This window comes from Malaclemys terrapin, chromosome 1 (assembly GCF_027887155.1).
Source record: "Malaclemys terrapin pileata isolate rMalTer1 chromosome 1, rMalTer1.hap1, whole genome shotgun sequence".
In the NCBI taxonomy this organism is placed as follows: domain Eukaryota; kingdom Metazoa; phylum Chordata; order Testudines; family Emydidae; genus Malaclemys; species Malaclemys terrapin.
The window spans coordinates 70,281,102-70,353,190 of NC_071505.1; the positions used below are offsets into that span (position 1 = coordinate 70,281,102).

The 72,089-nt window shown below is 42.7% G+C and overlaps 1 protein-coding gene across 1 annotated transcript; it reads right to left on the reverse strand.

Annotated features, from left to right (window-relative positions):
• Window positions 1-2,596: 2,596 nt before the first annotated feature.
• On the reverse strand, window positions 2,597-29,091 carry E2F7 (E2F transcription factor 7). The gene is made up of 13 exons (XM_054016200.1): window positions 29,027-29,091; window positions 28,254-28,346; window positions 23,872-24,150; window positions 19,946-20,114; window positions 16,496-16,783; window positions 15,459-15,617; window positions 14,425-14,562; window positions 12,539-12,733; window positions 11,962-12,046; window positions 9,479-10,019; window positions 8,191-8,464; window positions 5,220-5,644; window positions 2,597-3,130 (listed from the first exon to the last, which is right to left on the reverse strand). The coding sequence occupies exons 2-13, from the start codon at window positions 28,344-28,346 to the stop codon at window positions 2,954-2,956; spliced, it is 2,823 nt and encodes a 940-aa protein (XP_053872175.1). The 5' UTR covers window positions 29,027-29,091; the 3' UTR covers window positions 2,597-2,953.
• Window positions 29,092-72,089: the final 42,998 nt, after the last annotated feature.

Below are 72,089 nucleotides of genomic sequence, written 5' to 3' on the forward strand. Positions count from 1 at the left end.
CTAGATAGGAGGAAAAGGAGGAATGTCTAACCAGTGAAGAACAGTTACAAGCAGCAATAAAATTAATATCTATATAAAACTAGCAGTGCAATGATACAAAGAGGAAGCAGCTTTACATTAAAAACACAGCTTTTTAAATACAGAAATAGCACCTTTTATAAAAGAAATTGAGAAATGTAAACCTGGTAGGTAAATTCAAGTATATAAATTATACATCCCCCCTCCCCCCAACACTTGTACCAGAACATAAAGGTTTCACAAACCCTGCACAACATCGTGCATGTGCACTTTCCTCAGTGCAAATTCAAATCCTGCTTCACCTTCGCAGTTTTGCTGATTTGTTTGACTGAACACAATGGAAGAGGAAGTGTAGACTGCCATTGCCTCGACTACCAGAAATACTCCAAATCAAGTGCAGCAGCCTAAATGCTGCAAATTCTTCTGCAGGTAGCATGGTTTGATGGGTTATTTTACACTCCACAGTGGTCTCACTCCTGCTTCTGTTTACCTGGGTGAGAGTCTTGCCATTGACATAAATGGGACAGTGTCAAGCCCCATAGCAACCCTTGCACTCTCTGTATATTACAAAAGCTAAGTAGGCCTGATTCTGCTCTCACCATAATTGGTCTAACTCCACTGACTTCAGTAGAGTTATGCCTGATTGACATTGGTGAAAATGAGATCAGAATCAGGCCCAGTGTTTTAATGAAAAGTCAACATGTGGAAGTAGACATTGGAAACTGAAGATTTTCTGTCTCTGTATTTTTAAGTATAGTTAGGTCAGTCATGAAACGGAACAGCCTTGCTGACAAAATGAGATGGGCTTTGCAATGATGATTTAACTGTGGAGTAAAAAGGCTTAATATTTTAAATCACTCCTCCTCCCTCCAGACTGCCATTTCACTAACATGCTGCTCACAAGTAGACTCTCCATACAGTCACATAATCTGGAACAATAGCAGTCTGTTTCAAGCCTGAACAGGTACTGACGCATAGTAGCTGAGGAAGAGTCACAGCATAAGTAGCTGTAATTTATGCTTGGCAATATTAATGTTAGCTACAGACTTCATTTCACCTTGGAAAGCAATTTATAATTGGGAGTGTAAGAAAAAATGATTCAAATACAATCATGTAAACTTGCAAAACTGTAGTGTAAAAAATAAAACTTAAATTTTAACATTGGTGAAGTTTCCCTTTCCCACACCTGAAATTTTCTGTTGTAATTTTCCTGTCAAGTTGGTTTTTTTAAAAAGAGAGATTAAAATACTCCCTCCTTATAAGGCTGTTATTGGTCTACTTCTAACATAAGGCCACTGTACTCCCACTTCCAGCTCCACTAAAATTCATTCTTAAATTCCATATTGTAAGGACACATTTCATTATAAAACCCCCCACAAAAACATCCTTCACTCCCAAGACTAGACTCTGTCTGCTCTCAAGAGAGCAATACCAGTAAACACACCACATTCTCACTACATGAAAGAAGAGCTGATGTGGCTACCCATATTTTTGATAAAAACTCAAAATAACATGATAATATTAAAAAAGAAGACTGAAAAAATACAATTGCAGATTAAGTTTGTGAAAACACATCTCAAATCAGTACTAACCATTACATTATTTCCACTGTTTGAAGACTCTGAATGCTAAGTGTGACATATCCCTTTCTTTATTCCTACTTTCCCTCCAGGAATAAAGATAACTACACCTCCCTCTCTTCCCAAATTCATGACTCCCACTCATTGATATCCTCTTTCTACAATTTAGCCACGTAAGTGCCTAAATACAAAGCCTCCCATTTTTCACTTGTATTCAAATACGCCATTCATGGGGGACCATCCTTGTTCTTAATCTCCAGGCATATTAAAATGTAGTTGGATAACTATTCTTTCTAATGAGAATTACCAAAAACCCCTACTGTCATTGGTGAACAGTTATGCACATGAGTATTCCCTTTGGAAACTGGATCTAATCTTGTGATTAACTGCTCATCAGTGTAATCTGGCTTTAGAGAGAGATTCTAGACCAACATTTCAGAGGTTCACTATTCCCAAATTAATTTGTCAGATGGTGTTATTTAGGAACCAGCTTCTGGACTATTTGTCAATTAACTTGTACTTTTTGCCCAGTAACAGACACAAGACAAGGACTAATACAGTTCATTAACACAACTACCAAAAAAAGTTAAGATTCACAGTTATTTTGGTCTTACTATTTTTCATATGTATACATTCATCCATACTGTAAGTTTATCAGGCTTTTGTAAAACAAGTGCAGGGAAAACTGTACAACAACCAATCAATATTCAAGTAGTCATACCCTGAGAAAATCTGTTATTTTGAGGCTGCAAACATTTTGCACTAAATCCCATTCCAATGTACAAAATAAATAACAAGAGGCTGCATTGCTGAGGCAGAACTTGACAGATTGGAACCCAGCAAGCAGCTGCTTTTACAACTGCAGGAGGTTATCGTATTTTACCACAGATTTACTCAGGGTAAGTAAAGGACATGTAAAAAACACTCACCCTAGATAAGTGCTAGACAGCTCATTTAAAAAAAAAAAAAAAAAAAAAAAAAAAAACCCACCACACAAACAAACAAACCAACAAAAAAGCTCCATGAGACTCCAGTAAGTCTCTTTGCATCTCCTCACAGCAATATGATATTTTTCAAATTAAAACCATAAATGCAATTTGATGCTCACGTTGCTGCACCGTGCACAAAGTTTGAATCCTAACCAGTATTACATGAGCAATTAATAAAGATATTTCAGTGATAGGGATGATTCATGAAAGAGAAAGTTAAAAGAACTAGTGGGCAAATACACAACAGGGAAGTGTGCGAATAGGGATGACATTTTAACATGCTCCTCTTGTTATACGATAGCTGTTTCTTTTGTAACAACTATGAAGTCATATTACAATATGACCACACCTTTGCAATGAGTTGGATTAGTCACTGCCACTACTTGAGATTTCTAGTCTTCTCTGAACAGAACTGGCATTTCTGGTCTGGTTGCCTTCATTTTTCTTCCATGCAATAGGATCTCCAAGGCTGCCGGGAGTTTTGAAAAATGCCTCGTGATGTGTAGGACGAATGCTCTTCGGAGTAAGTGGGGTTGATGATGGCTAGTTATAAAAATGAAACAAAGCAACTCAGAAATGTCTTATCCAAAAGTGAGAACACACACAATTTGTTAGACATACGGACAGTTTTCAAACCAGGTGTCTAAAATTAGGATCCTAAATCCATATTTACACAACTGAAAAATCAGACAAATTTAGTTTAAACTGCCTCCCTACCTCACTGCCCAATATGGATTTTAGGTGCCTAGTGCTAGACATCCGGTTTGAAAAAGCTTTAGCGAGAGCTTTATAACACAATCACTTTCCTTGGATATGCAACCTATCACTCTTTTTAGTGGTTATATTGTGACTGATTTTTGAATTCTCTGTTACCACATTTTTCATAAGTTCGCAAACATCCAAAAATACAACTTATTTTAATGGCTCGGGCATTCCCCAGTAGTGAAATAAGAATTTTAAACAAGTAAGACTAAAGCAAAAACAAGCATAGTGGATATGAGAAGCAGGTAGTGATGTACTATAAGTAGGGCTCCATGTCTGTCATGGAGGTTGCGGAAGTCAAGGATTCCATGACTTTCCGCGACCTCCGTGACTTCTACAGCGGTCAGTGTGGCTGACCCCAGGGCTGCCCAAGCAGCTGGCTCAGGAGTCGGTGTTCAGGTGGCCCCACCTGCTGTGGCTGGAGTGGCCCCAGGGCCTGTCACACTAGCCACTGCTTGGGCAGCCCTGGGCAGCTGGCCCCAGGGACCACCTGAGCAGTGGTCCCTGGGCGGCCGGAGCAGCCGCTGCTCAGCAGCCCCCAGCACTTGGTGCCCCTGGCCTCCAGGCGCTCTCCCCCCGCCAGCAGTGGCCCCTAGCTCCTCCCCCAGTAGCACCCCCAACCCTCTCACAGATTTAATTAGGGGTATTTATAGTTCGTTTATTGCTTATTGCCCATAACCTGTCCATGACTTTTACTAAAAATACCTGTGACTAAATTGTAGCCTTAACTATAATGAATGCAGTTTGATCTCATTTATAGTACGAAACACAGCTGATTTCCTCCCCATTCTGACTTTGTATTTGTGATTTCTTTACCCAAGAAAAACCACAAACACTGTGCTAATTTTTTTTAAATTAAGATCTTTTCTCTATACATTGTATACAATATTTTTGCTCAGCGCTCTAATCTGACACTACCACAAGGAGGTTGTATTATTTAGTGGTTACAGTAAAAGATTGGGGATGGAGCCTGGAGGATTTATACTTCATACAACTTTTCAACCAGAGGCTCAGTCTGAGTTAAAACGAAAATCCTTCTGCACCACACTGCCCCTACCCTATTTATTTACTTTACACAATGCAGATTTTTAGTGGTAGTGCCTATCTGTAAGGCTGTAAAAAAAAAAAAAAAAAAAAAAAAAAAACCACTGTTGGCTGCAATTTTATTGCAGAAAGCACAACTTTTAACACATACCGCAAATTTTTATAGTTACCACAAATTTGAGTGACCCAAATTAACGTGAACTTGTAAACTAGGTTGCAATGTCACTCACAGATGTCATGACGGAGGTGGAGACCAGGCCAAATTTGAGTGAATGGTATTGTAACCTGGCACATGTGGTTGCAACACCACTCATATTTTATCTGGCTGCCTCATTGTCATGCTTGCCTTTGAGAGCCAAGCAGGACACATATCATCACTTCTGTGCTGCTGCCCTGCTTTGGAAGGTAGGCTGCCTGCCTTAAACCACAACTTTAACGAAGTGTTAAACCAAACCCTTCCTGCCCTCCCCCAAACTGCCCCACAACTTTGTTACAGCCTTACCAATCAGAGCAGTGGGGAAAAGCACAGACTCTGATTTCTGAGAAAGAGTAATAATTTGTTCTACTTCAATATATGGTGCTAGCAAACTTGCAGATACACATATCTGTTTAACGTTACACTTCAGCCTGTCAGGGTTTTTAAAAAAATATTTAACTGCAATGGTAGCCACTGCACCAGAGTTTGTTATCCTCTCTCTCAGAGGCAGACAGACAAACACTCTGAAGCTGAGTAAATAACTCCAAAACCGATTCACTTTCATTCAGTCTCAGCCACTTGACCCCAGGATCGCACTTTTGTATAGCCTCCCTTTAATTAATTCCTCACCTGTTGTAGTTTCAGAAGGGTGACTGGAGGCCCCGTACAAACTGGGGATTCCAGTTTAACCGTGTTGCAAGATCTTCCAAGCACAGGGCTCAAATGTACAGCAGAAGGAAATGGTTGCTGTGGATCCATTGAAGGTATTTTGGAGGTCTTTGGAGTCACCATTGCTGTGGTGCCAATAAAGACGGGTGGTGTTGACGTTAGGCCAGGCATGCTGAAATTCGTGGACGCAGTATTTGGAAAAGAGCAAGCAGGAGCAGAAGAAAGTGGATTGGTGATTGCTGGAGAACAGATAAGAGGGAAGGGTGCCAAGGCTGTAGACGGCACTACCACACAGGGAACACTAAGAGATGGTACCTGGCTTGCAGACAGACCAACAGCACCAGGGGTTTGGTTTGCAGAAAACAGGAAGTTAAAACCACTTAATCCTAAACCAAAAAGAGAGAGAAGATTAAGGAGTTAATGCAGTTTGCTAATTGACATTAACCATACTAAACAGTTATTCAGTAAAAGGGAGAAGCAGAAAGTGAAGTTGTTTAGGAAAAAGCAAAACATGAAGGTAACAAACTACATGCCTGAGAAAGCTTTTCAATCTCTCTACATTTGTTATACCCCCACCTTTCCTCATCTTCCTTTCAAATTTTTCTTTCTTTAGATTGCAAGTATCTGTAATGCACCAAGCACCATTTGCTATTGTATAAATAACAAAAGAACCATAAGCTGCACCCTGTATACACAAGCTTAGTACTTGTTTCACCACTAATAGAAATAATTTGCTGAACTACTTAAAAAAACAAAAACAAAAAAAACGTACACAACTTTAAAGTAGGGCTGTCAATTAATTGCAGTTAACTCAAGCGATTAACTCAAAATAAATTAACTCGATTACAAAAATTAGCTGTTTTAATATCATTGTTAAACAATAATAGAATACCAATTTAAATTTATTATAAATATTTTGGATGTTTTTCTGTTTTCAAATATATTGATTTCAATTACAGCACAGAATACAAAGTGTACAGTGCTCACTTAATATTATTTTTGATTACAAATATTTGCACTGTAAAAACGATAAACAAAAGAAACAGTATTTTTCAATTTACCTCATACAAGTTCTTTAGTGCAATATCTTTATTGTGAAAGTGCAACTTACAAATGTAGATTTATTTTTGTTATATAACTGCATTCAAAAATAAAACAATGTAAAAACTTTAGAGCCTGCAAGTCCACTCAGTCCTACTTCTTGTTCAGCCAATCGCTCAGACAAAACAAGTTTGTTTACATTTAAGGGGTGCTACCTGTAATTCCCCACCTTGCAAGGCCCTTTCACGATAAAGAGATTGAACTACAGTACTTGTATGAGGTGAATTGACATATACTATTTCTTTTGTTTATCGTTTTTACAGTGCAAATATTTGTAATAAAAATATAAAGTGAGCATTGTACACTTTGTATTCTGTGTAGTAACTGAAATCAATGTATTTGAAAATATCCAAAAATATTTAAATAAATGGTATTCTATTATTGTTTAACAGTATTATAAAACTGCGATTAATTGTGATTTTAAAAAAATCTCATGATTAATTTTTGTAATCGTTTGACAGCTACTTTAAAGAAATAACAAATTTATAAAAATCCAATTGTTAAGGGCCCAATCAAACTAACTGCAGTCAGTGGAAAGACTTTCGTTGTCTTCAATAGGATCTGAACTGGCTTGCAATTTATCGGATCTTCTGAACACCTTGATCAACATTTCAAAGTAAGGCCCCCAGCCTGTAAGTTGCTCCACACAGGTGAACCCCTGTATCCATGTGGAGCTCTCGTGTCTTTGACTCAGTGTCACAATGGGACCAAATTCCAAGGGAGCAACCTCGCCATTCCACAGCAGCTTATTCTCTTGCCATAAAATCCTCTTCCCTACACCCCACTCCGGTGCCTGGAAAGGGGAAAGCTTGTAACTGTCTTTAGGAGAGCAACTCAACTCCCTGGACTTCAGCTGCTGAAGTGTTCTCCAGGCTGCTTAACTCACCAGCCTAGTCCTCTAGTTCTCCACACTCTTGGCTACAAGCCGGACTTCAACTCTGGCTCCCTGATGCCTAGCTCCATGGACCAAAACATACATTGTAATGCAAGTAACAACCCCTTGTGCCACCTGCAAACTGATCCTGGCAGGGCAGGGAGCCAGAAAACAAGAATTCACATGCCTGGCAACAGCAATAGGACAAATTCTTCAGCAGCAGTGCTGAAGTGTATGACATCCTGGAAAAATAGATTCCATGACTGTGGAATCCACAAAGCCCTGCTTGACATGAGGCAGTTCACACTTGCTAGAGCTATTATTTCACCAAACACTAAGACTACGTCTACACTACAAGCGCTACAGTGGTATAGCTGCAGCTACACTGCTGTAGTGTAGACGCTACAGTGACAAAAGGTTTTCTGTCACTGTCATAAATCCACTCGCTAGAGAGGTGGTAGCTAGGTTGACCTAGCTGTGTCTGCAGTGGGGGTTAGGTTGCCCTAACTACATCACACAGGGAAAGTTTTCACAGTCCTTAGCAATGTAGCTGGGTCAACCTAAGTTTTAGGTGTAGACCAGACATACATTCTCCTTTTCAAGGTTCCCGCTACAATCATAAGGGCTAAAACAACAAAAAAAAAGGCAATATTGGTTCCAAAGAACAGGACTATTGTGATGGGTAACGTGTGTTACTATGGTAATACGGGAAGCCCTGGTTATTCATTGTAATCCATATTTAGGTACCTAAATAAAAAAAAAGTGTACTGGTTTTGAGAGTTGATGAGTACAAGCAGCTCCCATTGACTGGGATTTGTGGGTGATCAGGTTTTCTGAAATTCAGGTCACTTTTATTTAGGTGCCTGGATTTAAGAACCTCACTTAAGATGCCGAAATGTTCAAATTTAGGCCTCATCATTTAGTCATAATGTATCCCTGTGTATCTATAGTCCTTACCTGCAGCTGGCTGCACATAGAGATACTGTGGAAAGAAGGGCTGTTTGGTATTTTCTTGAGAGATGTGCTCTTTTCCCTGTGAGGGATCTTCAAGGTCTCTGTTCCGAGATTGCTTTTCCTGCTCCTGAGAATCTAAAGGTTTAGTTGTATCCTCTTCTGCAGCCTCGTCAGCAGCAGCAGGAGTTCCTAAGTCAAGATGAAAAGCTCCTAGATGCACATTAGAGGCACAGCTGCTTCCCAGGGGATATTCTACATCAGGTGGCTCAAAAGGTTTCTGAGCAAAAACAGAATTAGGAAGGAAGAGTCCAAATTAAAAAATAGTATATGAGCTACCATCTCTCACATGCCTTCCTTGACTGAAGAGTGAAATTCACCCTGGTGCAGAGGGCCAGCACAAGGCCTATGCACCACTGAAGTCATGGTTTGAGGGCTGCACGGTGCACGGGCCATCTGCACAGGGCTGAATTTCACCTTAAATGCTTAGACTTATTAAATAGATGTAGTTCTCTTGCAAAAATACCCCTGGAGAGGGCTTTTTTTTTTTTTTTTTTAATTTGAAGGAAAAACTCAACAAGGATTGTAGATCCCTTGTAGATGCCCCAGACAACTCAGATACAAACACTGACGTGGGGCCAGGACATGCCCCCTACTTCAGCACCTGGAGTGGACTCTGGATGTGATCCTCCTCCCTTTGCAAAAAGTGGCTCATTGGCCTCCAAGGCCCCATCCTCTCCCCACCCACTCATCCAGCTGAGAGGGGAAGTTGGACTAGGAGGACAGAGCGGGAGGCGAGACAGGGAAGAGGGGAAGATGCAGATCACCTCTCCTGTGGCCATGTAGAATGAGCCATGCTGCCAGGATGAACCCTGCTGGGACAAGAGCTGGTGTGAAGGAACAATGTCTCCTGTGGAACTGCCAGGTTTGGAGGCAGCTTCAGTGACAGGACAATGTGGAGAGGAATCCTCACAGATTTCTTCCCCTCTCGCAGGTTTTTCTGTGGCAGGGACTGATCTGGGCCATGGCTCTGTGGAACAGGTGATCTGTGCCTCATTGTGAGGCAGACATTTTTCCACCAGAGGCACAGCACACCTCTTCCAATTAATGCTTCACCAAATGTATTTCTTCCCCCAGATTATACTTGTGCGGGAAGGTGGCATTTGTTTCTCGAAATAGGTATCTGCAGTGAATGTTCATCTGCAGAAAGGACTATTTCAAGTAATGTAAGTATCTTTCCCCTGCTCTCAGCCTTAGCAACAAAGCTGGGTATCAATTAAATGCACTCCCCTACCTTGGGTAGCACCAATGAGAGGGGGACATCACTCTGCTCCATAGTCTTCCTTTTAGCAGCTGGCTCTATGCTGGCTGCAGGCGTGGAGAGAGATGCACACTTCTGGGAACTACGCTTGTGATAGTTAACAGCAAATACAGCAGCTTGTGGCTTTAGGGGTGAGGCCTGCCCCTCAGGGCTTCTGTTGCACTTTTCTCCTGTAGTTGGAAGGTTCTCCCTTGACAGACTTTCCTGAGGACTGCCACACAACATGAAGAGAGACGCAGAGGGGAGGTAAACAAAAGGCTGGTTGGGGAGCAGAGCAGTTTTCCCATTCTCTGTTTTGGAAGAGACCAAAGTGGGAGTCTGCAAAACTTGGCCATTCATACCATTTGGCAGGGAGAGGTGTGACATGTCTGAGAGAGCAACAGGAAACACTGGGTGAGGTAAGGGGTTAAGGCAAAAATCAGAGTCCCCAGGATCCGGAAGAACAGAGAAAGGAGAGATTATAGCTGGGCTCCTCGATGAATTTAAGATTGTTTCAGTGGCACAAATTTTATTCCTAAAAGATGTAAGGAAAAGAGAAAAAAAAAAAGTGTTTAGTTCAGAATGACATCCCCATAAACCACCCTTAAAATAAAACAGTGGGGATCTCTGGGGTTATGTGTGGAGACTACCTGACAGAGTGCAGTAATTATCAAACACTTTATCAGTCACTTACATATCATGCCAAACCACAGAGAAGCTGACTCACAGATTATTTTGCTGTACTACCATTCAGTTCTTTCAATAAGTGCTAGCAGGGAGATACAACATGCGCCCACACATTAAGGGCTCCATGTTATTCTCACCTACGTTAGCAGAGGGTGTTTGGAATTTGGCAGTGGAGCAGAACAGCTCTGCAGCATGCTTACCCCTTTGTTCCACAGAAGCTTCTCCGTGGGGTTTAACCCCCACCCTTTTAGATGGGGAGAAAACAGTTGCTCTCATTAGCATATTCTGGATCTAAATTAATGAGTAAAGTCAGTATTAACTTGTGTGGAGAGTTGGTTAAAAACCCTAAAAGATTCATCGTTTTGTTAGAAATATTTTGTTTCATTTTAGTGGGAAGAATCCCACTATCTCTTAGCTATTAAAAACTTTCCCCCTTTTTCCATTGGAAAAAATGAGAATTTTTTTTTTTTAAAAGGGGAGAGGAAGAATTATTTCTTCACAATTGCAAGATGGAAATTCTATTTTTTGCTTCAAAATTTTGAATGAAACATTTTGTGTCAAATTTCAACCAGCTCAGGCTGCACTTCCACAAGTCCAAAACCCCCGTAAAGGTTCTGGATTCAGCAGCCAGTGTGTGCATGGGCTATTTTTAAGAACCAGGCTGCCATAGGGCTAGGAACCAGCCCAGAGGTACTGGGGCCCAAAGTCACAGTAGAACTTAGGTGGCTAAATACCTTTGTGACTCTGGGCCTGGGCCTGTCAGTGGATGACCCAGGTCTATTGGTAGCTCATCTGAGACTGGTTAAGGGAACTGAACCCTCACAACCCTGACAAAAGAATGAAGAATGAGTAGAAATGCAGTTTTCTTGCCCCATTGGGGTGGAAAAAGCTCATGGTTAAGGCTATGATTTAGTCACAGTCTGTGACCTGTCCATGACTTATACTATAAATCTTGGTTTGCAGGGATGGGGGCACTCCAGGGCCAGCCCACCAGCTACCGGGGGCTGCCGAGCAGCGGCTGCTCCGTCTGCCCTGGGACTGTTGCTGTGGGAGGGCCAGGGAGCCACTGTTCAAGGAAGGGGGGGGGGGGCACTGCTTGATGGGGGGCGGGGCCAGCAGCAACAGCTACTGGGGCCTGCCCTGGGACCGCTGCTGGGGGCCACGGAGCAGCGGCTGCTCTGGCCACCCCCAGCACCGGTGCTCAGGCAGTCCCCGGGGCCAGCCACACTGGCTGCTGGCTTGAGCAGTCCCCGGGGCCAGATGCCCGGGGCTGCCCAAGTAATGGCTGTTGCGGTTGGCTGCAGGGCCACCCGAGCGGCTGGCCCTGGGGTCAGCCACACTGGCTGCTGCAGAAGTCACAAATGTCGCGGAAAGTCACAGATTCTGTGACTTCTGCAATCTCTGTGACAGACACGGAGCCCTACTCATGGTACGGGAGCTTGTAGCCCTAAGCTTCCAATAAATATATCATATGAAAATTTCAAAACACTCCAGGGAATTTATACATATATAGTCCATTCATTGTATAGGAAGATGTGCCTAAATCCCCTAGACTGCTTTGAAAAAAATCTCAATAGCGGTTTTATTTCTCTGTTAAAATGTGATGCATGTTGGTGTGAATCTTTTACATGCACATGGGAGAACAAAAGTCACCCTGAGAGCCAATTTCTATCCTCTAATGGAAGTCACTGGAAATTATAGATCTCCATCCCAAGTACAGAATTTGACCTTAAATTAAAATGCACAGGGCAGGGAACTGAGCAGACTGCAAGTTTTAAGACCCAACTTACTTTGTATCCTTTTCCATCTTCTGTCTGCAGACAGCTGCTAGATTTATCATTTTGGAGCAGTATTCATCTGAACCTACAATGCAAGCTGAAAGAACAATGGGACACTGAATTAATTACATAGATTGACTAAGCACATTTTCATATTGGTAATACAAAGAGTGGAATGCAGTTTTTCCTACCAGAGCATGTTTTTATAACATTCACTATTCAGTTTGAGCAGCACCTCCGAGGAGCTGAGCACCCTCAATTCCATGCAAGAAGCACTCAGCACCGTGCAGGCTTCAGACGATTGACAGGGAATTCTGGAAGGACCTGTAATTGCTTTATAACTTTACAATTCTAAAGTGTGAAAGTGCTATAAACTGGATTGTTACAGTAAACTCCATTTTACCAGGAACCAGACAATAAAAATCTGTTCTCTTTCTATTTAAAGAATCTTAATCTGTCTGTGCCATACTTCCAGTGTGTACAGAACAGAAAATTTACTGAGAAAAGAAGAGCACTGCTCCAAGGCTGAAAGTGACTGCTAGTGGCAGACACAATGGGTTAGGAAAGAGCAACAATTCTTGGTAGTTACCTTGCCTCTCCCTATGTGGGCTGTTGGGTTCAGAGCTGACCTTCCTTTTGATCCCTTCAGAAGGATGAACAGTGTTAAATGAAGCATGCCGTGCGAGCCTCTGTTTTCCATTAGCACAGGTTTGATGTTGGGCACATGCCCCTCGTTTCAGTTCTGGTAAAGCAGCAGATGTTGGAACATCAGTTCTCGGATCATCTAAAGGAATTGGTTTTTGTAAAGTTATCACCTGAAGGACACCTGTTGTCATGGTAGCTTCTGCCATGTCGTGGAGCTTTGCTACCGACACAGCAGATGAAAACCCCGTTAAACCCTACACTATTCTAACACCACAAAACTAGGTCAGAGCTAGTGGACGAGATAAGGTCCCCCCTACCCACTCCAGGACTGTATATAGCTCAAGATCCTGGGCTACATCTAAGCTCTACTTGGAGCAGCTGTGGGGAGAAAAATGGGAAGATGGGGCAAAGTATCATTAACATTAACCCTTACTTCTCCTTTATCCTAGGATTGGCCAGTCCTTAAATAAAGCAGCATAAGGGCTCTACTTTGGGAGCCAAGAATCGCCAGGATGTAGGCACACCATGGCCATGCCCTTTATCTCCTGAAACAAACTCCCCATGTCGGGGGACAGGAGGCGGAGGAGCAGCTCTGCACCACCCAGGTGATTCTCCATATAGGGGGAACAGTCAGCTGCCTGTTTCGGGCAGATTTATTGACCCTTTGCAGCACAAAGGGGGCCACTGGATGGGCCAGAATGTGGCCCCAAAGAACTGATTTTCCATTGCCTTGCACCTTAAACTAGTGTAACATGCAAAAACAAAACAAACAAACAAAACCAAACGTATCGGTAAATATCTCCAATCTCTCCCCTTTCCCTTACATTCTGGCAGCGATTTTAAAGGCTGCCTAGATAGGTGACCTACATTAGGAAATTCAGACACTACATGTTTATGGGTGCAGAAGGTAATGAATTCTGACTCATTCTTCAACTAGAAAACAACCATGTAAAATTTGGGAAAGAGCAGGGTGGTTTAAAATAATTTTTTTTTTTTAATAGTTTTGAAGAAAAAAATTGATTTAAATAAAAATAAAATACAATTTTGTATTTAAATTGGATTTTGTTATTTAAATTATAAGTTTTTCTTTTTAAAAATAAACCAGTTTAAAAAGAAATCTGCTATTAATACAAAATATGTTGAGGCCTAAACTTATAATCTCTTAAATAAAAAAAATAAAATATGCTGAATCCATGAGCCTCTATCAAAAAAAAAACCCATGAAAGGCGGCTTTTCTATATAAAGAAATAAAAGTTAATCAGGGAAAAACAAGTTGAGGTCTGGCTTTATAAATTTGGCACACTAAGTCATGTACTGTATTAAGGGCTTATTTTGTTTAATAAAATTAAATGTTATATGCGGTTGTGTGTTTAATTAAATTCCAGTTACCATCTTAATGCAGCTTGACACAAATCGTGAGCACAAAGTTAATTATGTAGTAAATAAGCAATATATCATTCACCATTTTCTAACATACTAAAAATGTACAATTAATTAATAAGAATCTGACAACATTAAGCTATATAATTGTTTATATAAATGTATATAATTGTGTACCCTCCTAGGTAGCAAAAAAAAAAAAGTTCAAAATCGAATGTAAAGGCTCTATTTAGTTGTAAATCAACATATTTTAATGGTTATATTAACCAGTGAGAATGTACCTTTCTTTAGAAAATAGCTGAAGTACAAAGGAAAGAGTTATTAAAATTGATGATTTAAATCACTAAGTGGAAAGCCTCAGTTTAAATCAATCCACCCTGGAAGAAAGTTCCAGAAAAATACACAAACAGACAACCCTCCCCCTCCCAACTGCCAAACACCACAAATTACCACTATTTCCACTGAATTCCACAGGCCCAATCCATTTGAAGGCTGGTTTACGACCCCTTTCTTCTGTGACATGCACTTTCTTTATGAGCCCTAAGCTGGTCAGAACGTTGGCGATATCATACAGTCTTCGTACCTTTGCTAAAGGTAAACAAAAGTGTAAAGAAATATACTGTAATTATGCCTGTACAACAGTGGTCCCCAAACTGCGGGGCACACGCCCCTAGGGGGGCCTGGAGGAACATTTGGGGGGGGACGGGACGAGTGGGGCCCAAGTCAGCTCCCACGGGAGGCAGGGAGGGAACATCACCCAGCCCCACTCTGTCCTCAGCCACAGCTCTGGCCGCCAGCTCCCAGGTTCCTCTCCCGGCCGTGGCTTCCAGCCCCAGCCCCCTCCATGGATCCGCTCCCAGCCGCAGCTCCATTCCCGGCCATGGCCTCTGGCCCCTCGCTCCCGGGGGGAGAGGGGCAGGTAGGTTCAGTTATGGGTAAGGAGGGGGCACAACAGAAAAAGTTTGGGGACCACTGCTATACAAGCTAATGAATTTCTGCCATAATGCCACGGTAACTTTTGGGAATAGGTTAAAAGGAAGTATGTCAGTTTATGCACAAGTCACTTTGGAAAAGCATCCTCTCTTCCTTCTGTCCAATGGATGCATTCCCCAGCAGGAGCAGAATTGATTGATAAAAATATTTCATCCCATCCTGAAGGCAGCAGCATAGGAGAAAACTCATATCAATCCATTTTTTGTTTTTATAATCCCTACAACTCCGATGAATTGAATGATGATGTAGCTGGATGACAACACCCATAAAATACAAGTTGTGCAGCTGAATGCTTCTTCTCCCCCCCACTAGTATATCTGAATATTTAGGGCAGGGGTATTTTTTATTATTATAGTTAAAAAACCCTTAATCACAGATGATTCTATCCATGCTGTCTGAGATTGAAAAAAAATCTATAATGTCAATCTGAATGTGCCTCCATTTTCCCTGCTGACTGGATGATTAATCCATTTCTTAACAGTGATACTCACTTTTAAACTTGCTGTGATCTGCTGCATCCTGGCTTTCTTCTATCAGTATTTTTGCTGCTATGTCAAGAGTGACTATCTTGGTTTTGGAGACAAGGAACAGCATGACAAACTTTTGGCTCATAATCCGTAATGACTTGTCCTTTCTGCTGTTTGCAGATGCTGCGTTACAAACAAAATGAGAGTCTTTTAGCATGTCATCTATCAAAGACAAGAAAGCATTAAGACTGTTTCTCATGCACAACAAGGGTAAAGTGTTTCCTTGTTGGAAAACATAAATCTTTTTATAGGTAGCAAATAATTATGTAAGGCAGATGGACAACAGAATTTTAGTAGTCTTCAAAAGGTAATAAAAATTAAAGTGTAGAAAATTGATTTTAAATGTTACGGAGTCTGGGCCTGATTCCCTGCTCCATTACAGTATAACTGTTGAGTGCCATGGAGTGCCATGGAGTTTATACCAACATTTGACCAGTGTAACAGAGTGGAAGTTCTGACCCTCTGTTATAGGTGAGGACAAAGCACCATTTACTAGTCAGGAGGGGAGGGGTGGGGGAGGGAAAACAGAGAAACAAAATGTTTGACAAAGTCCTTCACAAAAGGCTGTTATGGAAACTAGAGAGACAAGGTGGGTGAGGTAATATCTTTTATTGGACCAACTTCTGTTGGTAAGAGAAACAAGCTTTCAAGCTTACAAAGAACTCTTCCTCGGGTCTTGGAAACTTACTCAGAGTGTCACGGCTACAAACAAGGTGGAACAGATTGTTTATCATAACTAGTTAATACGTGTTTCAAGGGACCTGTCATGGACAGGCCACTGAGTGAGAGGGAAAAGACTGGAATTGTTGCCATCTGTGCTGTACCTGCACTGTGAATAAAAAGAGGAGCCTTATCTCTAAAGTGGTGAATTCAGCACCTTTCACAAGCAATATCGTGCATTTTACATTTAAAAAAAATAAATCAATTAAATAAGAAAAAAGCCACACTGTATGTTGAACACTATGACTGCATCTGTACACTTCGACCGTTAATCAGCTTACCAGAGGGGCAATCTGCCTCCGAAAAGTCAAGTAACTGTCTGTCTTGGGAATCCGGAAAGGTCTCCTTTTTACAGTCTCCAAATTTATACTCAAGGTCCTGCTCTTTATGCTGGAAGTAAGCCATCTGTTCTTCGTACTTCTGGAGCTCTCCTATTTCCTGAAGATTTTTCAGAGTTTGACTCAGGCTGTGTCGTCCGTGCCAACAGTATTGATTCTTGGCCACACGGCTAACGAGGTGCAACGATTCCAGAACATTCACTATGTCATAGATGCGCCTACGCTCAACTCCTGTTTTAAGGAAGAAAGAGACTTAAAAGCATGCCCATTTTTAAACATGCTTCTACTCTCTCCTCCTTTTGTATAATCGCGCACTGAACAAGATCTACTCACAGCAAGTTCCCTCTTTCATCATTTCCCTGGGTAAGTCACAGAGTTTGCTCCTACTAAAATCAATGGGAGTATAGCCACTGGGCCTGATTTTCCATTGCCTTGCACTTGTGTAGTACTGTGTAAATTACAGGCACCAACAAATACGTCACAATGTGTAAAGCAATGGAGAACTGGGCCTACCGTCTTCAATGGGAGCAAGAACTGGACTTTAATCTCTGACCTCATCTACACATAGGGTGATCAGATATCCCGATTTTATAGGGACAGTCCCAATTTTTGGGTCTTTTTCTTATATAGGCTCCTATTACCCCCCACCCCCTGTCCTGATTTTTCACATTTGCTGTCTGGTCACCCTATCTACACAAAGGAAAATTTTCAAAAATTCCCCATAGGTACCAACTCTGGTTCAGCTCTACTAGTGTTAGCAGTGTTTGGAGCCTGAACACAACCAGGCCAATGCCTGCAGTCACCATTTTAAACAGTCATCTAACCCCACTAAGAACTGGTCTAAATGTCAAAGTGCTGGCAACAGCTGTCTGCCGTAGGGCTCACAGTACTGCTATCAGCAGTGGAGCGGAACAAGCACTAGTATGATGAGAAGTTTTAAAAGATTTCTCTAATGTTTACCCATCTGTAAAATATAGATAATAATGTGGGTACTGGGACTTTCCAATTCGTTAGTGTTTTAAAGTGCATGGAGATTTGAGTTAAATGTGCTACTAAAGTACTGAGTGCTATACATACATAGACATATTTTACGAGACTAGTTCCTTTGAGCACCAGCATCATAAACCCTCTCCTACATGATTCGCTGCATAAAACTCCAGTGCTTGCCAGCATACTGGTGGTATGTTGATGGGAAAGGAGATGATGGCACATTGTCAAGATATTTGTACAATTATTCCCAGCCCGACATTGCCACCAAACACAGGCACTGGAGCCCAAAAACAAATAAGATCAAGATATATATTTTTAGCAAAGTGCACCATTGTCACCCTCCCTCTGATCCCAATCCTCAGTATTCTGCCAATAGGTTAAGAAGCTGTTCAGAAGAAACAAGATTAAGTTGCTAGAGTCAGTGAGAATTTATGTACCCTGTAATGTATTGAGATAATTTTAGTCTCTATCTGCAGTCTGATCCTGCATTTCTTAAAATTCCTATGGACTTCAGTGGGAATTTTGGGTGAACAAGGAATGCAGGATCAGATCCCCCACAAGATTTATTTAGGATGAGAGTTGCAGTGATATTAGATATTAGCTGAAGAATTTGTAGATGAACAGGAAGGGAGGGGACAGACATCTAAGCTAAAACCTGTAGGCTTGACTCATATACTTCTATCACAAGGAGAGACTGTACCCCAGGCACTTTAACCCTGGGAGAGGGGAGATGGTGTTTGCACCTCTGTCTTCTCTCATGGGTGCAACCAGAGAAGTGCAGCTTTAATCTGTGGCCAGAGAACTATTGGGAACCCTATTAATGAAGGCTGCCCAGGTACCATAGACCCTGAGCAGAGCCTGGGAAGCACTGTGTACTGCTGTGACTCGTAAATGGATTTTTCCTAGCCAGGAGCTGTGTGAATACAGCCTTATCTATTGATGGCAAAATCTACATTCAAGCTATTATTTGCTACACAAAGATCAGCAGTGGTATAGGAAATGAAAACCAAAGGGGAAAACAAACCACTATTTTTAAATAAGACACAAACTCTACTAGTACATTTAAACAAACTCCTTTCTTTTAAGTCACCAATGAAATATTCCTCAAAAGGAAAAAAAAAAAAACAAGTAATTTCATTTCCAGTTAGCAATGAAGGACTACATGTGTTCAGCTTCGTGAGGGCAGAGCACTGGGATTTCATATTAAAGGGGCTAACTCTAATACTTAAAAATAACAATTCATTTAAAAAAATTCTTAAAAAATGATTACCATAGAAATCAGTCCTTATCTATTATTTATTCTTTTCTGCATTCTTTTCTGTTTCGCTAAGTCAATTTTGGGCACCTCAGAAAGTACTTTAGGAGCTGTCTCACCAGAGCTACATAGGGAGGAAATCCCATCTCTGTTCCCTCTCCATCCTCCTTTTCAAAATATAAAAACTGCACTGAATTTTCTGTAAGTTCTTGTCTAATTTGCTACCTCTTTCCTATGAAATAAATCTGAATTATTTTTCTCAGATGCAATACTTTGCATTTATTCAGGCTGAGTCTTATTTTTGCTATCTCTATTTTCTATAGTCTCTCTGGGTTCCTTTGTATTATTTTTTTGTCCTGGATGAGGTTCACAACAGCTCCCAATTAAGTCTGACTTGTAAGTTTAGTTAACATGCAGTTTACTACTTGCAGATAACTAAAGAGGATGTTAAGGACGACCAAAGCTAACATTGGTGTGGTCCCTGAACCACACCACTCGATGCCTCCCCCCAGTTCAACACATTGCTTTTTATCATTCCCATTTTTGCAGTCCTTCTGCCAGTTTTCAGTGTGCAAGACATTGTTCACGTCCAAGACAATTTGGCTATTTAGATTCTGGAAGCTACTGTATTGGATGATTTATTGAAATCAAGATATAAAACCTACTGATTTCCCTCATCCACCAATTTGTAGTTCTATCCAAAAATTCGCCACAGTTCTTTTGTATGATTTGTTCTTTATAAACCCTGCTGCTTATTGCTCAGACTTCAATTAGCTGGAAAATAAAAATCTAGGCATACATATTTAGCAGCAGGATTAGTTCACCATGAGAGCACTCAGAGTGATTTGCAATTTTTTTAAAATGATAGGGTTATATAATAATGTAGTGGTAGAGATCTTCTTAAGTATTAGGCACCTGCAGCTCTTGCTTAATTTAACTAGAAGGGCGCATCCAGCACCTCCCTAAATAAATAAATAAATAAATAAATAATGATTTAAAAAAAAAAAATCAGACCTTAAATGTATTCTGTGAATTGGTCAGTTCTTTTAAATGGGATCTATTTTACTTTAAGTGCCTTTATGTGGTAGACATATCTTAAAAGACTGAAGTTGTCCAGTTCTTGCAGCATTTATTTCAGGCATACATACCAAGACTAGAAGCCACTTCATCCAAAGAAATGGTAGATTTTTCTGCTGACAAAGGGTAACTTGGGTAGCGAGCTAGAAACTTTTGGCATAAGAGTCCTAAGCTCTTCTGTTTTCTGCTGGGTCTCTGCTTTTCAAATTCATCCACTGTGCCATCATCTACCATATCATACTGTTGAAAAATAAATGTTATTCCTTTATTGTAGAGCTTCAACAGGCATGACAATAGCAAAACAGGGAAGATTTCAGATTCTAACATTCAAACTCAGACTACCATTACAAAAGATAAAATACACAAAACCAAGGGCCTTCATACAGGCTTAGAATGTGATTGTCTCTCTAAGCACCTGGGTCACATGTTTTGACTCATGAACTTGTTTTATCCAACTTCCAGATACAGTGGAGATCATTATGAAAGCTTTTACAAGGACATCCCATGGTGGCCAGTTGTTGGAGGACACAAATGGTGTAACTATGTTCCCACCACCAGTAGATGATAAGACCCTATTTGGAAGTAACATTCCCTTTTGAGACCATAAAAAGGAGGATTTCTGCAAACACCTTGGAGTGTCACTCACCAGAGATGTCTACCAACCACCAGAGGGCTCCTGAAAAACCTCTGCACAGAAATTCCACCAGCCCTCTATTTGTGGGTATATCACTTTAAGAGCTCAGAGGCATGTGATCCTAGTTCTGGGGGATAAAATTCAGCTGTCTCAGCATTTTGGGCTGTTTAACATTTTGGCAGGCTGTTAACTGAATAAAATCCTATGGAAAAGAATGAGTAGGCCCTTGTAGTATTCCTGAAAGCTAGAGACCTCAGGTATATATAAGAAGGTATGTTTGTTACAATAGCCCCTAAACAATGAACTAACTGTAATTTTTATTTGGACTAGTAATTCTGAAGTATTGATTCTCTTGTTGGAGTGAAGTTGTGTATGTCAATTGCCTATGAACTTTTTTACTCTTAAGACTTGCAGTATCTCAACTACCTCTTACTGCAGCATGAGTAATGAATCCCCTTGCAACATACTATGCTTGGGAATAAATGCCCTTGGTTTTTAAATGGTTTGAAAACTGCAGTTTTCACCTAATGTTTTTGTAATCTATTTTCCACAGACAAGATTTGGTTCATAAGGGTAAATTTAACAAAAGCTGACATATGGTCTATCAACTTGCTCCAACTTTAAGTTTAAACTGAAGAAGTTTAGAATACTTGAAGCAGTCATGTGCACAATAGCTGAATTAAACTCCATTTTAAACCAACTTTACTGTTTAGTCAATACCTACTTTTTAAAATGTGTAATAATAATATTTATATGGCTTTTCAGCAGTGGCTGTCAAAGTGACTTATAAATAAGGCCCTACCAAATTCAGGGTCCATACTGGTCAATTTCATGGCCAGAGGGTTTTTAAATTGGTCAATTTAATGATTTCAGATGTTTACATCTGAAATTTTACTGTGTTGTAACTGTGGGGGTCCTGACCCAAAATGTGACTCTGAGGGGGTTGCAAAGTTGTTGTGGGGGTGGGGGGCATCCCAAGATTACTACCCTCACTTCTGTGCTGCTTAGGCAGCAGCCTCTGAGCTTCCTGCAGTTAGAGGAGGTTCCAGGAGGTGGTGGTAGGTAGGATCTCCCCCATGCTGCTAGGAGTGCCCCAGCTGTGTCTCCTAGGAGCTAGTCCAGGCCAGTGACAGATTAATGCAGGGCCCCATGGCCAATTTGGGGGCCTCCTGGAAAAATGGGTGCTCCAGCACCAGAAGAAGCCCCAGGGTAGAAACCCTGACTGGTTCACTCTGAGCTCCAGCAGGAGCCCTGGGGGAAGAAGCCTCGAGTCCTGACTGCCCTGAGCTCGGGAGGGGGCGGAAGCCCCAAGCCTGGATTACCGTGGCTGGGGTGGTAGTGAGGAAGCCCCGAGCCCGGGCTGCCCCAAGCCCTGGCTGGAGCAGCAGGGGGTAGAAGCCCGGGGAGGGGAAGGGTGTGGAAGCCCCAAACCCAGGCTGCCCTAGCTGCAGTTGGCAGGAGCGGATGCCTCCAGCCCTGGCCAGAGCTGCTGGGGGAGGAAGCCTGGAGCCATAGCAGGAATGTGTGTGTGTGTGTGTGTGAGTCCTGAGCGGCGGGGGGTGCCCCAACCTCCAGCTGGAGCAACAGGGAGCAGAAGTCCAGAGCCTGGGCTCCCTCAACTCAGGGAGGTGAGGGTAGAATCCCCCAGCCTGGGTTGCAGGGAGAAGGCCCTGAACCCAGGCTGCCCCAGCTGCAGCCAGCAGGAGTGGAAGCCCCCAGCTTCAGGAGCTGCTGGGGGAGGAAGCCACGAGCTCAGGGCCAGAGCCGCGGCAGGAACCGGGGAGGGTTGAGGGGGTGGAGTGGGGAGAAGCCCCCAGCCCAGCTCCTGGACTGCTGCAGTGCAGAAGTGAGGATGTACCACCCTCATTTCTGTGCTGCCTCTGGAGGTAGGTCTGATCTTCCCACCAAGAGCAGCCAGGCACGGGAAGAACAACTCCTGCCCCTCTCCAGCATGGCCAGACTAGCAGTTAGGAGCCCCAGGCTACCAGCAGCAGGGAAGATCAGATTTCGTGGGGAAAGGCTGCTTTCACGGTCTGTGACATGTTTTTTTTATGGACGTGAAATTGGTAAGGCCCTATTTATAAAGATGGCCAATATTATTATCCCCATTTTACAGATGGGCAGACTGAGGCACAGAGGTGAAGTGATTTGCCCAGATCACCCAGCAGGCAATGGTAGAGCTTAGAATTGAACCTAAGACTCTTCAGTCCCAGTCCAGTGCTCTATCCACTAGGCCACACTGCTTCACCAAACCTAGCAATTATTTCAGTTATCCTTTTGGAGAAGGAAACAACTAAAATTTAATGTAGCGTATTTCTGTACACACTGCTTGTTGAGTGATCTTTCAAATAACTTTTTGTTAGTCTGCCTGCCCCAGCTCTGTCTTCCCCCCCCCACCACTGTTCAAACAGGTTCAGTGCCATACTCTATCCAAAAGAATTATGTGAGCCTTTATGCCTACAAAATAGCATTTTCTTAGAACGAGGGCCTTGTGATTAGATTCTAGTTTCATGTTGCTGATGTTGGAACCACTGGCAAAAGGGGCATCTTATGAGCAGTAACTTGGAATGGGGTGCTCGTGGTTCCTGGAGCAAGAAACAAAAGGAGGAAAGGAAGGTGCTCACTGCTGTTGGATAAAAGCTGAAATTGCTCTCCTCCTGCTCTAAGATGTTAGAAGTTTTTTTGTTCCTGTTTTTTTTTAAAAACAGGAAGGATGGGGAGCAGAATCCCCTAGCAAAAAAACCAACACAATGTAAAATCCTGCTTAATCAGGAAACCATTCAGGTGTAATTTTTGACTACCCTCATCCTGACTGTTAGATGTGGAGCTGTGTTTTGCTGAATGAGGTATAAATATGGTTTGCCAATCCAGTGTGGCTAAGGTATACAGCTTCTAAAACCATATTTATAAAAATGCCCAAGACTTGGTTAGCCTGTCTTTAAAACAGTTGTACAGTAGCCAAATGAGCTATTATGCTGAATCTGTTTAACGGACTTGGCAGTTTCCTCTCATTGTGGCTAGGCCTTAGTTTGAAAATGATATAATTAGCGAGGGAGGGGAAGTAACCATATCCAGTCTCTGAATATCTGAAGAAATACTTAGACAGTAAGCTTTTAAGATGGTGATCTTTGTCTGAAATGGCTTGCACACTGGTGTTGCTATATAAATGGTCATCTTTGAGGATGCTTTCAAATAGTGCTGCTCTCTACTCCTAGTAAAGGAGAATGGCAGAAAGACTGAGGAAATAATTGATTTTTTTTTTAATCAAGTAATAAAATAACTATCAATTAACTAGTCAGCCTGCAGCAAGTCGAGAGCATTGTGTGTCAGTTATGTCCAAGCTTATTAGGTCAAGTCTCTTACCTGTACAGAATCAGGAAAAGCATCGTTCTGCTCACTGTTCTCAATTGGTCTAAAGAGCTCTTTCTTCTTTTCCCTGTCCCTCATGTCAGGGCTAGCAGCACTAATCAGCATCTTCAGGTTAGCTGTGGGGGTCCAGGGATCTGCCAGAGGTCTGTCGACAAGCTTAACAGGTGTAATTGGGTTTCTTTCTGGGGTGCAGCCTTTTTGTTTTGATAAATCAATTGGTTCATTTTTCATGGGAGTCTTTGGGGTCATTCTGGATTGATCAAATATGTTTTCCTATTAAAAAGAGATGATTGTTTAGGGTTGAAGAGAAGCAACACAATCCACCAGTCAATGCCATTGTTCGTATGAAGGCAATGATTACCATCATGCTCCGACAGTCCCAAGGTTATATTTAGCACAGCTCTTATTAGCATCAGATGCAGCAAAGTGTATACCATACATCAGTGTACAATGCAGATAAGATACCACCATGAATTGCTTAAGATGAAGTCAGTCAAACCTGTTGTCCGTCAGACTTCTATGTTCTGCCTTTTCATATAAGCCAACTGTGCCACAATTGTAAACCTACTGGTCCAAATTATGAACCCAGTTTATCTTCTGGAGCCATATGTCTTCTGGCTGAATTTGGACTGAAGCTTAAATAGTTCACTAGTTACACTGCACTTAGAAAAAACATAGCATTCTATTTTGGAATCTCCATAATGGAAAGTGCTTTTTTGGGATTTCACTTTACTCAGCCCAGATGGAACACTTCCCTAATTGAAGCAAATTGCTAAAGTATCTGCTGCTCAAAACAATGAAAATATATAACTAAAGAAGTGTTAACTATAGTCAAGCAAGCTGCTGGGAAGGAGAAACCTACATATGACTTGTTCTCAAAGTAAGGTAAGAACAAGAATTTCCTCCTTGCCCCCAGCTACATGATCTGATGCTCATTTTTCTTACACAGGAATGAGGCTGTGACTACCCTTTTGTCTGTTCCCCCTACCACAAAAGTTGTGTTACAGACCAACTTTCAACTTACTTAGATGGATTGACTCAAGTAGGCATCAATGTCATTCCTTAATTAGTGGGAAAAGCGGCTTTTGAGCAATAGGTACTTCCCCACTCTACTGGTTGAACAGGTTTGTCACCCTACACTAACAGGATGGAGAGCATGAGAAAAATATGACAATATTACTTGGGTTTCCTTTGCTGCAACAGAGTATTATCAGTGGGCAACAGATAAAACACAGTTAACCTAACGTTGATGGATCTAATCTGTTTACTGAACCTGCCAGCTACCACTGGATTTTTCTTTGTTACTGTTCTGATCACTGATTCTGGACTGACCAGTACCCAGAGAAAGCCATTGGTACTAAAGCCCTACCAAAACTTTTCTAGCCCTGAGAGATCACAAGACATCAGACATTAAATCATTCTGATTACCATTTAATAACTTCTCTCTGATGCTTTACATGAATTAAAAATGGCAGTTTCTGGCTTTCAAATGCTATGACTCAGTTTCTCAATCTAGCAGATTGAAATACTGGTTGCAGAAATCTCAGATGAAGTGAGAGGTAAGAGATGAAGAAAGTAAAATGATAACCAGAAATTAATATCAGATTTCACAACTTGCTGTTCTTAGAAGCCAAGCCTTTGTACCACTGGAAAGTGTTCTTAAAACCATAAGGACTAGAAATGAGACCCTGAAACAGTTACTGGTCCCTCAGTCAAGCAGTGTTCTTGGTGTTTGTCCTGAACCGATCATAAATTCCTGCACCTCTGACTAGTGGTGTTTTAAAATATTTGCAAAATGAATTTTAAAAACATAACCAAATATACATAATAGAATTTTTGGGATAGATATTATTACAATAGTAGTCGCCTTTTCATTGTTGGTGCTGCAAGGCATTAAGTTTACAGAAAAGTGTACAAGATGGAATAGCTAGCTAAAAGGCATAAGTTTTTATATGAATTTCAGCTAAAACTATTGCTCTGTTCAATTCTCAGTCGCTCGAGAATTATAGCTAATTGATAAGGAGACACCATGGAATTTTGTTTAAACTACTGCACTAGTTTATTCAATTTAATTGGAATGCAAAAACTGGATTTTAAAGTTCAAAACTTAGCCAGATGTTACTGTTCCTAATAGACAGCTTTCCATAGTTTGCCATCTGGGGATGAGGACAGACATCCAAAGAGTAAGAAAAGGCACTGTGCTCTGACTGTTCAGAATGATTACATAAAATATTTAATGCCCAATTGGATTATCCACAAGAATATAAAGAAAGATATTTTTATTTCAGATAAGTGTTGTGACTTAATACACTGACAAAAAGGGTTCAAGGTAGGGGCCAGGGTGCTTCCTGGTATACATGTTCAGTATAGTTAATCCACTTAATATATTCTCGCGGTTTCAAATGTGGCAAGGATTCTACACTTAATCTAAAATGGAAAAACCCCCACCTTTATATAAAGCTGTTTTTCATTATGCTTGGTGCTAATGTAGTTTTAACAAAAGCAGATACCTAGAACTAGCAATCAAGTTACTTGAAAGTTATCCCACTGAGCTCCCATTAATTCACCCAGGTGTACAAATATTGCAATGAGCAGTGATAAGTAATGGCTGAAGCTGTAAATGGGTGCAAAACATACTACTACCTACCCTTAAAATCTTTAGCCTCCTCACTGACTCACCTGTCCCAGTTTATCTTTTTCCCAGTCCCATATACTCCTTGGGAGATCTTTAGATCCTGAATTTTCTGTTACCCATATGGATTCATAGTATGTGTAAAGAGGTGAACAGAAGAGATGAAAAGAAGAGATTCTGGAGTGCCTCTTGCTCCAAGGAGAGAAGGCAGGTTGAAAGCACAAGGGGAATGTAGAACAGGTAGACACAATTTTGGTTATGTAGACAGGAATAAAAAAATCTTTAGAGGAATAGGAAATGGGCAAGTCTCACAGTGCTGGGTGTGTTGTTAATGTATTGGTTCATAAGAAGACTGTAGCATATAGTTATTCATCATTTTTTGATGTGGAGATGGAAAAAAAAAATCTTTATTTGGGTAGACCCTCATTAAATTGCACCAACTGGGGATCCACTGAAGATTTTTGAATTTTGCATATTAGCAAGTAAAATGAAGTGGTTATACTGAGGCATTATTCCTGTTTTGTTCATTTATTTTGACATCTGTAGCATAGTTTTATACTTGTTTTACTGGAGTATCCTTTGTAAAATTAAGTCTCGGTAGTAGGAGACCTCACTATGCTGTCAGTTATTAGATCTCTGTTGAAACATGGGAAGTCTGCTAGCTTTGTGCATATAATATAATCCATCAGGAGTAGAGTGCCAAGGTGAAATGGTCACATTGATGCAGTGTCTTAGCTGGCAATCTATTTAAAGGCTAGCTAGAGCTGTGATGCTGCTGTTGAGTCTGGATTGGCAATATTGTTGTTTGCCAATCCTGAAAGTTTTTTATAAACATGCAGACCTGTAAGATTTTAACCTTTAATGCACACAACCAGTTCCCAGTGCACATATGTGTATTCTATGCTCTATAGTAAGCCAGAAGGAAGCTTACAGAAATGCCCTGGGGAGGGGATATTTAAATGTGTGCTCCTGACTAAATGGGAAGCACATCTTCAGATGCATCTGCCTCATTACTCACCTTAGACCTGTTTCAAAACTATTTTGGCTGGGCCTAAGCCTATGCTTTCTGCATCGTTTCACAACCATATGTGACTGTGTCTCAGTGTGCTCCATACACAGTTACCCAATATGGCTTCATACATAGGATTTTCTGTAATCCTTTCCCCAGATGGTGGAGGTATTGTTAATGTCCTCTTTAATTAATCCTGACTAAATTTTTGACTACTTCCTTGAAAGGGGAAGGGGGTGGAGGGGAAAATGGGCCTTTCATTACATTTAAAAGCCAAGATGTCTCTTATTTTCCACCCCAAAATTATCAACTTGACATGTTGGCTGGGGCAACTGAGCTGGGAAGGAAGGAAACTAAAATGGCAGAGAGTGTGAAGAATATTACGATGTTACATTTTAGTCTTGGTGTTTAAGAGGGCAAACTTACTACCTTGGGCCTTATCTCAAAGGTCAGTGGGAACTAGACATAAATAGTCCTGTAAAGAACAGTTTTGTATTCTTAAATAGCCACAGACCAGTAGGTTATATTCATCTCTAACAAGTACTAGTACACTTCTGTAATGTGCTAAAACCATTTTCAGAACCTACCACAGTCCATTCACCTGGGAAAAAAAAATAGCAAAGGTAGTTCAAGGTACAACACATTTTGCAACAAAATTTGGTGTTGCTGTTGCAATATTGGTCATAAATCTTAGTCAAGAACGCTGTTAAGTGTTATCTGTGTCCATTTACTCACCTTTTGTGCATTTTCCCCATCTTCATCTACCAGATCGATGCTTGTGTGTCTTGGGCTGATCAAGTCTTTTAGTGTTAAGCAACTTACCTCCATCTGTAAGTTATAAAGTTGCACAGGCTAAGTTTGATATTACTTCATTAAAAAACAAACAAACCCCACCGCGATTTCCAGAGGCAAATCTATAGTTTCCCTCCCATCCCTAAAAGGTGACCTTGGCAGCCTGCAGCTGCCCTCCTGTGACCATCACAAACTCTCAGCGTTAGCCCCGGGGAAGCGGCCTTTCCGTCAGATATGCTGTAAAATCAACCCCGTGGGACACGGCTGCAGCGGGTGGGGAGGGAAGGCGGCTGAGCGAGCTACCCCAGCTCGGTGGGAGCCGGCGGCGACTGAGTCAGCAGCGCTCAGGGTCTCCTGCGGGGCAGTTAGTTTTGGCGCAAAGAACCTGGAGGAATCGCGGCTTTGAATGAATGGACAGAAGAGCGGCCGGCCAGCCCCCGGCCCAGCGGGGAGAGCTCGGCGGAGCCCCGCTCCCCCGGTGCAGCGGGCGGGAGGAAGGGGAGCTGCCTGGGTGCCCCTGGCACGAACCCCCAAGTCCTCAGGCATGAGAGGAGGGGAGGCTCGTACCTACTGTTGCAGTTGGATGCGCCATTCAGAGCAGCCCCCCAAGTCCGGCAGCCTCGAGCGACGGGGGGGAGTGCGGGGCAAGCCTCAAGAAGTGGCTGGGGCTGGAGTGGGGGGCCGAGCCCCCTCCCCCGCGGCTCGTCAGCACTTACCTCGGGGATACAGCCCTTCCCGGCTCTCGCTCGCGGCCTCCCCCGCAGCAGCGCCACGCACTCCGGAGCAGCCGGGAGGCGGGGGGTGCATGGGGGCAGCGACGGGAGAGGAGAGCGCCCTGTGCCCAGCCGCTGCCGCCCCCCCAACGTGCCGCCGCTGCTGCTGCCCGGAGATGCCACTCGGCGCTAAAGCTTCTATTCTGGCGCCCTGAGACACACTTTTACAATCCGGCCAATCAGGGGCGGCCGGCCGGGGAGCTCCCGCGGCGGGCCCCGCCAATCAGCGGCGCCGCCCGGCAGTCGGAGAGTTGGCGCTAGAGTCGGCGCGTTCTCTCTCCGGCGGCGGCCGCTTTTCGCTCCCTTCCCCGCCTCCTCCTCTGCGCCTCCCCCGCCCACCTTGGTACCTGGGATGCTGCGGGGCGGCGCAGAGGGCTGGGCAGTGGGGGGAGGCGGCCCTTTGTTAGGCATGAATGGGCCGCTCGAGCGCTGCTAGTGGGAGCCCAGGCGGGGAACAGATGGAGCCGCCGAGGAGATCACGGGGGTGGGGGGCGCGGAGCCACTTCGCTTTCTGCCTGCTGTGGAGGATTGTTCAGCCGCTTCCCCGGCCACCGGAATTCAAGTCACTAGGGACGCGCTCCCTGCTGCCATCCGCCTGACCCGTCGGGACACCTCTGCATTTCTGAGCTGGGAGGCCGTTCAAATCCGCCTACTTTCCGAAACAAAACTGGACGCTTCACTGTTAGGAGTTGATCTTATCAAAAGTTTACTGTACAACTGTATAGCGGAGTTTGATAAGATCAGGCTTGCAGATGAGACAAAGCTGGCGGGAGGGTTGCAAACACTTCGGAGGATAGAGCTAAAAGGCAGAGGTATCTTGATAAATTGGAGAACTGGGCTATAGACAACAAAATGAAATTCAACATGTAAGGTGCTATACTTAGGGAAGAAAAACCAAATGCGCAAATACAGAATGGGGGATAACTGGCTTGGCAGCAGCGCTGCTGAGAAGGATCTGGGAGTTGAGGTGGATCACAACCTCAACATGAGTTGGCAGTGCGATGCTGTTGCCAAAAAAAACAAACAAACAAACAAACGCAATTTTGGTTGCATTATCAGAGGCATTGTGTGCAAGTCATGGGAGGTGACACAGTACTGCTCTATTGTGTTAGGCCTTGGCTGGTGACTAAAATTGGACACAGTCCTCCAATGTATAGAAAGGATGTAGAGAAACTAGAAAGGATCTAGAAGTGAGCAGCAAAGATGATCAAAGGGATGGAATGCAAGCCATACAAGCAAAGGCTGAAGGAACTGGATATGTTTAGTTGGGAAAAAGAGGAGATTACGGGGGGACAGGGTAGGATACTTGAAAGGCTGCCATAAAAAGATGGAGAAAAGTTGTTTTGTCCTGCAACAGAGAACCGGACAGGAGGTAGTGGGTTCAAACTACAGCATATCAGATTTAGATTAAATTAGAGGAAAAACGTAACTGTAAGAACATTAGGACAATGGAACAAACTGGCTGGGGAAGTCATAGTAGCTCCTTCACCCGAGGTTTTCAAAAGGAGGCTGGATAGCCATCTGTATTGGATGGTTAGTCGCAACAAATCCTGCATCTTGGCAGGAGGCTAGACTAGACCCTTGTGGTCCCTTCTAACCTTATGATTCTAAGAGAGCGCAGTCTTGGTGTTGGGGGGGGGGGGGTGGACCCAAAGCTGCCTGGATTCAAATGCCCCCAAACTTGGAGGGGATGTGGGTCAGGATCCAGATTGTGTAGCGGCCTCCAGTCTCTAAAAACAGGCCAGGTTATTGCGTTTGATAACTGTGTTTATGAACAGGATCAATGTTAGCTGATTGACATAGTCATAGAACCATAGGGTTAGAAGAGACCGCAAAGATCATCCAGTCTAACCCCCATGCAGTCCAATCAACAGATACATGTGAGTGAAGAGGGGAATCTACAACACAGTACTTAGAACTTTAAACATGAGGTAATTCCTCACAATCTCACCCAGTCTGTTTGAAATGTTAAATGCTAAAATAAGCATATGCTTCTATGAAGGCAAAGGTCTTGACATAAATTCTTCATAGAATGGGTCATTTCCTCTGGAGTGATTCCAGCCATCCCCATTCAAGAGACACAGAAGTAAATGTCCAATTGTCCTCTCAAAGACCAGAAGAATTATTTGCCCTGGAAAAATTCACCTTAACAAGATGTTGCACTTTGCATGTGATTGTTCCCAGAGCACAACTTCAAACAGTTAGTATGCCTCCATGAGTGTACTATGAGCATTGAAAGAAACTGGGATAACAGCAAATTTTAATCAATGGTTATATATAGTAGTAAGCACAGATGAGAACTTTGTCTCTAACATCAGTAGAAGGCAAGGACAGTATATTGCCCAAAATTCAGTCTGATGGCACTCCAAATGCATAAAGATTAAACTAGGGAGAGCTGCACTAACTAATGATAGGGGTGGTTCCTATTTTTCTAGAGTGTAGAGACTCAATGTCAACTACAAGTTCAAAGAGGATGGGAAAATGACAAAGTACTGTAATTGATGTCTGATGTACAGTTGTACAGTAAACTTTAAAATGTTCAATCTAAACTTCTCCTAAACTTGAGATCATTTAGAGCATTCATGAAGAAGTCTCCAGCATGCAAGTTTGTTAGTGATTTTGTTTTCTATATTTAGTTTGTATGTAAGATAATTAGCCTTTTTCCTTCCTTAGCTACAAGCATACTGATGCACTTGTCATGTGGTTTTTGTTTGTTTGTTTTGGGGGTTTTTTGGTTCTTTTCCAGAAGGATTCTCTTCTTGAGTTACTTGTGACTCTTTTGTGGGAGTTCTCACATCTGATTAAAATCACTAATTCTGATAACTTGTAAAATATTAATTTTTTGTCATTACATGGCATTTGTTGCTCAGAAGTGAACTTTGAATTTAACTTTATTTCACAAGTCTAATCACTAGGAAACAGGATTATGAGTGGTATTGAATTGTACAGATGATACCTTAATTTACTTATTCTTATCAAGAATGGTACCCTGCTCTATTCTATTCTCCTTTCAAGGTTACTTACTGAGAAAGTTCCCAGGTCACTATTGTTTGTTGAACTGAATGAAACACAAACTCCTTTCTTTAAAAAGACCATGGAATTCTTTAATTGCTCTTTGTGTGCCTTATGGGAAAATTAATGCTAATTTGTGATTCACAACCTAAGGTAAAAAGAAGAACAGGAGTACTTGTGGCACCTTAGAGACTAACAAATTTAGTTCTTCGGATGCATCCGAAGAAGTGGGCTGTAGTCCACGAAAGCTTATGCTCTAATAAATTTGTTAGTCTCTAAGGTGCCACAAGTACTCCTGTTCTTCTTTTTGCGGATACAGACTAACACGGCTGCTACTCTGAAACCTAAGGTAGTATCTTATTAAAATGATAAATTATTAGTAATTCTGCATTCATATCAGCAATTACATACTTAAAAAAGAAAAACTTTATTCTACCCAATAGGTAAACTAATACAGCTCTGAGCCACTGTCTATGCAGTGACTCATAGAGCATATCCAACTGAAAGAACTCACAAACAGGCCAAACAAGAATCTTGCACCACACTTTACTTTAGTCAGATGCTGGTTCTGACAGGCTGTTGGGGAAAGCAAGCTCAAGATCTGAGGACCCTTTGCAGTGAGCTGCACTCCCCTATAAGTAGGGCCCTACCAAATTCAGGGTCCATTTTGGTCAATTTCATAGTCATAGGATTTTTAAAATAGTAAATTTCATGATTTCAGCTATTAAAATAGTAAATTTCATGGTGGTGTAACTGTAGGGGTCCTGACCCAAAAAGGAAGTAGGTGTGTGGGTATCACAAGGTTATTGTAGAGGGGGTTGCAGTACTGCTACCCTTACTTCTGTGCTGCTGCTGCTGGCGGGACACTGCCTTCAGAGCTGGGGGCCTGGCCAACAGCCACCTCTCTCTGGCTGCCCAACTCTGAAGGCAGTGCAGAAGTAAGGGTGACAATACCATGATCCCCTAAAATAACCTTGCACCCTCCCTGCAAATCCCTTTTGGATCAGGTCCCCCAGTTTGAGAAATGCTGGTCGTTCCCATGAAATCTGTATTGTATAGGGTAAAAACACAAAAGACCAGATTTCACGGGGAAAGACCAGATTTCATGGTCCATGATGTGTTTTTCTTGGCTATGAATTTGGTAGGACCCTACCTATAAGGCTGATAAAAATGAATGTGCTATTTAACAAACCCATTATTTATCCTGATATCTTATCTCTGTTCTTAAACTGTAGATTTTATTGATCAGTCATAAACAGCTGCACATTAATTACTAATCTGGCAAAAGTCTGTGAATTTACTGAGAGTAATGGCTTTCTAATTGGCGTGTAACTGCATTGGCTATAGTTCCAGAACAATGACCTTCTGGTTGCTTAAGGGCTTGTTGATGTTTATGGGCTTGATGCAGAAATGGCTTGGTGAAATTCTATGCCCTATGTTATTCTGGAGGTCGCATTAGAAGATCATAATGGTCCTTTCTGGCCTTAAAATCTATAAGTGATTAAACAGAGGCATCAGCATTTATAGACTGGTGTGAGACCAGGGAGTCAGAGCCAGATAGGCTACCCTGTGTATCTCATTTAAAATGTTAGAAAACAGAGTAACATCTTCAATGGAACCAGGGCCTTTATTAGACACTTGGGTCATTGTCTCTTCTTGCTCTAAGTCAGGGGTCAGCAACCTTTCAGAAGTGGTGTGCCAAGTCTTCATTTATTCACTTTAATTTAAGGTTTCGCATGCCAGTAATACCTGTTAACGTTTTTTAGAAGGTCTCTCTATAAGTCTATATTATATAACTAAACTATTGTTGTATGTAAAGTAAACAAGGTTTTCAAAATGTTTAAGAAGCTTCATTTAAAATTAAATTAAAATGCTGATCTTAAGCCACCGGCCCTGCTCAGTCCGCTGCCAGCCTGGGGTTCCGTTCACCTAGGCCGGCAGCGGGCTGAGTGGGGCCTGCGGCCGGAACCCCAGCTGGCAAGGGGCTGGCAGCCAGAACCCCAGACTGGCAGTGGGCTGAGCGGGGCCAGGAGGCGGGACCCCAGACCTGCGGCAGGCCGCGCGGCTCAGCCCGCTGCTGGTCTGGGGTTCCATCCGCTGGCTCCTGCCAGCCAGGGTCCCAGCTGCCGGCCCCGCTCAGCCCGCTGCTGGTCTGGGGTTCTGGCTGCCAGCCCCTTACCAGCTGGGGTTCCAGCCGCTTGCCCTGCTCAGCCTGCTGCCAACTTGGTGCTCAGGGTGGGGGCTGGGTATGTGTGGGGAGTGCAGGAGTCAGGGCATGGGGTCATGGGGGGCATACAGGGAGCTGGTGTGCAAGGGGGTGCAGGGGTCACGGCATGGGGCTGGAGGGATACGCCCCGCTCCCACCCCTCTTCCCCCTGCCTCTTCTCCGCCTCCTTACCGGTCTGAGCAGCGAGGGCCCTGGGGCTGCTCTTCTCCCCTCCCTCGCGAGGGCCATCAGCGGCAGGGAGGGAGAGGAGGCGGGGCTCGACGCAGCACGCTGGGGGAAGAGGCGGGGGAGGGGGAAGCTTGGCTGCTGGCGGAGCCTGCCATACAGCAGCAACCGGCAGGACCAAGCTTGCTTCTGCCCCCTCCCCCGCCAGAGGGGGCGGTAGGTGGAGGGCGGAGAAGAGCGGATTGGGTCGGGCAGGATTTTTAATGGCACGCTGCTGCCTGCCGGGGTCCGGCTCAGTCGGCAGCGGGCTGAGCGGGACCTCAGCAGGCAGCAGCATGCCATTAAAAAATCAGCTCGCGTGCTGTCTTTGGCACGCGTGCCATAGGTTGCCGACCCCTGCTCTAAGTTAAAGATGTGTCTGAATATAAATTGCTTAATATTAAAGCTCACTGGGAATATTTTTTGGAGGGCTAATTCAAATCAGAGTTGGTACCATCACTTATTTTTATTTAACATTTTACACTCATACTAATCTTGGCAACTGAACTTCATGCACTGGACACGTACAATGCTGCTGACTAACCCCTAGATGAAATCTCTTGTGCTGGTAGTAGGACAGAATATCAAGATACCTGTAGTGTTCCACAAATACAGACTAGAGAACTCCTCCGTGTCTTTCTTGATTCACAAAAAGCATTTTTAAAAATAATCTGAAGAATGCTTTCTGATGGATAACATCTAGTGCAAGTAAACAGTTTTATTTAGTCTAACCATCCTTAAATGTGTTCTGGTAAGCTAAGGAAATGGGCGCCGCATTTTAAAAAAGATGTGGAGAAACTGGAAAGGGTCCAAAGAAGAGCAACAAGAATGATTAAAGGTCTTGAGAACATGACCTATGAAGGAAGGCTGAAAGAATTGGGTTTGTTTAGTTTGGAAAAGAGAAGACTGAGAGGGGACATGATAGCAGTTTTCAGGTATATAAAAGGGTGTCATAAGGAGGAGGGAGAGAACTTGTTCACCTTAGCCTCTAAGGATAGAACCAGAAACAATGGGTTTAAACTGCAGCAAGGGAGGTCTAGATTGGACATTAGGAAAAAGTTCCTAACTGTCAGGGTGGTTAAACACTGGAACAAATTGCCTAGGGAGGTTGTGGAATCTCCGTCTCTGGAGATATTTAAGGGTAGGTTAGATAAATGTCTACTAGGGATGGTCTAGGCAGTATTTGGTCCTGCCATGCGGGCAGGGGACTGGACTCGATGACCTCTCGAGGTCCCTTCCAGTCCTAGAATCTATGAATCTATGAATCTATGAAAACTCTTGAGTGAAGATGGCGTGATTCAGAAAACGAGGTATGTGAGCAAATATCCGCTGACACAAGCTCTCTGGACTGGATTTTTATGAACCATTTGCCAGTGTGGAATTGGACCCGAAGAATGGAACCTACTTTCAGGATGAAATTCCGCCCCTTGTGGTTGTGGGTGGTCAGAGAAAGGCCCTCTGTCACAGGAGCCCTACATTGGGAAGAGGTTCAGTCAAAGTAGCCACACTCTGCAATCCTGTGTTCTGTGGAAGTGGTCTCCATAGGCCTTGGATAGGCTGGTGCATGCAGTGGGGAGCCTGGGAGTGTGTTGTGTGTATGTTGGCTGGAGAGGGAGGAAGAATGGTGGCATGACCTTTGATATGCAATTATGTGTTTCAATTACTGGGAATGGTAGTGCTTATGGAGGAACAATGGCTGCTATTCCAGTCCCATAGGTGTCCATTTAGTCTGGATGGAGTCCCTAACCTAAGCAGGAAATATTGGTGGCAGCAGTCTCGTGCAACTCTCTCTTCTGCTATACAGAAATTAAAAATCTCAAGACAAGCCAGTTTCCAAGATCAGAAGGCCTCAAGTCATTTTCAAGTTGTAGTAAGTTTGCTTCTAAGTTTGTTTGCCTATAGAAAAGGTTTGTAGTGGCTAATATGCACTATTGTAATAATTTCGTAAACTAATTACTTGGGATAGTTATTACTTTCAGTAAAGTAACTCAGATCATCTCCAGGAAGTCATGTTTTGCACTATTGCTTAACATGTAAATTAACAAGAGCAAGGACCGGGTGAAATAACATTTTGTTTTCTAGATATTCCAACTGAATCAATCTTGCTGCTCTCAAGAGATTAACTATTGTATCTGTGAACATGCATATCAAAAAATGCTTCTCCTAATTATTTACATCACCATACATATCTACAATGTATGTCAAATATTCCAGTACATCACACAGGATAGGCTTATAAAAGTCAAATGCTAAATTTAAGCAACACTGACTCATTTCTGACTCCTCCACTCTATTGAGTCTCCTGTAAAGAAGCAACATTCTGTAAGATTATTTAAATTTCTTGGTGACTGGAGAGCACACAGAGCATATGTAACTTTTCTATTTTTACTATGTAACCTATATTACACTTGCTCTTTAGAGCCGTGCCATGTAGATTACTGAAAAATAAAACCGAAATATGTTAATTTAATGCAATTCAATTTTATCTTTCCTGTTGCAGACCCTGAAAATATATTCTCTTTTATGCAGGATAGGGCTAAATATGCCAGTGCTATACAATATATAGGTAGCACAATACAAATGCTGTACTCTGGCAGAGGCGACAGAAAGCATTCTGTTACAAGTGAAATACTTAAATACACACTTTTATATTAATTTATTAATATTTCTATAGTGCCTTCCATCTGAAGAGTACAAATAACTTAAATGCATTAATGTTTACAACCTCATAAGATTATTTTGAGGGAGGTAAGCATTATTGTTTTTGTTAAAGATTGAAACTGAGACGTAGATCAAGTGACTTGCCAGGATACACAGGAAGTCTTTGGCTGAAATAGAACTCTAATATCCAGAATCAGACTTGTACTTCATCATGAGACTCTTCAAACTTGCTGCTTTCACAGGGTCTTGAATCTTTAACAATGATAATCTTACACAATTGTTTCTCATTCGTGTTAAATGTATTAACAAAATAAACATTTCTAAGCTCTCTGAATAAAAATCTCTTCCCTCTGATTCAGATTTCACTTGCTTGGTGTCAGTCATAAACCGACTGTACTAGTTCTTCATCTGGTTATGGTCTTTCATGACTAAGGGAGGGACAAAGACTCAAGAATCTAATATAAAGTAAATCAAAATGATTTATATTATGGCATCTAAAGGTCTTAATCAGGACTGAAGCCTTACTGTACTGGATACTGTAGAACTATTGAGCCAGGCTCTGCCCTGGACAGTTTACAATCCAAAAAATTTTTGGGAAGCCTTTCAGAGCTCCTTTTATACATCATAAAGACACAGGGGAACACAACCTCCTGCCCCCCTTCCATTATAGGTTCCTGTTACGGATAAGAGACACTTACTTTCATTTATTTCTTTTGTTTCATATTGCATTAGATCCAGAGGTGAAAGTAAGCCGGTATGGTACGGCATACCGGCAAGAGCCGGTACACAGCTGACCGTACCAGCAAAGGGCAGCTTCCCTAGGTGGGCAATTTAAAAGGGCCCATGCCCTTTAAATCGCCACCAGAGCCCTACTGCTGGAGCCCTGGGGTAGTGGCGGTGGCTGGGAGCCCTGGAGCTCTGGCAGTGATTTAAAGGGCCTGGGGCTCCCAGCAGCCACTACTGCAGCCGGAGCCCCAGGCTGTTTAAATCGCTGCTAGAGACCCAGGGCTCCCGGCAGCTGCTGTGACTACAGCTACCCTGGGGCGATGGCGGCAATTTAAAAGTCCCGGCTGCTGGCTGCTGCTACCACAGCCAGAGTCCCGGGCCCTTTAAATCACCACTGGAGCCCCACTGCCAGAGCCCTGGGGTAGCGGCGGCAGCCAGGAGCCCTGGGCCCTTTAAATTGCCACTGGAGCCGTGGGGCTCCCGGCCACCACCGCAGCTACCGCTACCATGGGGCTCCGGCAGAGATTTAAAGGGTCCGGGGCTCTTGGCCAGGGCTACCAAAGCCGGAGCCCTGGGGTTGCGGCAGCAATTTAAAAGGCCTGGGGATTTAAAGGCCCCGCCCCTTTTGCCCTAGGGACCCCCTACCCTAGCCTGCTCAGGATCCCAGCCCTGTGTACCAGTAAGTCCCTTAAGTTACTTTCACCCCTGATTAGATCTCTACATCCCAATAACAGTTGGTACCCCATTATACTAATTGCTGCTGAGACATAAGATCATCTCTGTCCCAAAGGGCATACAGTCTCCGCTGCTTTGACTTTAATTCAAGGGTTGTAAGTTTGCATACTCAGCTATGAAACGCCAGTTAAAAAAAAATGCATACATTCCTGTATAATAGTTTAAGAATTCTAAAAGTAGTGAACATTTTGTACTACAAATAATCAAAACTGCTCTTTGTTGCTTAAGTGCTACATTTTTCATTGTGCAAAATGGACTGGAGGCTAGTTCTCTCTATGGCCCAGCCACTTGGAAAGTTCAGCTTTTTTAATTGTGGGTCCAGGAAAAAAAAAAATTTTTTTACAGTGGGGTATTTTCCCCCACATTTTCAATCCTTTGAGACCAAGTGTAGAAAACTTCAGCTGAAAAGGAGGATTTTTTTCCTGAAAGTTAGAAGCATAAAAAGAGGTTATACCGGAAGTCCCAATGTAACTCTAAAGACAGCATGTGCTATCAAGAGAAATCTATAAGAATCACACAACAAAATAGTTATAGTGAAACCATTTAACTCTTCAATAACCACAAATATCCTATTTGAGGAATACAATCAAGATAAATCCGGGCAAGAATGAAAACAGAGCTATGGGTACTTACAGGTACCCCTCCATTTTGTACCACCTTTGTCTCTGGCCCATTTCTATTTCACTGAAAACAAATACCACTTCACTGTAGTTTTGCCATTCTGCCTCCTATTCTTAGAAAAGTTCCTAGATTTTCAGGCCAGAAGTCATTGGATCATAGTCTGACCTCCTGTATTATACAGGCATTATATTTCCCTCTGTTACCCCTGTATTGAGCCCAGTAATTTATGCTTTCATTGAATGCAACATTCAGACAGGCATTCCATCTTGATTTGAAGATGGCAAGAGAGAATTCACCACTTTCCTTGGTGGTTTGTTCCAATGGTTAATCACCCTCACTGTTAAAAAGTTGTGCCTTATTTTTAATTTGAATTTGTCTGGCTTCAGCTTCCAGCCATTGGATCTTGTTACATCTCAAATCTAGTGGAGGAAGAGCCTTTTGGTACCCGGTATTTTCTCCCTGTGAAGGTACTTGTAGCAGTCTCGGCTGCGGTTCGGCCCTCAGCGGGGCTGTGGGGTATCCCACCGCCTCGCTCTGGTCCGCCGTCAGTCCTGGTCTGGCGGCAGTCTGGGACAGCAGACTCACGGTTAGGGGGCTCAGGCCCATAAGCAGGGGCTGAGCCAATAGGTCAGAAAAGAGCCCCGAGCTCTCAATCAGGGCGGGGCAGTACTCACGCAGTCTGGAGTTCTGGCCCTCAAGCAGGGGCTGAGGCAATGTCCATAGCAACCCAGGCCCTAGGTCAGGGCAGGGCAGCAATCAAATAGCCAGTCAGAAACCCAGGCCCTTAAGCAGGGGCTGGGACAAGGTTTGTAGCAGCACAGCCTCTCTAGGCTAGGGAAAAGGGGGAGTCTGCCACCCAAGGAGTGGGTGGCAGGGGGGATGCAGGCCCTCCCACTCCACTGCATCCCAGCCCGGGGCCCTAGCAGTGGCAGGAACTCACTGCTGTCAGTGGGGATCCTGGCCGCAACACACTGACATCGGCTCTGGCAGTGCTGCAGCCAGACTGGGGTCGGCTGCCCCCGGGCTACTTCCACACTCATCCTCGTATGGTACCTGGGCCATACTCGTGTCCTCGGTGCTCTCCACCAGCATCGGTTCCTCCGGGTAGGTAGTGAAGGGTAGGTTCGGCTCCTCCTTGGGGGAGCAGGAGCAGGACAGGTTTGGCCAGTCCTCCTCAGGGTACCAGGCAAGGGGTAGGCTTGGCAGGCCTGGTGAGTTGGCAGGCTGGTCACGCCCTACAGCTGTCTCCCAAGCGGGAGCTCAGCCACAGACATCTGCTCTCTCTGCCAGCTGGTGCTCTGCACTTCCACTGAGCTCTGCAGGTGGGCTTTTGTACTTCCGGGTCGGCGCCATGACCTCTGAGGGGTGGGCGCCGGACCCGATGGCTCCGCCCACATTGGTATTAGGGGAGGCTCGGCCCTCAGCGGGCCTGTGGGGTATCCCACTGCCTCGTTACACAACTCATTACACTAATTAAGTAACTTCTCAGAGCTGGTCTACACTACAGCTTAAGTCGATGTAATTTACAATGCTCAGTGGTGTGGAAAAAAACCCCACAATTTATAGTAACTTAAGCACTGTCCACACCGACACTTCTGCCTCTTGTGGAGGTGGAGTAATTTATGCTGATGTGCTACAGTGATGTAGCACCGTAGTGAAGACTTGCCCTCATTCTCTTTTGATAGCTAAAGAGATTGAGCTCTTTAAGTCTCTCATTGTAAGGCATTTTTTCCAGCCCTCACATCATTTTTGTGGCTTTCTTGTACCATCACCAATTTGCAACACCAGTTTTTAAAAACACAGACACCAGAACTGTTCAAGATGTTCCATTATCAGTCTCACCAGTGCCATATACAGAGGTAAAATCACCTCCCTACTCCTATTTACTACTCCCCTGTAGAAGTAGGGTGGGAAATGATTTTACCATCCTGAAAAATTTTGAGATTTCCAAAAATTGGGGTGAAAATGCCATCTTAAATTTTCACAAACTGAAAATTTTGGGTTGGATCAATGGAAACATTTTATTTTGATTTTGATCTTTTTAATCTCAAAATAAATTTTACTATGTCCTGTCCTCATCATTGTTTACCACTCCACCAATCTTTGCCATCTACAAATTTTATCAGCAATGATTTCATATTTACTTGCAGAACATCCACTGTGTCCCAAAATACCAGGGGCCCACCTCTCATTTGAAATCTGTCCCCAAAACTCTCTGCTTCCACAAACTAGCCCACACCAATAGAACTGACACTGCCTACCCATCTATTTAAAATAAAATGGTGAAAGCAGTTCCAAGATGGTCTCCTGTGCTTTTTCTTTGTCTCTTTAGGCTCTGATCCTGCAGTCCAATCCACACAGGCACACTACTATGCCTACTTGAAGGCCTATTGCAGGATTACTGTAAGCTCTTAATGGGAGGGGTACTGATTAGTTCTTTGTTGTGTACAGGGACAAAATACAACAAAATGAGTTGAATACGTTCTCCATCTGCAAAAATGCCACAATAGAATCCATTTTACCTGTAGGATTCTGGTAGCTCTGATGTTTTATGAATTCCACTTTCTAGAACAAGTATGTTATGGTTATGCTGCACATGCAAGTATATTTTTGTCAGTCCTACCTTGAATTAAAATACTTCAAATATTGAGTGTCTGTTCTCATTCATTTTAATTCTGAGAGAATAAATTATAGCAGGTGTATGTTCACCCGGTTGTGTCTGAACTTAGAGGCTTTAAATAGTTATGCTGAGAGATACTGATGACTGCTTAGATCACAAACCAATTTGAGATTGGGTGTGAGTGCACCCTTCACTTAAGACAGTCGTAAGAAACACTTAAAGGGCCACACCTAAAACAGTATGTCTACACAGCAGCTGGGAGGTGTGATTCCCAGCACAGGTAGACAGACTTGTGCTAGCTCATTAAAATAGCAGTGTGGATATTGCTGCAAGGGCTAGCTGCTTGAGTCTAAGCCCACCCAACAAATTGGGTCTGAGCTCAGACAGCTAGCCTGAGCCACAACATCTCTACAGCTATTTTTAGCATGCTAGCTCAAGCTGAGCTAGCACAAATCTGTCTACCGTTGCTGGGAATCACATGTCCCAGATGCTGTGTAGAGATAGCTCAGTGGTTTGAGCAGTGGCCTGCTAAACACAAGGTTGTGAGCTCAGCCCTTGAGGGGCCCATTTAGGGATCTGGGGCAAAATCTGTCAGGGACGGTACTTGGTCCTGCTGTGAAGGCAGGGGACTTTCAAGGTCTCTTCTAGTTCTGAGATAGGTATATCTCCATACCAATAGAGTCTCTGCCCAGAAACTAGCACCCACATGGGTATTGGTCTGACTGGGTGATGGGGAAGCTGGGGTTAAATGAAGGCAGACCTGAGGCCTGGTCTACACAATATGGTTAGGTTGACATGAGGCAGTTTCCATCAACCTAACTGTGGATGTATCTAGACTTAAATTTCACTTCTGCTGCTGTAACTGTCTGCTATGCTGCCTTAATAATGCCACCTCCCCGAGCAGCATAGAGTCAAAGTCGATGTAGCTAGATCAATATGGTGTCAGTGTAAAGACTGCATTATTTACATCGACTTACCGGCCTCCAGGAGCTGTCTCATAATGCCACACACTGACTGCTCTGGTCACTGTTGTAAACTCCACTGCCTAGGATCCAAGTGGAGAGGAAGCCATCCCTCCCCTTTAAAGCCACACTCATACTCATGGCTGTGAGCTATCCCCTCACTTAATTTCCCCAACTCCCCCACTCCCCAAGGGCTATACCTACCATGGCTGGTGCTGTGACTGACACTGTGCTGTATCAATCCCAAGGAGAAGTGAGAATGTAGAGCTCACAGCTTTCTGGGATCAAGGAGAGAGACAGTGTCCTAAGTTTTGATTTCTGTTGTGATTGAATACACTGACAATGGTACCTCTGATTGTTGTATCTGCACCTACGATATTGTGGTCTTGAGAGTCCCTCCCTCCACCACCATGGAATGCCTGAGCCATATAAGGAGGAGAAAGAAGAGGACTTGGGATGACATGTCCCAGGAGATGCTTCAAGCCTGTGCTGCATCAGAGAATGAGACCAGAGCCTGGAGGATGACTCTTGCAGACAGCATGGAGAGGGAAAGAGTGGAGAGGTCTGGGAGTCCAAGCAGGAAAAGGAGAGGGAGATGCACCAGGACACAATGGGGCTTCTCCAGCACCCTAATCATTTTTGTTGCCCTCCACTGGACTCTTTCCAATTTTTCCACATCCTTCCTGTAGTGTGGAGGATTGCATCAAAGAAAATAGGACACTATCCATTTCTACTGTCAACTAGAACATCCCTATGGCCCCAAATTTTGATTAGCCATTCAAGTTGAAAAGGGGCAACCAATATTTACATCTTAGGAAATAAAACTCCCTGGTATAATCATAATGCCCAAGTGTTTTGAAAGGCGGATACACTTGCCTAACGTTGTCTGTCTTTTAGATGCAACTCAGGTGCCCTTAAGGGCAGTATAACACTTCACTCAGATGTTCAGAGATGCCAATAAGAGGATGTAGTGAAAAGAATATAAAATAATTCCTGACAGTTTATTGTACCTTATGGAGCAAAAATTTGCAAATTATGCCAAGTGTTAATGAGTAAAGTAGTACTTCATGTAAGCATGATACAGTGCAGTGAGTTTCACGAAGAACATCCCTGTGAAGTATTTACACCTATTTTACAGATAGCTTCTTTGTGTCTCAGTTAAACTAAGTGACATGCCCAGAATCTGCTGGTGACAGCAATAGGAATAGCCAACCGGAGTCTTGTCTGTTCTAACCATTGGACTCTTTATTTCAGAAGAAGAGTAAAGACCCTTCCCTCAATAATTGCTGCTGGACGATTTACATCTGGGTCAGTTGCCCAGTAGAGGTGATTGAGTTCCTTCTGAATGAAGCTGGTGAGACCAGTACTATGTTCCATTATATTTATCAAAAAATGGATGATTTAGAAAGCCATTAAAAATAATTTCTTAGTCATGTTACCTGATAAAAATATTGGTTTTAATTTCACATGCTGGACTTAACTCTGCTTCAGATAAGACCTTTTTCCATCAGCAATTCCATCCAACCTTAGAGTACTCTCTGATTGGGGGAGAAAAGCAGAAATGGAAATCACTTATCTTGGTCTAAACCAAGGCCCACAGTTTACTCTGCCATTTATAAAGGCACTTAAATTTACTTACAATTTTCATAACGGACATATAGCCAGGTGCACTGTAAATCATGGGAGTACAGCTTCAGCTGAATCTTGCAACAACCCAGAATCATCAGGTGTCACCCTGTCACTGTTGCTATGATCATCTCGATCAGATTTTAATTTTTTTAAAGTAAAATGTAAAAAGGAAGGGCTTATATTTTTGGAATCATGATACAGGATCTTATCCATTACTACCATTGGCATTGCAGCTACAAACTGCATAATTATGCTGCAGCAGTGTGTGATTTTCCTACAGCCCTCTAGATTGTGTGAATGAGCTGCAGGGTGTGCTATCAGCTGCTTCTGCTACCTTGGGGAATTCAGTCTTGGCATGAAAGCAATCTCTTATAGCTGCTTTGGTAGAGCAGGTGAAAAGTGAAAATAATTATCCAAAGCTCCATGACTGCTGATAATTGTATGAAACCTCTGAATATGCCTTGTGCCATAGGTCTCTAGCACAGCTTGTAATTCACTGAAATGACAGTGTTTAAAATAAAGGGCAGGGCCATTTTCTTCTTGAATGGCTGCAAAGGTCAGCTAGTCAATCACACAGCTTTAAAAAGCCCCTCATGTTCTCAGTGCAAGCTTTGACTGAATTGCTTCTTCAACATGCTCTGAGTCCTAACAGGCACAACCTGGGCTGCCCAGAGTATGTCATGAGGCTCAGAAGTTGGCCTTCTTCCTAGCCTGAATTAAAAATAAAACTACCTGCTGTTGCTAGTAATGCACATATATGATCCTTTTAAAAGCTGCCTGTAACCTAGCAAGTTACAACTGAACTGAACACATTTCATGTCTAACTGGGATTGGTATGGTTAAGAATGACTTCATTTCCTCTTCCTTTGCTTTTTATGAGGACTATAGTCTACTTTTAACGCTTCTCACTCTCAGATTAGTTGTGCAGAGCAGTTGCTAATAACAAGTCAACACTTTGATTTTTTTTTTAAATAACTTATATACAGACAAGCAAGAACAAACTATTTCTGTACCAGGAGTCAGATTTGTGTACCCCCAAGTTTCACCTCACTTAAAAACTACTTGCTTATAGAATCAGACATAAAAATACAAATGTCAGAGCACACGATTACTGAAAAATTGTTTACTTTCTCATTTTTACCATATTATAAAATAAATGGAGTATAAGTATTGGACTTACGTTTCAGCATATAGTATACAGAGCAGTATAAACAAGTTATTGTCTGTATGAAATTTTAGTTTGTACTGACTTTGTTGATGCTTTTTATGTAGCCTGTTGTAAAACTAGGAAAATATCTAGATGAGTTGATGTACCCCATGGAAGACCTCTGCATACCCATGGTTGAGAACCACTCATGTAGGCTAGAGATTCCTCAGATGTGGTGTGTGTGAGCTTGATGGAAGTAATACAGTGTAACAATGTGATTTGTCCCCTTTAAGAAGGCATGGAGCCTGGAACCAGCCAATCTCTGTTCCTTGAAATAGCCCCTTTAAGGAAGGAAGTATTCAAAGGAGTAGCTAACTAGCTGGGTAATGGGGTCAGGTGTTACTCAGATAGCTGCCTTCTTAACATGATAAAACCTAGCTGCAAGGTGACTGATGTAAGGAAAGAAGGCAGATATCCTAGAGAGAAGAATTAAAGGAAAGTATTGAGTAAGGTGAGAGGCTCTCTGGACTAGGCACTAGACTCTCTGAAGAGATTGGGGACTGTAAAAGCCTGACTGAATCACAGCACATTCTCCAGAAGAAGGGTTGTGGGAGGCCCTGAATCAAGGTGTTGAAGTGTGAGCATCTGAAGGTTAAGGTTGTCATGAACTGGAATATGGATGGTCAGGCCTAGGGGTTGGAGCTGGAATCAGGACTGGAGCACAGCTAGGAACAAGGCTAGTATAAGAGAGATCATAGCTGTAGACATGTGTATTGGATAGTCAGATATTAAATCTTGCTGTTAAGCAGTCAGGTGGAGTTGTCAAGCAAGTGGCCTGCCCTGCTATAGCTCAACTGTGCTTATAGACTGCCTTTAGAGTGGGCAGGGGCAGCTGTGAGCCCTCATTCCTGACAAAGGGAGGCTATGTGGAATGGGGCTGGTACCTGGATAGAGTGCACTGTGGAAGCCTACTCAAATTGTGGCACAGCTCCAAGGAAGGAAGTTGGAAAAGAGATTCTACAGGAAGGAGTTGAATCAAAGAACCAGGGTAGGAGGAGTCCTGAGTGAAGGACTCTAGAAAGGCTAGGGGCTGCAGTGGTACTGGCAGAGCTTCATGGCTTAGAGGGAATGGGGAACTTGAAGCCTTGAAACAAGGGTGAGTTGGAACTGAAGCTACCTGGTGCCCAGGTAAAGCTGCCCCCCCCCCTCTTTCTGGACAAGACTTTCCCCTCATCAACCCAACCCCCTTGAGACACACCCTCTGAACCCCTCTGTATTCTAGCCAGAACCCCTACCTTCAGTGTAACCTTATTAGTGCAGGGTGGAAAATGGTTTTCCCATCTTGTGAAACTTTTCCTGATCTCAAATGTTCAGTTTTGTCCTGGTTTGAAACCTGAGACCTTTTTAAGTTACACTCTTTCCCTCCCCCACCCCCCAGATGAGACCTTTTGAAGTTACATACAGAGGTGGGATTTGATTAGCAATTCCATCCTGGGCCTGAGAGACCTTCCCAGGCCAAAGTTTCAGTGAAATGGGTATGTTCCCATGAAACATTTGTTTCGAAAAATCAGCATTTCTCACCAAAAAAATTCTTCATTAATTTTAACCTCTGATTCCTAATTCTCCCATGCAGACTCCCCCAGCCAAACTTTCTTCTCTTCTAATTTCCTTCAAGCAGATCTCCACCAGCAAAATTCAAAACTTGTTTTGCAGTGAATCCAATCTTTAAGCCTGTTAAGGCCCAAAATAAATGTGCACAAAAAGGAGAAATTTGCAAGTGATATTTCACACACACTTTTTTTTTTTTTTTTAAGATGGTAGCTTAATGATATAGGGACATCAAAGATGTAAGCAAATAGCAATAACAAAAATTCTAACTTAACAGGTACACTCAGGTCTTGTTTGCATTGAGGATTACCCAATTTTACAGACAGCATAGTTGCACCAGTGCAGATTTCTAAAAGAGACAAAGAAAGCTTCAATTTACACAAGTTCAACTGGTGCAAATCACTCCTTTCCTTACCTTCACTTGAGGTTGCACTGGTCCATCTACCCTGAATGCTGACCTGCCTCTCTCTTCTCCCCTTCCCTCCCCTCCCCCAATGGCAATGGTCTTGTTTAAAATTTTTATTAAGATGTTTATATATTTAAAAAAAAAGTGAACCGAGTTTGAGCATAGAAGTTTCTGGTTATCAGGGAATAATGTACAGATTATCGAGGGTGCAAAGTTTGGTTTAAGATTGGGTGGCATAAGGAATACATAATCTGCAATATCCCCAATTTGGGGTAAAAAGTTGATGGGTCAAAGTACAGGCATAGAGATATGAGGGTATGAAGTTCATAGAGTGGCAGTGTTCGGTTGTGGAGTATAATGAGTGGATATGATGATGAGGATGGATTGACCCTCCTTTGGTGAGATTTAATGTTCAGGGAGTTTATGGTTCCAGTTCATATGATCCAATGGAGGTCTCTTGGTCCCTTTCTCGTAGTCGAAGAACGATGTCACTCTGGTACTACACTAGGTATTAGCCCCAAGTGTCTCTGCAGGCACCCAGTGTTTTTCCCTTGTGGGATCTTTGTTGATAACTAGAGCTGAATGAGTAATAGATTTTTTTTTTTCCCCCCCCTCTCTCCCCTCCCAGGTTGGTGGCCAAACTCCCAACATTCAGTTTGTTTTGAACTGCAACTGAATTTTTTTTTTCAGGTTTTTCTCATCAAATCAAACAACGGGGGGGGGAGGATGGGAGGGGAATCTTGTTTGGGTTGAACAAAACATTTTCAGTGTTTGACTTAAATCATTTTAGAAATGCATTTTTGGCAAATTTACTATTAGCTGAAAAAATGCCACCTAGCTCTATTGACAATTCCTTCCACTCGGGAGGAGGAACGCTGCTTTGTAGGTGAAGAGGTTTGTTGCATCTCATATATGTAGGTAGATCACTGTTTTTACAGTGCTTTGAAAATTGTAAAGCACAATAAGTGCAAATATATACATAGAAAAATGCACTGAGCCATATCAATCATGGATGTGTTGAATTGAAGTGTTCAAGATCGTGTATGTAGTGTCAAATTTTGACTAGAACTTGACTTGATTCATGAATGTGCTAATATATGAAATGGCTGTCTGTCAGCAGATATTGATTCTGGAAAGCAACTAGTGCTAGAAAATTTGACAGGATAAAATTTAAATGGGTCTGTCACTCACTACTTGTTGGTCGTTAGACTTTTTTTAACAAGTATGGTATCCGTCCATGTTGGCATCTCAAATGACAAACCATGATGCTATAGTTCAGAAATGATACATGCATGAGATGTGGAAGAGAAAGTATAGTAAGTAACCTTCTGTATTCTAAGTAATTTCAACAAGAGCACACTAATAGCTTCAGCTGATAGGAATAACATTGCCTCCACAACGAACTTCATGGAGTCCAAGAAGGCAGAGGATAAGTAACAGCAGAATGGAAGCTGGGCAGAACTAAGGGTGAGATCCACAAAGGGACTTAGCCACCTAACTGCCACTTCAGGCACCTAATGCCAACATTTGGCACCGCTGGGTCTTCAAAATCACTGCTCAGCTGCTGCATAACACTATAGGGGCCTAAATTCCCTAGACACCTGAGGTTCTGCCCCCAAGCACCTAAGTTTCCACTGGTGGGCATATGCAAAACCACCTAAATCCTGATACTGCCAAGATGCTTGCTGCCCTTGCTTGCACCTAAGCCCCAGCATGGTTCACAAACTAGAAGTTCCCCCACCTATCTAGCTTGTTGGGCCTGATCCAGTAGGCATGCTCTGAGAGCACCTAACATGCACAAAAGATAGCTAGGGCATGTGTGTCCTCAGATACTCAATAGCCTAGTGCAGTGGTTCTCAAACCTTTTCTTTTCGCAGACCACTTGAAAATTGCTGAGTGTCTCGGTGGACCACTTAATGATCTTTCCAAATGTTGTTTGTACTGTTAGCTAACTATTGCAAAGCACTTTGGATAAAAGCACTATATAAAAAATTTAATAATAATTAAAGTTGTTTTTTTCTACAAATAAAAGCGCACAACTCATATTTTAATATCTGTAGTCTTACTTTTCTAATGTGATGGATGTGCCCTCTCTCCCCCGCCATGGCAGCCCCTTAGTTGGGGCTGGGAAAGAGGGCGGGGTGTCTCTCCCCTGCCACAGCAGCCGCAGAGCTGGGGCTGGAAAGGAGGGCTATCTCTCCCTGGCAGCTGCAGCCCTGGAGCTAGGGAAAGTCACATCTTTCTTTGACCACCACAGCCCTGCACGTCCCAAATTTCCCCCCCACTCCCTTACCCCCCTCCCATCTGCCTCCTATTCCTCCCAAGGCCACCACCTCATCTTACATGTGCGTCTTCTCCAGGGTCCAGGCACCTAACTACCCCCTCCCACCTGCATGGCTCCACTAATTAGGTGGGTGGCCCTTCATTCTCTTGTGTGCGGCCACCCAGGTACGCACCTTAGAGGGAACTATCTGCGGGCCACCTGAATGGCACTCGCGGAGCACTGGCAGTCTGTTGACTGCAGTTTGAGAACCTGTGGCCTAGTGGTTAAAGCATTCAGCCAAGAGGTGGGAGACTGAGAGATGAATCCCCACTCTGCCTGACTTAGAGCATAGATTTGAACCCAGTCTCCCACTTCCTAGGGGAGTGCTGTACTCCCCAGGCCATTGTGGGATGGGGCTCTCTAAAGCTCCTGTTAAAACTGTTCCACTTCATACAAGCCATGGATGTGTATGGGCCAGAGGGGCAGGCTGTAGCCCAGTGACTAGGGCACTCACCTTGCACACAGAACATCTAACTAGGGGGCTATTGGCTGTAATAGGGGGTGTCTCATTTTTTCATGTGAGGGATGACATGGCTTAGGTGCCCAATTCCAGGAGAGGGTTCATGGCTGAGAAATCTAAATGGAGATAGGTGCCTCAGGCCAGAGGGAGGTGCCTAACTACCTTTGAGGGGCAGGGTTTTGGCCTTGCACCACTTCTTGGTGTTTACTATTGGTTGGCCTGGGTGGCTGCCCACTCATCTTGCTGGTTTCTGTGGATCCTATTCTTAAGCACCTAACTCTCCCCGTGCCTTGTATAGGGAGCCTGGGTGCTTAACTTGAGACTGAGGGTTCCATGGGGGAGGGGGAGGGGGCTAAACACTGGGCATTGCAATGCTCAAGTCTCTCTCTATGGATTTAGCCTGATGTAACTCATACATCATCTAGAACGAAGATTTGTGCCCTGAAACCATTCTGCTGTTCACGTCCCTTCAACCCTCAAGTCAGTTACTGGGTGGGGTAACTTTTACATCGTTTTTAATTGAAAGAAGGTATCTTGTACTTTATGAAAGAGCAGGTACAAAATAAGCTTGAGTAGAGTAGTTGTAGAGAGATGTTTATAGACTGTCTAGTCAGAATAAAATGAGTATTATCAAATTGTATGAGAAATTGGAGTTGGTTTAAAAATATTTAATAACCACAGATGTAAAGTCTTCAAAGATATTTTTTTGGCTAATTCTTTTGTTTTACAAGAAACGAAGTGGGAGAATCCAAGGGATCTGGAGTAATTTTTGAATGTAAAGTATAATTATCATGGGATGGGGAAGTGAGGGTATTAGTATGAAGGAGGCCTGGCTACATATTCTGGAATGACCTCCTTTCATTTTATAGCCAATATAATATGGTGACCACACAAAGAGGGGGAAATTTCTCTCTCCCCTTCTGGCCTGAAACCAGCTGCATAAACCTGGTGCTTTGAATTTTGAAACATTAGTTGCCTTGAATCCCACTCAGTAAGTTGGATAGCAGTCAGTCAGGGTGGATGAAAAGTTTTGTCACTCAGCAGCATGAACACACCCCTTAGATCATCTCTCCCAAACTAATGCTGGAGAGGAAATTCCTCCTGGCCTTAATGGGTATGTCTACACTGTGTTGTAAACCCAGATCTGTGGGACCAGGGCTTGTGGACTTGGTGATGTCAAGCCTGCACTTGAGCATCCAAACTGCATTGTAAATCCGGGTTCACGGTTGCTGGATTTGGGTCTTTCAGCCATGCTAGCACATGCATACTGTGCTACTAGGGCCTTCTGATTCAGGTCTGCAGCCTGACCAGAGTCTATGCTGCAAAATGGCAGGGCTTGGCCCCAAATTACTGCAGAACTTGGACTCTGACCCAACCCCCTGGCAGGGTTCTAGGAGCTTGGTCCTCAGTGCTTACTAACCTGAGTCAGACTGATTTGTGTGGATGGAAGAGGGGCTGGAGTTCAAACCTGAGGCAGAGCCCAGGCTACCTATACAGTGTTGATGTATCCAGGTTCCTTGCTTCCACTCATTTTGCTGAAGAACATCCTTCTCAAACTGACTTCATCTCCAATGACAAAATTGGGACTAATAGCTTTTCACCAGTCTTTACAGCATATGCTGTAATGTAGACAGGATTCGGGTACTCTTACAATTGTGTTGTCTAACTAGAGTGACCAGATAGCAAGTGTGAAAAATTGGGACGGGGTGGGGGGCAATTGGCACCTATATAAGAAAAAGCTTCAAATATCGGGGCTGTCCCTATAAAATCGGGACATCTGGTCACCTGATATCTAACCCTACTTTGGCTGGTGGTAGACCATGTGGTGGTAAACACAGCTGAGACGAATCTAGACTAGAACTTTCACCAAAGCAGCTCCACTGGTGGTAGCACTAGCAGTGAATTAAAGGTCTGAGTTTTCCTGATGTATACAAGACAATCCTCTAACCTCTCTGTTATGGTGCAAGCTGTTATGCATAGGCCTGAATTTCCTCCTTCAGCAAGCAGCTTTTAGCTCCCACTTGCCTTTATTAAGGGAAATCTTTATTGCCGTTTGTAGTGGAGATCTTGGCATATACAAGGGGTTTATAATTCCAATTGAGTTTGGATCAGATCCTTGCCTCCTCATGCAGCTTCTTGCGCTGCACAGACAGTACAAAGCAGCCCTCTAGTGTAACTGTGGGGATTCCCATGAAGGGAATAGCTGGGTGATGTAAAGCTGATATACTTGGCCCTTATCAACTGCTCTCCCCTGCGTGTCAGGACAGGAAGATAAGCCATGGTAAATGTGGAAGGGGACAGGGCTAGCAGACTTTGTGCTTTTGTGATCCTTTGGCTGACAGAGTGGTAGGCATTGTGTAGACATAGGCACTGACTCTGTGGGTGCTCTGGGGCTGGAGCACACACAAGGAAAAATTAGTGGGTGCTTTGCACTCACTGGCAGCCAAGCTCCCCTTTTCCCCGCCTCCTCCGCTGCCTCTCCCCGAGTGTGCCACGTCCCCACTCCTCCACCTACCTCCCAGCACTTCCCACCAGACTGCCACCAAACAGCTGTTTGGCAGCATAGCAAGCTCTGGGAGGGAGGGGGAGGACCAGGAACATGGCGTGCTCAGGGGAGGAAGTGGGGAAGAGGCGGGGCCAAGGTGGGGATTTGGGCAAGGAGTTGGAATAGGGGCAGGGAGGGGGCAGAGTTGGGACGGGGACTTTGGGGAAGGGGTTTGAATGGGGATGGGGTGGGGCCTCATGGAAGGGGTGGAGTCGGGGTGGGGCCGGGGACACAGAGGGGATGAGCACCCACGGGCAGGAGCAGAAGTCAGCGCCTATGTATGTAGACAGATTATTATTAATTTATTTTATTTATTTAAAGCCCCCAAATGAACTCCGTATGATTGGTGAAACTTGGCAGTGCCTATTATTTTTACTTTGACACTTGTATGGGTCTCTTGTGACAGTTGTGGGTTTGATTTAGAAATTACTGGGTGGAAATCTATGGCCTGTTTTATGCGGGAGGCCAGATTAGATGATCATAATGGTCCCTTCTGGCTGGCCTCTGAATCTATGAAATATTCAGTCATCTGTCTCGTTCATGCTCAGCGTTGTAGTTGGAAGGCTAAAGTATGCAATTGCTCACTTCGTTAAAAAGGGGAATTGTGTGTGTGTCTCATGTACTCTCGTGTTTTCCTGTTAATTGTTAGCTGCCTCCCAACTTATAAATTAATGCAGCACTTTAAGCAATTCCATATTAACATAAATTTAGACAAGGTAAATAATATTACACCACTTATTGGACCAACAAATAATTATATGCATATATTTTCAAGCCAAAAACTATCTCTCTAAAGTGTTGGCAGTTTTATTGCCTATAAAAAATTCTAATCAATCAGAGTGCTAATAGAATAAGTTCTCCAGATTCCCTGGATAGCTATTTAAAAATAAACACATGTAATCATTTTAGTCAGGTATGTCGAAACAGCACTTATTGATGGTAGCTGCAATGAAATTCACATCTTGCCAATGCATTTGAAGTAATTGCTGTAGCCTTTTCTTTTTGTAAAGAACCAATGCACTTTGATTTTAATTATCCCAACAACAAAAGAACACCAAATAAATGGGAAGTCATAAGCATCAGGCCTGACTGCTTTCAAACGAGAATGTAATATGACTATTTACGGACAAGTGGAGTGACCATTGTGTTCACTCCATCTTTTGTTATGTTAATGTATTATCTAGTTAACTGCACTAGCTGGAGAGTGCCATTGTACAATAAGGTTTGAAAACAAATTCAGTATATGAATCGTAGGGAAGCACTGGGGGCAAATGGACAGAGTACTAGACCAGGACTCAGGAGCCCTGGGTTCTATTTCCTGGTCATTGGCTCGCTGTGTGATACTGGGCAAGTCACTTCCCCTCTCTGCGTGAGTTTCCCCGTCTGTAAAACAGGGATAGTGACACTGAAATCCATTGTAAAGTGCTTTGAGATCTGCTGATCAAAACAGCTAGGTATTACTACTTTTATTTTTGTATACCATGCCCTATTTTTACAACATGTCCTTGTAGACATAGCCTGAAATCTACACTTGGAGCTGGGACTGTGATTTCCAGTTCAAGCAGACATATTCGCACTAGCTCTCATCAAGCTAGTGTGCTAAACCTAGTAGTGTAGCTGCGGTAGCATGGGCAGCAACAAGTGGCTGCATGGACTAGCTGCCCCAAGTATGTACCCATGGGGTCTGGGCGGGTTTGTACTCCAGGCAGCTAGCCTGTGTCACCGTCAACTGCTGCCCATGCTGCTATAAGGCCACTACCTTTAGCGTGCTGGCATGAGGAGAGCTAGTGCGAGTGTGTCTGCACAAGCTGGGGCTCACACACCTAGCTCCAAGAGTGGATATCGCCTCAGAGATTCTAATGCAGTGCAGTGTTTCCAGCGCAGGGGCAGGAGGAGACTAATTCAGGGGAGGGTCAGTGCAGAAGAGCTGTGGGGCAGGAGGAACAGCTTGACCACAGACACATCCTGCCTCCTGTAGCAAATATGCTGTTCCTTAGGTGTGTGTCAGTTTACCAATGTGAAACCTGCTTGACTTTCCTCTGTGCTTCCTTTAGGGCTTGTGGTGCAGCCACGTGTGACAGAGCAGCTGTAAGTTCAGCCAGCAGCCTGCAAGCCCAAACTTGCCTTCTCGCTCAGGGAGCGCCGCTAGTAGCGGCCCCGCCAGCATGAACAGTATGTAGCAGTCTGTTAAACTGTGGGGGGAGGAGAAGGAGGAATAAACAATGAACACAGCAAAATAGAAAGTATTAAAAGGGGGCAGAAAAAAAGAAACGGGAAGGAAAGAAAAACCAAGGGATCCAGAAAAGACAGGAGCAACTTTGTCAACACCAAGTAAACCTATATTCTCTGTGTTGTACAAGACACGAACACAGTCCTACCGTGCCTCCAAAGAGCTTATACTTAATGGCAAGCATAGCAGGATATGGGGAACCCTTCCCGATCTGTCCCCAGGAAGGATTCATTTAAAAAGGTTGTGAACCATTTTTCTCTGGTGCTTAAAATTCCCCCTTTACTCATAGCAGTTGCCATATGTGATCAGAGCATTGGTCTATATCTTTTCCTGCCTTCTGTGACTGCCCATATCTGCTGTTTCACACAAAGCCCTAGATTTCAGAACTAAATAATGCACCTAGTCTGCTGCACAGTGATGTAAAGGTGGAAGGAAAAGTGTTAATTTCAAAGTATCAACCTCCAATTTTTGCTATTGTTATCTGTGGGGATCAATATACCAAGGCACTTAAGAGTACTTCAAAGAGAGAAAATGCAGCTTTCTTCAAACAACTAGAGGCCAGTCTCCAAGTTCATTAAATGGAACTTTTTTTTTTCTTCTAGCTTATTTCTTAGCAACGTAATTTAGCTAACAAGGAACTATTGGCTATCATGAGGGTAAGGTGCATGAGGCTATTAGGAAAGAATAAGAGAGCTAAAATTAAAACCTCTTGGCTGAGATTTTCAAAGGTGACTAGTGACTTTAAGTACCTCAATTTTTGGGTGTCCCATGTGAAACCCCTTTTAAAAGGGACTGTGTATCCAAGGGTGGATGCTCAGCACGTCTGGAAAATGAGGCCACTTTTAAGGTATCTCAGGTTGGAGTCCCAAAAATTGAGATACTCAGGCCCGGATCTTGAAAGGTCATGAGGCATTGCTGAATTCAGTGTTGCATTGCTGAACTGATTTAGGAGCCGAACTATTGTTTTCAAGAGGGATTTAGGCTCCCAAGTGCCTAAATACCTTTAAAAATCTTGGTTCACATCATTACGGACTCTGAAAATCTTGACCAAGATTGTGTCATGACACAGTGGGATCGATTCTCACTTTACACCACTCTGGCAGTGTAAAGAGGCCTTAGAGAGAGTGTAAATTGCATGTAAGGCCCTCTTACAGTGCCAGAGTGGGGTAAAGCACCTTAGAGTGTAAATGAAAATCAGCCCAGTAACTTAAATCCAGTTTTACCCTTGAGTAATAACCATTTAATTGGACCAGCTCTCAGGCCAGCTGATCTTTCTGCTTCCCTGTGCTAAGGGGTTGTTGCTTGGGCTCATAGTCCAGAGGAATCCTGCAAATAAGCAAGTGAAAGGGAGGCCTCCAACATGTCTTTCTCTTTTCCACCTCAGGCTCGCCACAAGATTTTGGGACCAGGGGCAAAAGAGAATCTTCATGGCATTTTCTCCTCCCTAGGCATCTGTCTGCTCAGCTACGAGTAACTTAATGCTGCTTGAAGCATCATTAGTAGGCATCCTGTCTGGCACTCCTCCAAAGGGTTTGAGCTGTCTAATCAGTGGCTTCCAGGAGCCATATTACCAGTACCGAACATAAGAATGGTCTGACCCAGTACGGCCAAAGGTCCATTCAGCCCAGTATCCTGTCTACCGACAGTGGCCAATGCCAGGTGCCCCAGAGGGAGTGAACCTAACAGGTAATGATCAAGTGATCTCTCTCCTGCCATCCATCTCCACCCTCTGACAAACAGAGGCTAGGGACACCATTTCTTACCCATCCTGGCTAATAGCCATTAATGGATTTAACCTCCGTCAATTTATCCAGTTCTCTTTTAAACTCTGTTATAGTCTGAGCCTTCACAACCTCCTCAGGCAAGGAGTTCCACAGGTTGACTGTGCACTGTGTGAAGAAGAACTTCCTTTTATTTGTTTTATACCTGCTGCCCATTAATTTCATTTGGTGGCCCCTAGTTCTTATATAATATAACTTTTCCTTATTCACTTTCTCCACTCACTCATGATTTTATATACCTCTATCATATTCCCCCCTTAGTCTCCTCTTTTCCAAGCTGAAAAGTCCTAGTCTCTTTAATCTCTCCTCATATGGGACCCATTCCAAACCCCTAATCATTTTAGTTGCCCTTCTCTGAACCTTTTCCAATGCCAGTATATCTTTTTTGAGATGAGGAGACCACATCTGTATGCAGTATTCAAGATGTGGATTTATATAAGGGCAATAAGATACTCTGTCTTATTCTCTATCCCTTTTTGAATGATTCCTAACATCCTGTTTGTTTTTTCTTTGACTGCCACTGCGCACTGCGTGAACATCTTCAGAGAACTATCCGCAATGACTCCAAGATCTTTCCTGATTTGTTGTAGCTAAATTAGCCCCCATCATATTGTATGTATAGTTGGAGTTGTTTTTTCTAATGTGCATTACTTTACATTTATCCACCTTAAATTTCATTTGCCATTTTGTTCTGTGTTCAACTTCTGTGGAAAAGGAAGAACTCTTCCGCCCCTCCCCCCCCCACCAAGAATATTAGATTGGTGTAGTCTTCACTCCTGGCAATGAATCCCCTGAGAAGAAAGTTTTTCAAGACAAATGTGTAGCCTTCCTGCTACTTCATGCTGTGAGAAGCAGCTTGCACAGTCACCAGCTCAGAGGTGACAGCTGTGAAGAATAAAGGACAAAACAAAATGTTTGCTTGCTGCCACTAAGCAGAGAGTCCAGCAGGAGGCTACAGAAAGGACAAGGACCCCAAAGGCCTGCTTCACCTGGGTGAGCTGAAACATGGAGCCTGAGGAGGTTGGGCCATGGAGGAGAAGGAGCTGTTGCTGGTCCAGGAATCTGGCTCACATGCAAGGCCAACCAGCTACAGGCTCAAGATACCTTGCACTTGGAGGAGGAAGAGATGCAGCATCCCTATTGCTCTGATGGAAGGAGGAAATAAACACAAGGACCCTGGGCTTGCTGGTCCTAAGGTGGGATCATAGAGCCCCTTTGGAGAGAGGCATACATGTGCTCTACCATTCTTGGACGTTAGGGTGCTCCAGGAGGTGGCTCCAATGTTGCCATCTCCAGAAAATATGATTGGAAGTTTCATTAATATTTGGTGTTTTTCTTTAAAGACCCATTTTCTGTAGTCACGTGACTGAGTGTGTCTGCTTTCAGGTGTGTGTTTTTTTTTTTTTTTTTTTTTTAAGTAAATTTCTAGCCTTCATTATTTCAGGCTTTTCTCTGAAATCATGAATCTAAAAAGTACCAACACCAGAAGGCAAATAAAAAGAAACGGAAACTACATATTTGTAAGCCATACTCATGACTTGAAGGTCTGACTCTCTTGATTTTTTTTTTTTTTTTTTTTTAAATGCATGGGATTAGCAATCCTGGGCTATGTGTAAGGTCAATGTTGTGGAGTTTCCTAGGAGCCCTCTATTAATGTTAGGGTAGTAGTTCTCCACCTTTTCCATGTCATGATCCCAAGCTACAGAAGAAAAAAAGCTTCAGGACCATTCCTGCTATTCCTAGCCACAAAAAAGGAGTGTTTGTGACCCCCTGCAACCTCCCCTCAGGTTGTGACCCTGACCCATCAGGCTAGGTGTTTATGTATAAGGGGAACATTGTTCAGACTGAATTGTCTTGAGAAATATTTGCATTTGTTCATCATGTTGCTTTAGGACCATTATAGGAAATATGAATCCAGTAGTTTCACCTAGAGTCTGCATCTTGTCACTAATTAGATGCTCTAGATTTCCAAAGTGTGCGTGGTTCTAGGCCCTTCACGCTACAGATAAAACACTCCTGCTTCAAATAGCCTTGTGTATTGGTGTTAGAAAAGTGTTACAAAACTATGACTGAGGCTCCTCTAGCCAGTAGCAGCTTCTGATGAGGAGGACACTGAAAAACAGCTGCTATTGCAGTTGTTCCCAGAACAGCTTTACATGGTGCAGCACCATTTCTGGGCTTGGGAAACCGGTGTCAGATGGTGGGAAAGGATCATTCTGCAGACCTAGGGTGACCAGCAGTGGTGAGAGAATTTCAGGATGGTAAAGGCAGCCTTCTTTTATTTTTTTAAGATCTGTGCTGAACTATCTCCACCAGCACTGCGCCATACCCATTGAGAAGCAGATTGCTATTGCCATATGGAAACTGGCCTCCCCAGAATGTTCCTGGTCCCCAGCCAACCAATTTGGCCTAGGGAGATTGACAGTTGGGCCCATTATCATTCAAGCATGAGCTGTGGTAAATCTCAGAGACTATTGATGGCTTTATATGCATGGGGTTCCCTAACTGTATGGGGCAACTGATGGAACCCATGTGCCTATCATTTGCCCCTACCCCACAGCTCAGAGTTTATAAATTTGAAAGGAATATTTCTCCACAGTGCTTCAAGGGCCAGCTGACCACCATGTCAGGTTTACAAACATAAATGCAGGGTGATTTGGAAAGGTCCATAATGCTAGGATCTTTTGGAACTCAGGTCTATATGTCTTAATGAATAAAGGGCAGTTTGCCACCAGGATCACTATGGAAATTCATGCAGTCTAGTGATGCAGGTGGCCCACTCCAGCAGGGGGTGGGGCAGAAGCAGCCAGGGAGACACTGAAAACCTGCACCTAAGTAGGGTGAGGCTTGTTAGGAGCCAGACAGGAGGCAGCTACTGGGACAGCCCAGATATAAGGAGCTGCAGAGCAGAGAACAGTCTGCTAGCCAGGGAGAAGGACTGGCTCCTGAGGCAAGGAGGTAACGCCTCATCCAGAGGATGCAGAACATGTCTGTGTCCTGCCTGAAGGCACTGCATTGTCTGTGTGCCCATTAGCAGCATAAGCAATGTGAGCGTGTATTGCTTCCAGCATATATTGTGTCAGAGGGGTATGCAGGGAGCATCTGTGAGTGAACTGAATAGTAATCCCCTTTAGACTGTCCTAACCCTTGATATTGTTCCACTGAGGTGGGTGACAGAGAATGCCCTTATTCAAAATGGCAAAGGTTAGACCAGTGAGATACTGTGATGCTGGTCTTCCATCCCTCTCCTTCCCCCCCCCCCCCCCCCCGCTGTTTGTGTGGAGGGGAACTGCAACTATACCAAAGACAATAATTATTCAGCTATTCCACATAGTGACCAAACGAAACTCAAGTAATTTCTCAGTCTTAGATTTTGCTTTTAATCTCCTCTGCAAATGGGCTGAAAGTGCAGAGAGAAAAAAAGATAGTTTTGCACTGATTGTCTGAAGCATTAACTGTTATTACTCTTGCTATGTACACCTGTGAAGAGTCATTAAAAGCTGAAAGGCTTTGCTACCCTTCAGATAAACTTCTTTTCCTATACAAATGCTTGGTACAGGGCATTTATGCCTCAGGAGGGAGTTGTAGTCCAAATACCTTTACAGTCATGCAGTGACCATGTCTACCTCATGTAAACTGAGAATACTAACCTCACTTCTCTTTGGGTAATCACTGTCTCAATACATGGTTGCCTTTTTGCGTGACTGAATGTTTTCACTAACAGCATATGCTATGGGAGGGGAGGAGAGGTGGGGGGGTAGAGTTTGCAGCTGTGCCATGCTGCTGAATGCCATTTTGAGCAAATGAACAGGGTTTGGTCAGGGGAGGGGAAAGAGGGAAAAATAGGTAGATGTTGATAGCTGGGGCTTTAGCATGAGATAGAAGCAGATTCCCTGGCAAGAGCAGATGCTGTTTTGGGAAGGTGAGGAGGGGATGCGAACAAACAGAGGAGGATGAGGCAGGTGGGTCCTGGAGACTCGAAGACTCCTTGCTCACATTTGCTTATAGTGGCTGTTGGGCAACTGGAACAGAATTTGAGTGGAATATGAAAATCTACATTCTGAAGTGAGTTCATATTCAGCTAAAATAAGAGATTTTCTTATCAACAAACTTAAATCTAGCCCAACCACTAAGGGTTCGCAGAATTCCAATATCGGACTTGAATTTTTCTGGAAAATCATTTCCTTCTTTAACATTTACCACTTTTGTGCAATGCCAACTCCAGTTTGGGGTTTTGTACTGTAACTTCTGTTTGTAACTCCATATTGTTCAAAATCTCTTTAAAACAAACAAAAAAACCAATTCTCTTCAAGATTTTAGAAGAATCCAAACCTAATTTTGACTCAAATAAATTAAATCTATTTTGTAAGGACTTAATGGCATAGTCATTTCCCCCTGAAAAATATAGTAGAAGCCTGACTCTTTCTGCAAACTCAATAGCTTCCTTAGCAGAAAGAGGCTTCAGAACACAAAGTAAACCAAAAAGTTTAGGAACCAATTATCTTACATACTGCCCTTTATGGGCTGTTCTGAATATATGTCCAAAAAGTGTCACTAAACAACACTAAAAATAGCATGCAGTTTCAACATTAAGGTACAATAAGTGGCAGAGGGGCAGTAATGAGTATTTTTAAAAATCCTACCAGCATTGACATTATTTCTGACATCACTGATGCCACTTCTGGAGGGAGGGACCCTTGATAAAACACACTCTAATACTCACCTTCATACCATATGAGTCTTTCCACTCCTTACTATGCCTATGGTTTTTTAGGACATTTCAGTTTTGGTGGGTTCATGGAGTTTGTTGACATACAATCAGTTTGAAAAATTATATATATATTAAAGATTAGAGGCATGTCCAGTTTAGTAGGCATATACTGGAGAAAGTTATGGGGACTTGGAATAGGGAGCTGGTCCTATAAGTGTAGGCATGGCCAGGCACATGTTATGGGATATAGCCCAATGGTAGTCAATTGGCTTGTTTAATGTACTGCATACTGAGTAATAACCCAAGGGCTTTATCTGTAAAATTAAACGGGTTCCTTTATTCAAGAAATATTTACAGAGCTGTTCCAGCTGTAGTTTAACATTCCCAACCATGTGCACACACAGAGTGTCTTCCTGGTTCCTTCTCCAAACTCTTCCTTCCTGTAGCTTGTGTTCCTCCATGTTCCATGGAGGTTGCTACAAACACAGCTGAGCAGTAATGGGTAAGCTGAGTGTGAATCTGCCACTGCTCTTTCTCCTGTTCAGGAGGAGGCCAGCAGGGGATAGTTTGACTATAGCAGTAGAAGAGGAGGGGGGCACTGAGCCAGAATGTCTGGATTACTTTGAGAGAAGCATGGTACTGGGAGTATATTGGGACCCAAACAGTGTTAAGGCCTACAGAACTGAGTTGCCTACAGCTTGAGCCATGGTATACGAGGCAGTGTGGTACCAGGGATTCTTTCAAGACCATCTTTAGGAGACTGTCTGATAGAGAACAGGAAATACCTGATGTAGGTCTTTCTATAGAAGATTACAGGAAAGTCAGCTGCCTGGGAAGCGCCAGAGGTCAAGAGTCTAGAGTAGAATCAGCAGAGCCTCCCTGTGCTGAGTGAGCTGGGGCAAGAATCTGCAGGGTTTTGGTGGAGTAGGATGAGCCAGGAGGCCTTTGGAAAGTGTTAGGAACTGCAAGACTAAAAATAGCTGTGGTCGTCTTGGCTGCTGGGGCCTTCTCCAGTACCTGTCTCATCTTGAGCAAGAGAGCATTCAGTACAGCCCTCAACTTATCAAAACATTTCAACAAGGTCTAGTCTCCATAAAGTCTCTGACCCAGGTAAAATGCGTTGATGTCTTGACAGTATCAGCAAAGGTCCAGGATGGAATCATCAGGATGACTGAAGTCTCTCCTCACCTACTCTGGGAGGCAATCTCTCCAGGTAAGGTGTGAGTCAAGTTTGCAGGGGGAAGTTTAGTTGCTCCCCATGCAATACCCATTCTGTGAATAAATAGCTCTCACTATCCTGACATAAAGTCACAATATGGCACTCTCAATTTGCAATAAATTCACTTACAATTATAAAAACATTTTTAGCAAGCTTAGAGTATGTATTGCCACATTCATGTCTTAGTTGTACAAGCATTTTTGAGCTTTAAATGTTTAGAGACCAAATAGTCTAGTCCTGACAACTTTTAGCCTTCCCATATATTCAGCTCCCTCTTCAGCTACAAATAAGTGAGCAATATTTGGTTATGAATAGCAGAGGGGAAAATGTAAACTGAGCATCTGGAATATACAGAAGAATTCCAGAGACTCCTGAAGTTTGTTTATGGAGAAACTAGTGATATGTAGAGAACTTCACAAAACAGGCAGAACCAGGGTTGATGCAAATGAGACAGAGTAGTGAAATTTAGAATATGAACAAGTGTAATTTAAAAAAAATACACCTCTGACTCTGTAAATGAAGGTTTTTGGATTGTTCTATCAACCTCATCAATATCAATTCAATTAGAGCACATCTCTGTAAGATGTTGATTGCACTCACCTTCTCATTGACCTCCTATTCAATAGTTGTAGCAATGAAGGATGCAGTCCTGCAAGGCCTAGAGTGCTTCCTGCAATGTAATGATTATCCTTAATTTTGAGGGTCTGATCCAATCCAATTCCTACTGAAGTCAATGGGAGGCATTTAACCTTAATGACTATTTGGGATTTGAGGATGCTTTGCACAATACAGGAGGTGTCTGGGGGCCTTGTAAGACTGGGCCATTAATTACTAAAAAATGCTGACTGATCACTTGTTAAATACAGTTTATTATTCATTTAGTTTCTGTAATCAGTGGTATATCACTAATCCAGCTATGAATGATTAAATGTAACTAGAATTCAGAGAGAATCATTTTTATGTTCTAGAATAAGACTTAACTCTCAGATTGAGACTCAGGATTCCCCTGTTTTAGATGAATATACTCATCTTTTTTACTTCCTATCCTAACTATTGAAAGACTGTAGTTTTTTGTTTCTCTTTGTGATGGAAACCCTCCCAATATAACACAGTATTTTATTTCTTGAAATGAAAAGAATATACAGCACTTCTCAGCTTTAGTTCACATATCAATGTTTGTGTTCTGAAAGCAGGCACAAGGTGAGCAGTACCATGATCAGTATCAGCTCAGCGATTGAATTACAGGCATATGCATGAACAAGGGAAGAGGAAGGGGGTATGTTTAAAGGCATTTAACACAGAAGCCAGTTGAAATTTTCCTTATCTTTAAAAGATTTTTTTTTTTAAATCAAGCTTCACAGATCTTTACAAGGGTCACGATTCTAAGGCCAAATCATGTGAAGTGCTCATCACCTTTTGGACTGCCACTGAAGTCCCACTACAACCTGACTTCAGAGGGACCAGTCACAGGAATAAGAACTATATTCTGTAGTAAATTGCAGGGCCAGGCTGGCCCCCTGGTGTACTTGGTGAAAGTTGAGTGGTGCAGATAATTTTAAGCCTAGCATTGCTTAAATATATTTGATAGGGTTTGTGAAATGTATAGGTTTTTAGAAGGTATTTGAATTGAAGCATGGTTGCTGTTTGGTGTAAAGATAGGAGTGTGTTTCAGGGGCAGTATGTGGCACAGACAAGAACACAGAGATGAAGACAATGTGACTTGAAACTGGTAAGAGTTCACACATGGAGGGCTGTCTAATATTAGCTGTCGTGGGATAAGAGGGAAGGTGTTCTCATGGATCAGTAACTTTCTAAAAAACAGAAAAGGGTAGGAATAAATGGTCCGTTTTCACAATGGAGAGAGGTAAATACTGGTGTCCCCCGGGGTCTGTACTGGGCCCAGTCCTAGTCAACATTTTCATAAATGATCTGGAAAAAGGGGTAAACAGCGAGTTGGCAAAACTTGCAGATGATCCAAAATCACTCAAAATAGTTAAGTTCGAAGCTGACTGCAAGGAGTTACAAAGGGATCTCACAAAACTGGGTGACTGGGCAACAAGGTGGTAGATAAAAGTCAATGTATATAAAAGCAAAATAATGCACACTGGAAAACATAATCCTAACTATACCTACAAAATTATGGGGTGTAAATTAGCAGTTACCATTTAAGAGAGAGATCTTAGAGTCCTGTGAATAGTTCTCTGAAAACATCCACTCAGTGTGCAGTGGCAGTCAAAAAAGTGAAGAGAATGTTGGGAATCATTAAGAAAGGGACAGATAATAAGATCGAAAATAGCATATTGCCTCTATATAAATCCATGCCCATACTGCATGTGATTCTTGTTAACCTGTCTTAAAAAAGGATATTAGAATTTGAAAAGGTATAGCAAAGGGCAACAAAAATTATTAGGAGCATGGAACAGTTTCCGTATGAGCATATATTAAAAAGACTGGGACTTTTCAGCATGGAAAGGAGACGACTAAGAGGGGATATGATAGTCTATAAAATCTTGACTGGTGTAGAGAAGGAAGGTGTTATATACTCCTTCACATAACATAAGAACCAGGGGTCACCCAATGGCATTAATAGGCAGTAGATTTAAAACAAACAAAAGGAAGTACTACTTCACACACCACACAGTCAAGCCGTGGAACTCCTTGTCAGGGGATGTTGTGAAGGCCAGAAATCTAGCAGGGTTCAAAAAAGAACTAGATAAGTTCCTGGAGGATAGGTCCATTATTGACTATTAGTCAAGATGGTCAGGGATGCAACCACATGCTCTGAGAGTCACTAGCCTCTGTTTGTCAGAAGTTAGGAGTGGATGACAGGTGATGGATCACTCAATGACTACCTGTTCTATTCATTCCCTCTGAAGTATCTGGCATTAGTTTCTGTTGGAAGACAAGAAACTGGGCAAGCTGGACCTTTGGTCTGAGCCAATATGGCTGTTCTTATGTTTCATGAGCTATACAACATACTGTATCACAATTGCATTTAAATGAGCATTGTCTGAATGGGAAGACTGAAAATGATAGAAGGTGTTTAACCAAAACTTATTTTTGTAAAGGTACTTTACTTTCCGTACTTACACACAATGATTACCTTTTCCTCCATGAGCTATTAGTAAGGCAAAAAAGGTAGCTTAATTTCCATTCAAGGAACAGTTTAAGTTATGACTCTGCATAACAATCTAACAGAGAAGAAAACATGATATTTTCACAACATGGGCCAAATTCATCCCTGATATAATTCCATCAATTCCAATGGATGCTCTTCACCTTTGAAGGGTGACCTGGTCTTCAGATAACTGAATAAAGGCACTCAACTTGGACAATGTTGTCATCTGTAATTACGTAATGAGGCAAACTGATGCCTGTGGTAAGGATGTCAATGTCGATGTAGTTGTGCTTGGGATGAATTTGTCCCAGGGAGTCTGTAGCAAAAGTAACACGTTGCAGGAGGAGGCAGTGAAGGTAAGAAAATTTTTTTGTTTGTTTTTTTCTTTGGGGCAGTAAACATATCTAGTTGCTTTGGATATAAACCTCTTACCTTTTATACATTAAATCTGTGAAAATGTTAGTGGAGACCTTAAATATATATGAATGATATGCCTTATTCTGCCATCTCTACTGTTTGTCTATTTTTTCCCTTTTTCAACTTTTCCAGACATCCACCTGTGTGTGTATCCAAACAGAGTATTTCCAAAATGTCTCTTATTTCTAAGACTTTACAGCCAGCATAAAAACTCCTTGTTCCATTACTACCACATGTAACCTCACTTAGTTCAGTACTGCTAGAAATTTTAGAAGGCCTCACAGTGGAAAATCTTTAACTCATTACCTTCCTTTCCTATAGTTCTTCATTTTTGACATTTAGGACACCGGTATTTCCAGATTGTCAGCCCAGACTGTACAGAGCTAGGAGCATAAATTTAAGCTCCTATTTCTTTAAAAATCTGGACCCAAAATCCTGTCAACAAGCTTATAGAGGGCCTGCTGATCGGGAGGGGAGGGAGGGTTTAAGCACATGATACAGTTACTGTAATTTGGTAATTTAGCCCATGTTAGTTTAAGGAAAATAACTAATCTTTTTGTGAAGAACTGTTGGCCATAGTAACTACTTGGTGTGTCCTAATAAAACTGCAGTAATGGAAATACTGATGCTATATTTCACCAAAACCTTAAACAGGTAAGGGAGTGTGTGTGTGTGTATATATGTATATATATATATATGTATATATATATAAAAATTTTTCTTCACTTCTGATTATCAAGAGATGTATGTTAACAAGGGGCAAAGCACCTATTTATCAGCTTTCTCTTCTTGCCTGATACATTCAGGAATTCCATAAACTGGTACTAGTGACATCACAGCTGCCTTCTGCAGAAACAGTTGAGAGGTTGAAAGTGCTGGCACTTACTTATGCTTAAATTTCATGGTAAGCAACACTAGTGGAGAAAGCAAATATCGATAATAAGGCTTGGAGCAAAGTCACTTAAGTAAATGTTTACCCCAGTACAGTGCTGCTCTATTTTCTATTTTGATAGACCAGGCCATAGTCAGGGGTAACATACCTCATTGTTTCTTTTATTACTGCATTAAAAACTGCTACATTGTAAGATGTACCCTATTTAATTTAACAGGAAATCTGGAAAAGGTCTTGGATGATAGTGACCTTTCTATTTTTTCTGTCACAGCTCCTTTTCATCCTTGGTACAGCTTTGATTAAACTGCAAAAGAAGCTGGATATGTTGATGGTGCAAGTACCATCCTTCAGACCAGAGCTAGGTAAGATGATGATGTAGTTCTCTAATCTTAGCTGTGGCTATTGGATTTCTTTCAGTGCTGCATTCTGCACCCACAAATGATATTCATGGGGGACTGAATGGGTCAGGGAATTGGTAATGAGCGATAGATCAGTAACCTAGAGGTGAGAGGCTCCGAGTCAGCTCTGACTAGTGGTTACCAAGAGCGACTCACATCTGTGGTGTGTCTGATCTATGTAAAATGAGTTGGTGGTTAGTTGGCAGTTTCAGCAGTCCCAGGATTTAAAGGTGCATGAACCTTTTTCCCCTTGAGGTGCTCCCTCTAGCACAGGGAAAAGGCACATTATAAGCAAGTGGTTGTGGAGATTCTTGTGCAGCATTTACTATGTACATAGCAGGGGACTGGAGTTTTCAGGGAGTTCAATTGAGCACTTTTCTTTATCACTAAAATTCATATGAAGAAACAAAAATCCAAAATATATTCTTGGAGTAGTCTAAGAGGAGGCGGGCAGCTTTTCAAATCCCCTCTGCATCGCTTAGCTATGAACTGAAAGGGACTCAAGCTGTTTTTTCTTTTTTCTTTTTTTAAATATCAGTGCCTTATGGATACAGAAGGCTTTGCTATCCATAGTGCTGGTTGAATAACTTGTTAAATTGCTGAATTTCAGACTTTTTTATTTGCAAATAGATTGGCTCTTAAGAATCTGTACACTTGTAATTGGTTCAAAGTATTTCAACAATTTCATCCTAAAAGTTGCTTTGGAACAGATTTTGCTATTTGTTACTCTCTCCTATGGTATTGTTTCTGTACTCTAATTGGATAAATCACTAAAATAGCAGAGGGGGGGCATTTAGGCCCTTGATTCTCTCCATGAGAGGGTAGGAGCTGTTTGTGGGCTTGGGAGGAGCTAGGCCATCATGATTAGAACATGCTTAGGTTATTTTAAAATTTCCTTTCCAGTTGGGTGCAGTCCTTATAATGAAGCTTGTGGATGGCTCCTTGCATAGCTTATTTAATTACTCTGTGCCATGGATTTTGTACTGCCCTAACTAGAGAGTGGAACGTACTCCTCTCACTTAACTGCATTAGTGCCAGGAATGGAATTCAAGGAAACATCTTGAATCTACTTGGTGTTGTCTGATGTTCACTTAAAATGTCATACTTACTAAATGCATTTATTGAACTTACTGGTGTCCACTTTACCACAGTTATGTCTTGAATAAATTAATATTTTGTGGCAGAGCTGTGTGTGCATTGTCCTTGTGGTTTTGTCAGATCTTTATTATAATATTCCTTATAGCACTGACAGATTATTTCTAAAAGTTATTCTTCTTTTTGTAATTGCCTTTGACAGTCACCTGCACATAGTAAATGGAGGGGTTGTGCTTTAATCACCAGAGATGATGTTTATATGGGTAAGGCAATAGACTCAGGATATCTGGGTTCTTTTTCCCCAGCTGTGCCACAGATTTCAGCATAACTTTTGACAATTTACTGTGTCCCTGTTCCCCATTTGTCAAATAGGGAAGTAGTATTATCACCATCTCATGGGAGATGTTTTGAGGAGAAATTGTTAATGCATGTCAGGTGTTCAGAAGATATTACAGTGATAAGAACTAAAATAACGTGACAGTTTGATGCTGCTTCTGCTGTCAGTTCTATAAATTATTTTATTGGCTTTTGTTTAAATGGCTGATACACTGCTTCCACTTTCCTCTCTCTAAACACAATGTATTTAATGACAATACATACCTGTTATGGGCCTGAAATCTCTTTTCATCAAAAGTCAAAAAGAAAAAATATAAATGAAATATGTCAAAAATGTGATTTCTAACTTGCCAAAAAGTTCATATATTTTCCTACTTCCTCCAGTTTTACTTACAAGTAATATGATCTACTAAGTTCCCCCCGCCCACCTTGTAACTAAATGATTGTCAGCTTAGACATGTCAGGACACTTCCAGTGAGATGCTCAGATAAAAACTGAAATTGCGTATACAAGCAAAACAGGAACTGTAAAAGTGGCACTTACCACCATGCCACTTTTAAAAGCGCTAGTAGAAAATTCACACTCTAGATGAATCTACATCAGTTCCTCCTCTGCACTCTTTCAAATAATGTATAATGCTTATCAAAGAATCTGATAATGTAGCTAGTTCTCTGTAGTGGGAGGCCATGCTGTTACATAAATATATACATATAATGCAAGTGTGGAAGAACCCAGTATGAAAGGTTAAGTGGTGTTCTGGTGTGTTCAATTACTGGGTGATAGAGAGCTAAATTATGGGACTACAGCACTGAAAGATGATTAATAAATGTAAAAAAACTCAAGTATAGGTCCAGAATTCACCTTTTTTTAAAAAAAGTCCTTTAACATGCTTTGACAAAGACTTTTTTTTTAGTCACCTAAACAGTCTTCCCTCACCTGTGGAGGTTAGTCTCTTTTCCAGACCATTGCAGAATGTGAGCACCTCTTCTCTGATGACCCTAAACCAAAGGCAGGATAGCCCAAATGCATGAAGTAAGATGAGATGACAAATGCTGTGTAGGAAAGGCCATTGCAGACTGACTGATAAGTAACATTTGAAGCTGTTTATCAAATCAAAATAGATAATTTCAGTTGCCTCCTTTTTATAGGTGTTAATGGACATTTCAAGGCTCCATAAGAGAGTTGTGCAAGTGCAGCTTATTCATCTGCACTCTTTATGCCATAACATCAGCACACAAGAAAAAATACAGAGAGACAACAAAAAATCATTTGCCTTTAATTCTCCATGAAGTGGCATCAATCTGCAGCCAAAGGCCAAATCTGAGTTATGCTCCGCGATCTGTTTGCCCACTTCTGTGCCTGACTTGATCATTTGTTATGCCTAACCTTGATTCTGGTCTAAAATGCAGTGGGAGGGGCTAACCACCGTGATTAGGATTCCATCTGAGATCCTAGGCATGTACTTGGGCTGCTAGCTCCTCCTGCCATTCAAGCTGTGGCTGCTACACTTCCATTTTGAGAGCGCTAGTTTGATTAGCGCTAGTACGGGTATGTTGACTTGAGCTAGAAATTACTTCTCCAGCATAGAGAGACCCTAACCATGTTCTGTACAAACAACCAAGGAATGTGTTTCTGTGGACACCGGGTGAGGAAATCCCACTGAAGTAAATGGGTTCCCTTGCATCGAGCACTTCACAGTATCCTGCTCCAACAGATACACCTTGCTAAAGGTGCAACACAGTTGGGCGAGGTGGAATGATGGCCAAGTTTGCCTTTTAAATCCCCACCTACCCCCTAAAATAACACTCTGTTAATGTTTCTCTCCACGTACTGGGGTCCTTATGAATTCTCACCCTTGGTTCTACCAAGTCTTTGTACATGGTTGAACCTATGCCCCAAAGAACTTACAATCTTACAAAGAAAAAAATAGTGGGTGCATGCAGGGGAGTGAAGGTACTGGAGTGAGACTACAGTGGCATATGAATCTAGCACAGTTTATTTTTGAAGAGCTTTGTGGAAGAAGTGAGACTTGCAGAGGGATTAATTTAATATCTTTGAAGAAGTAAAGTAAAATGTGGACACCCAATTTTACTTTGCCACCATTTTTGGTTATTTATTTTTCAGATAATATAAAACAAGGATGAATGCCAGTATCCAAAACCCACCAATTAATTATACACATTCCCTTGATATTTCTCCTTGTAGAATGCTACTGGAAATATAGCAATTCTAGCAGTATTGCTATCTATTCCCATAGTCCCCTCCACAAGAATGCTCTACGCTTGAGTTTTTTAGAACACCACTCTAACCTTTTCTTATTTGAAGTAGGACTTAGAAATAGCAGAACATACACACTTGCAACTACAGCCAGCAATATACCCGCATTTCAGTTTTTACAAGTGTGACAATGCTGCTGTACTTTGGAACTAGGGAGGTGGGTGTTCCTTGTATTAAAATTTTCCACACAGGTGAAATTAATGCTGAATTACTTTTTACATAACCCAGTGAAGCCATTTCTGTATTATATAATGTTGGTCTACTTCCAGGGGATACAAACTAGTATTCACAGTCCACCAGACTTAATCACATCCTTTTTCTGGTCTGATATGTATTGAGATGTGTATTTCTTTGATACCTACGTGACCAGCTAGCAGCCTGACATCCAGCGATGATTGTTGTACAGTTATTGCACAAACAACCTGAGACATCCAAACTGTGAGCCAAAAGCTAGTAAGAAATGTGTGACACTGATAAATAACATCACTTGAATGGATCCTCTCACAAATAAATATCCGCTTACTCATCTCTTCACACACTGGTTTTTCTCTACTAAGGCTACAGTAGCAGCCAAACCTGTCCATTGTTATAGCCAGGATGAAGAATACAGAGGGGACAGGGTGCCTTGGAGGAACTTTTGGCTTCC

Bases quoted from the DNA above. Each gene is read 5' to 3' on its own strand.
- E2F7 (XM_054016200.1), bottom strand. From the start codon at position 28,346: ATGGAGGTAAGTTGCTTAACACTAAAAGACTTGATCAGCCCAAGACAC. The intron at 24,151-28,253 runs GTGAGTAAATGG...TCTTTTTAATAG, and splicing joins ATGGGGAAAATGCACAAAAG to GAAAACATATTTGATCAATC. The intron at 15,618-16,495 runs GTAAGCTGATTA...TTTGTAACGCAG, and splicing joins GGAGGCAGATTGCCCCTCTG to CATCTGCAAACAGCAGAAAG.